At 38.9% G+C, this 72,089-nt stretch overlaps 3 protein-coding genes, 1 non-coding gene and 1 pseudogene across 5 annotated transcripts; all 5 read right to left on the reverse strand.

Moving 5' to 3' along the window:
* Nucleotides 1–20,199: 20,199 nt before the first annotated feature.
* LOC101479618 (major histocompatibility complex class I-related protein 1) lies at nucleotides 20,200–28,428 on the reverse strand. Of its 2 annotated transcripts, none has more exons than XM_076879377.1 (7): nucleotides 28,171–28,428; nucleotides 27,079–27,144; nucleotides 26,419–26,697; nucleotides 25,754–26,062; nucleotides 24,857–24,955; nucleotides 22,724–22,752; nucleotides 20,200–22,353 (listed from the first exon to the last, which is right to left on the reverse strand). In XM_076879377.1, the coding sequence occupies exons 1-6, from the start codon at nucleotides 28,214–28,216 to the stop codon at nucleotides 22,736–22,738; spliced, it is 816 nt and encodes a 271-aa protein (XP_076735492.1). In that variant the 5' UTR covers nucleotides 28,217–28,428; the 3' UTR covers nucleotides 20,200–22,353; nucleotides 22,724–22,735. The 2 variants fall into 2 exon arrangements, with proteins under 2 accessions (XP_076735492.1, XP_076735491.1); XM_076879376.1 differs by having other exon boundaries at nucleotides 20,201–22,353; nucleotides 26,884–27,144; nucleotides 28,171–28,427.
* A 3,320-nt stretch (nucleotides 28,429–31,748) lies between these two features.
* On the reverse strand, nucleotides 31,749–37,007 carry LOC143414527 (zinc-alpha-2-glycoprotein-like). Its single transcript, XM_076879099.1, has 6 exons — nucleotides 36,949–37,007; nucleotides 36,483–36,749; nucleotides 35,624–35,902; nucleotides 34,603–34,905; nucleotides 33,876–33,992; nucleotides 31,749–31,926 (listed from the first exon to the last, which is right to left on the reverse strand). Exons 1-6 carry the CDS (start codon nucleotides 36,995–36,997, stop codon nucleotides 31,874–31,876), a joined length of 1,068 nt encoding a protein of 355 aa, XP_076735214.1. The 5' UTR covers nucleotides 36,998–37,007; the 3' UTR covers nucleotides 31,749–31,873.
* A 1,835-nt stretch (nucleotides 37,008–38,842) lies between these two features.
* On the reverse strand, nucleotides 38,843–40,061 carry LOC106675801 (uncharacterized). Its single transcript, XR_013095275.1, has 3 exons — nucleotides 39,955–40,061; nucleotides 39,762–39,782; nucleotides 38,843–39,677 (listed from the first exon to the last, which is right to left on the reverse strand). It is a non-coding gene; the product is annotated as an uncharacterized LOC106675801 (transcript).
* Nucleotides 40,062–51,914: 11,853 nt separating this feature from the next.
* Nucleotides 51,915–53,176, reverse strand: LOC143414778 (major histocompatibility complex class I-related protein 1-like; annotated as a pseudogene).
* A 4,510-nt stretch (nucleotides 53,177–57,686) lies between these two features.
* On the reverse strand, nucleotides 57,687–65,105 carry LOC143414474 (major histocompatibility complex class I-related protein 1-like). Its single transcript, XM_076878897.1, has 7 exons — nucleotides 65,036–65,105; nucleotides 64,489–64,755; nucleotides 61,831–62,106; nucleotides 59,248–59,577; nucleotides 58,861–58,950; nucleotides 58,612–58,629; nucleotides 57,687–58,493 (listed from the first exon to the last, which is right to left on the reverse strand). Exons 1-7 carry the CDS (start codon nucleotides 65,085–65,087, stop codon nucleotides 58,441–58,443), a joined length of 1,086 nt encoding a protein of 361 aa, XP_076735012.1. The 5' UTR covers nucleotides 65,088–65,105; the 3' UTR covers nucleotides 57,687–58,440.
* Nucleotides 65,106–72,089: the final 6,984 nt, after the last annotated feature.

Below are 72,089 nucleotides of genomic sequence, written 5' to 3' on the forward strand. Positions count from 1 at the left end.
GACTTGCTGTCATAGCAACAGATCCGTAAGCGTAAACCTGCTCGGGAGCAGGTTTACTTTATGTAAACAAGATTAGATCACGGCCACGCAGGTATGTCCGCTTCATGTATACGAAAGCAACAGAGATATTTGACCACTGTTTTTCCATAAATAAATATTATCAATGTAACTAAAGATAATGCAGTACTTGATCCTTTTATTGATGTCACACAGATACATACAGGTCATTTCCTAAAAAAGGGAAATGTACTATTAATCATTCTATTACATGTATGTGATTATTACAGATGTAATTCATATTTCAGAGTAGTAATTGTAAATTACTTTGTGTAATCAAGATGAGAGACCACGGCTATAAAAGCGAAGGTGGATTTGGGAAGCCTGTCGCAGCCATGTCCTGTCCGTATACGCGACCAACCCATTGCGGAAGGTGCAAGATTGATAAGGAGAGTTTTCAGAATCCAGCGTATATTGCGGGACAGACAGGATCCTTTAGCTCAGCGCGACAGTGTGCTCATAGAGAGATATCGGTTTTCCCGTGAGGGTATTATTTACCTGACCAACTTGTTGACGAGGGGGTGCAGGACCACCAACTGTCTTTTTTTGCTCTGCCCTTTTCTTGGTTGCTGTTATGAACAAACAAACAGATTATTTCAGGGTCTCTTTCCAAGAGACTAAAAGCAATATAAGTGATAAATATTACCATTCTGTAGAATATTCTTATATTTCACTTTTACTTGTTCCCATGTTCTAGTGGGTCCTGTCGTGGCTCTAATGTGAAAGAGAATATAATATAATATAATATAATATAATATAATATAATATAATATAATATAATATAATAATTTTACCTTACCGCCTACTGGTGTTGGGCAGAAGGGCCGATGGCGCGATATGGCAGCCTGGCTTCTGTCAGTCTGCCCCAGGGCAGCTGTGGCTACAACCGTAGCTGCCTCCACCAGTGTGTGAATGTGAGAGTGAATGAATAGTGGCATTGTAAAGCGCTTTGGGAGCCTTGAAAAACGCTATATAAATCCAATCCATTATTATTTTTATTATTAAATTACTTACGAGTTTAATTTGTCCTCTCTCCTTGCTTTTGCAGCCTTTGCAGTGTTCCCTTGCGTTTTAATTAAACTCTGAAACTCCTGAAATCCCTCAATCAAGAGTTCTTGCTCTGCTGCCGAAAAATACTGAGCGCGCTCCTTCGACATTTTCGCCGACCAATCAAAGGGTTGCCGATCAATGTTTCTACTATCGATGCGTGTTAAGCCACCCAGTGATCTCACATTACTTCATCCAGCTCAACAACAGGGCCCTGTTTCAGGAAGCCGGTTTAGTGGAAAAACTGAGTAAGTATACCCTGAGTTAACGAAAACTCTGGGTTTTCGGTTTCACAAAGCGAGTTCAGCTGAAGCCTGAGTGAGTCACTATGACGACACACGCCGTGAAGCTAACCTGCCCCCTAGCAGGTTTACTACAACTAACCCTGACTGACCCCGCCTCTTTGTCGGAAACCTGACAGCAGGAAGTGTCAGACATGGCGTGTCCCTTCCTTGAAGAGCCAGTAGATCGTGAAGCCCAAATTCTCCGCAGAGCTCTCCGCCGGGAGAGAGTGATCAGAGCGCGTTTGGACATGTTATCATTTCCTGATGATTTTCTGTGCGAACGTTACCGTTTCTCAGCACAATCTATAATTTATTTGGATAACATCCTCAGGCCATATATTACGCATGTGACACATCGTGGACATCCTCTCAGTTCTGTACATATTATTTGTATTGCACTTCGGTTTTTTGCAAACGGGAACTTTCTGTATAATATTGGTGACGCTGAGCACGTTTCCAAGGCTACCGTCTGTCGGGCAGTCAGGAATGTTACAGTTGCACTGAAACGTCTCCTGTACTCGTTTGTGGTGTTCCCCGGTCATAGACCCACAAGATTTATCAAAGAGGGATGCCACAAAATTGCAGGTATCAGGATGACCAAAACTTAATTTATGATGTGGTGATACTTGGACTACTACTTAAATTTTACATTTATTTTCAGGGTTCCCAGGCGTGATTGGCTGTACAGATGGCACTCACATTCCAATCATTGCTCCTTCAGTAAATGAAGGAGACTATGTGAACAGGAAGTCTTTCCACAGCATTAATGTGCAGGTACATAGTTCCCTGTAGCATTTCAAACTAACAAATTATTTCATTATAGTAATGGATGCTAATTTGTGTTCTCTGCACTGTGAAGATCATATATGATGCTGCCAACATTATCACAAATGTGGAAGCCAAGTGGCCAGGCTCTGTCCATGACTCACAAATATTCCGTGAATGTACACTGAGCACAAAATTTGGACATGGTGAGTTGAGAATACTTTAAAATATATAAAGACCAATTGCTTCAGGGACATTTGAACTGAAGTGTATCCTTCTGTCTTAGGAGAGTTCACTGGCTACTTGCTTGGTGATGAGGGGTATCCATGTTTACCCTATTTGCTTACCCCTTACCCTGACCCTGAACCGGGCCCACAGCAGCGATATAATCTGGCTCATTGCAGGACAAGAGCCAGAATTGAAATGACTATCGGAATGCTTAAGGCCCGGTTCCAGTGCCTGCAAAGACTCAGGGTCACCCCAGAAAGGGCATGTGACATTATTGTGGCATGTGTGATTCTTCACAACATTGCCACAATTAGAGGAGAACACTGTCCTTCTGAACCAGACATCAGCAGTGATCCAAACCATGAACATCCTGACCCTCCCACGGACATACAAGATGGAAGAGCAGTCAGAGACACCATATGTCACAATCATTTCCTTTGACCCATCACCTCAACATGTTGAAAGAAGAATAAACAGATTTTTTGTTCAACTGGCTTTATTGGTCGCCTGTATTTCCTGTACACAAAGTATTAAAAGATGTAAACCTCATAAAGTGTCTCTGTTGCTTCCTCCTCTGTAACAGCTGTCAATGTTTCTTCATTATTTTCCTGTAGTAAAGAAATAAACAACATTGCTGTTCTACTGTAAACTCATATAATCTGTGGAGTATTACTCACAACTGCATGTTGGTCTGGCTCAACAGGAGGCTGCACCAGATGCAGTACACCATCAACTGATAGAATATGAGGTTTATACAGGTCACTTATAACTTACAAGGGACCAAATGGCAATTAACAAACATATACCAATCACCTTACACGTCATTGTCATTATGCTCTCAAAGACAACCAAGACTGAGGGAAGGCAAAATCAGTAGGAAAATAACTTCACTACAAAATAATTCGTTATGGTAAAGAGTTTATCAAATGAATGAGTAGCACTGCAAAGGTGACTGTGAAGAAAGGATGTATGCACATCATGTATTATTTTGAATTTACCCCTTATGTAGGCACTTGTGTCTTGCGGGGTTATTGACTCAGAGGATGTCCCCGCAGAGATGCCTTCGGCCACAGGGCGCCCACTGTTTTGGCTGAGGGCCAACTGCTCAGCCTCTGTGAGTGGTGGTGGTGGAGGACCCCCACCTGTTTTTCGGGCCTCCGCTTTTTTTCTGTTGGCTATAACGGGTCACATTTGAGCATACAGAGTAAGCAAATATGTACTTGTAATGTGCTCAGATAATTTCAATAAGTGCTTACAGAAAGAAAATTAATGTAGCCTCTAACTGCAATTGATTTACATGGGACAAACAGACCAAGCACTATGGCTCATAATACAATTACACCTTACCTGTTTGGACTATATTTTTATATTTCATTTTTACTTGCTGCCAGGAACGTTTGGGGCCTGTTGGGTTGCACCTGCGCTCACATCACATCACAAAATAAAATGTATAAAATAACAAATAAAATAACATATGATAAAATAACGTGTTAAATGGGTGGAAATCCCTAGATCAATGTTTATATTAACACTCACGCATTGACTCTGTCGGCTATGTTTTGCCATGCATGCTCCCTTTGTTTTGCAGCTGAGGCTGTGTTACTTTTTTTCTGAGAAATTTGCATGTTATCGGCATATGCTGCCATCAGAATTTCGGCCTCAAGCGCTGTAAAATACATTGACCACGCCTTCTTTCCCTCCGTCTCCATGGTGACTCGCTTAATCTGTGCTCCACTGATCAGGGCTTTATGTATCCTCGTCCGCGCGCTTCACTTGGGGTTAAAGCAACTCCGCGTTGACTGAACTACTTGTTATCAGCCTTTCTGAAACCGAATATTCCGAGTTGGACAGTTCGGGGTTACTCAACTGTGAGTGTCGTTTTTCACTCTGAGTTTTCTAAACCGGCTTCCTGAAACAGGGCCCTGGTGTGTTCGGAGAACCGGAATAGCGAGCTCAAAGTTAGCGCGATGATTTGAGCTTGGATGTCTGTGTTTCTAGCTTTGCTCCTCCCGTCTCGTTAGGTCTCATTCCTCCCAGCTGTGTTCCCCTTCTGTGTCTCATTCCCTCTGTGCATTTAAGTCTGCGTGTCTACCCCTGTATTTCTGCTGTGTGTTTCTCCATGTTCCAAGGTTTCATGGCTCAGGTTTTCATGTTTCAAGTTTCTTGTTGCAGGTTTTTGTTCTTTTCATTGTTATTTTGTAGCTGTTCCCAGTTTAGGTTTTCGTTAGTATAGTTCCCTGCAATGCTCCTCTTTGGTTTTTATGTTGCCTTTCATTGTTAATAAATTTGATCACATCTACACTATTGTCCGTGCCTGCGTTTGGGTCCAAATTCTCCTCCTCCAGACGATTTGCCACGCAGATTGTGACAATCCTATCCTATACATATATTTTTTAAGGGGACAGTGCTCCAAGAAACTCAAGCTGATGGAAAAGAGCTCAGTTGGCTTAAATTAATTTTGTTAAATTATTCATTTATCAGGCATTTAGAGTGACATGAACATCTTTGAGAAATAAAGATCGGAGTTAATCGAGCTCACAGATTTATTTCATCCAGTTTTCTTCAGCAGGTCTCCTGTTTGTTTAGTTTTTTTTTTCTCAGTTCATAGTTTGCGTGTGTGTAATGTCCCCGATAGTTTCAGTTTACCTTCTCTGCCATATACAGCAAGTGCTGCCAAAGCAAACTCCGACATATGGACATGTAGGCAAGGCAGAAAAAATGCTTACCAATGTATCAAATAACAGAGTGAATATGGATAGCATAAAAAGTGTGTTTCGGTTGAAGTGCTTTATGAGTGCTTTAAGTGAAATAAAAACGGTGTGAGCGTGTGTAGGCGTCGTTGTTTTTACAAACCTGATCCAGTCACTCATTTGCACAGAACAGTCAGCCAAACATCAAGTGCAGCTGACTTACTCACCCTCACATGAACAGTGGTTCATCCACATTCTTTCATCCTTCATCACAGTGTTTTTTGTTTTTGTGAAAGATGAGAAGATAAAACAGATGAACAGAAACATCTATGTCATCAGTAGAAGTGTAATAATAAGATAACTCTCTCTAAACTCTCTACATTAAAGGGAAGAACGTCATTAGCCCTGAATAGAAGAAAACAGAGGAGGATCCAGTGGTGGGGGAGGAGGTCTCCAAAAATGTAAAATACAGTAATTGAAATTAAAAAAAAAAAAAAAAACATCTTGAAGACCTGGGTCTGCTCTGTAAACGCTGAGTTTGATAGTAACACATGAACCGATTCCCCACATGATCCCGAATCAGTTAATCTTGCAGCAGATTCTTTGAGGAGGAGGAGGACTAACACCTGCAGTTCAAGATAATTCAGGAACCAGTGGTCCTAGTCTCTGGAGCTTGTTAGAGTATGTATTATTTGTCACTGCTGTCATGCAACATTTGTAGAATAATTATAAAAATCAAAACTTCCACTAAAGTTCAGAACTTAAGCACATAACCAGAATTAAATACCACTTCTGCTCAGTGCTGTGTTCCCAGCTGTGCAATGTAACTTCATTATTTAATAGGAGATAATCTCATAATGCTGCAGCACAAAATGGTGATATTTAAAAAAATTAAAAATACTCTGCTTCATTACAGTTGTAGATAAAACAAAGAAAACAGTCTGCTTTGATGATGACATTTTCAACTTTCCCACAGCATATCAACCCTGTTTTACCCATATCTGTAAATCTTGTTATAGAGGTAACTTTTCTATTTACTGAGATCAGCAGCAGATGGTGAAATATGAGAATCAATAAATATGTAAAAATGACTTCTCTGTCATGGGTTTTACAGCATCATGAATCACAGGTTCTATATTGTTAATGATGGTTAGGTCATTCACTGCATCATTCAGTGAAGGATATTGAAGATGAGAACCCCACGGGGTGTTGTCTCTATTGTCAGTTTGTCATTTTAATGTTGTTTCGGTCTAGAGTGTCATGATACAGAACTAGAATCAGAGGGTTTGGATTGTTACACATTATCTCATCTCCACAGGGAATAAAATTGAAGGTGCTACAGAACATGGTCAAAAATTGTATCATTTACATTATTAATTGCACTTCTTCTCCTGCACTGTGAGAATTATTAGGTTTTATTGCCTTGCTCAAGCAAAGATTTTAAAAACTACCTAATGAAACAAGAAGGGATTGAGATGTCCAGGTTTCTAACCTGTGAGGAAGATACAATTGATTGTAAAATAAGATCAACTCAAATAAATCAAGTCAAGCAATATTTTTTGCTTTTGTCTTTAACTTGCTCCTTGCTTTTGCAGATGCATGTTTTGACCTGTGCAGCTGACACAGTTGGAAACTCACCAACTTACAAACAACTCAGACATTTACACGTCTTAGTCCTGGGCCCTGTTTCAGGAAGCCGGTTTAGTGGAAAAACTGAGTAAGTATACCCTGAGTTAACGAAAACTCTGGGTTTTCGGTTTCACAAAGCGAGTTCAGCTGCAGCCTGAGTGAGTCACTATGACGACACACTCCGTGAAGCTAACCTGCCCCCTAGCAGGTTTACTACAACTAACCCTGACTGTCTCCGCCCCTTTGTCGGAAACCTGACAGTAGGAAGTGTCGGACATGGCGTGCCACTTCCTTGAAGAGCCAGTAGATCGTGAAGCCCCGCAGAGCTCTCCGCCGGGAGAGAGTGATTAGAGCGCGTTTGGACATTTTATCATTTCCTGATGATTTTCTGTGCGAACGTTACCGTTTCTCAGCACAATCTATAAGTTATTTGGATAACATCCTCAGGCCTAATATTGCTCATGTGACACATCAAGGACATGCTCTGTTCTGTACATATTATTTGTATTGCACTTCGGTTTTTTGCAAACGGGAGCTTTCTGTATAATATTGGTGACGCTGAGCACGTTTCCAAGGCTACCGTCTGTCGGGCAGTCAGGAATGTTACAGTTGCACTGAAACGTCTCCTGTACTCGTCTGTGGTGTTCCCCGGTCATAGACCCACAAGATTTATCAAAGAGGGATGCCACAAAATTGCAGGTATCAGGATGACCAAAACTTAATTTATGATGTGGTGATACTTGGACTACTACTTAAATTGCACATTTATTTTCAGGGTTCCCAGGCGTGATTGGCTGTATAGATGGCACTCACATTCCAATCATTGCTCCTTCAGTAAATGAAGGAGACTATGTGAACAGGAAGTCTTTCCACAGCATTAATGTACAGGTACATAGTTCCCTGTAGCATGTCAAACTAACAAATTATTTCATTATAGTAATGGATGCTAATTTGTGTTCTCTGCACTGTGAAGATCATATGTGATGCTGCCAACATTATCACAAATGTGGAAGCCAAGTGGCCAGGCTCTGCATGACTCACAAATATTCCGTGAATGTACACTGAGCACAAAATTTGGACATGGTGAGTTGAGAATACTTTAAAATATATAAAGACCAATTGCTTCAGGGACATTTGAACTGAAGTGTACCCTTCTGTCTTAGGAGAGTTCACTGGCTACTTGCTTGGTGATAGGGGGTATCCATGTTTACCCTATTTGCTTACCCCTTACCCTGACCCTGAACCGGGCCCACAGCAGCGATATAATCTGGCTAATTGCAGGACAAGAGCCAGAATTGAAATGACTATCGGAATGCTTAAGGCCCGGTTCCAGTGCCTGCAAAGACTCAGGGTCACCCCAGAAAGGGCATGTGACATTATTGTGGCATGTGTGATTCTTCACAACATTGCCACAATTAGAGGAGAACACTGTCCTTCTGAACCAAACAGCAGTGATCCAAACCATGAACATCCTGACCCTCCCACGGACATACAAGATGGAAGCGCAGTCAGAGACACCATATGTCACAATCATTTCTTTTGACCCATCACCTCAACATGTTGAAAGAAGAATAAACAGATTTTTTGTTCAACTGGCTTTATTGGTCGCCTGTATTTCCTGTACACAAAGTATTAAAAGATGTAAACCTCATAAAGTGTCTCTGTTGCTTCCTCCTCTGTAACAGCTGTCAATGTTTCTTCATTATTTTCCTGTAGTAAAGAAATAAACAACATTGCTGTTCTACTGTAAACTCATATAATCTGTGGAGTATTACTCACAACTGCATGTTGGTCTGGCTCAACAGGAGGCTGCACCAGATGCAGTACACCATCACCATCAACTGATAGAATATGAGGTTTATACAGGTCACTTATAACTTACAAGGGACCAAATGGCAATTAACAAACATACCTATCACCTTACACTTCATTGTCATTATGCTCTCAAAGACAACCAAGACTGAGGGAAGGCAAAATCAGTAGGAAAATAACTTCACTACAAAATAATCCATTATGGTAAAGAGTTTATCAAATGAATGTGTCGCACTGCAAAGGTGACTGTGAAGAAAGGATGTATGCACATCATGTATTATTTTGAATTTACCCCTTATGTAGGCACTTGTGTCTTGCGGGGTTATTGACTCAGAGGATGTCCCCGCAGAGATGCCTTCGGCCACAGAGCGCCCACTGTTTTGGCTGAGGGCCAACTGCTCAGCCTCTGTGAGTGGTGGTGGTGGAGGACCCCCACCTGTTTTTCGGGCCTCCGCTTTTTTTCTGTTGGCTATAACGGGCCACATTTGAGCATACAGAGTAAGCAAATATGTACTTGTAATGTGCTCAGATAATTTCAATAAGTGCTTACAGAAAGAAAATTAATGTAGCCTCTAACTGCAATTGATTTACATCGGACAAACAGACCAAGCACTATGGCTCATACTACAATTACACCTCACCTGTTTGGACTATATTTTTATATTTCATTTTTACTTGCTGCCAGGCACGTTTGGGGCCTGTTGGGTTGCACCTGCGCTCACATCACATCACAAAATAAAATGTATAAAATAACAAATAAAATAACATATGATAAAATAACGTGTTAAATGGGTGGAAATCCCTCGATCAATGTTTATATTAACACTCACGCATTGACTCTGTCGGCTATGTTTTGCCATGCATGCTCCCTGTCTTTTGCAGCTGTGGCTGTGTTACTTTTTTCCGCGGAATTTGCATGTTATCGGCATATGCTGCCATCAGAATTTCGGCCTCAAGCGCTGTAAAATACATTGACCGCGCCTTCTTTCCCTCCGTCTCCATGGTGACTCGCTTAATCTGTGCTCCGCTTATCAGGGCTTTATGTATCCTCGTCCGCGCGCTTCACTTGGGGTTAAAGCAACTCCGCGTTGACTGAACTAATTGTTATCAGCCTTTCTGAAACGGAATATTCCGAGTTGGACAGTTCGGGGTTACTCAACCGTGAGTGTCGTTTTTCACTCTGAGTTTTCCAAACCGGCTTCCTGAAACAGGGCCCTGGGCCCTATTTCAGGAAGCCGGTTTGGAAAACTCAGAGTGAAAAACGATATGCAGGGTTGAGTAACCCCGAACTGTCCAACTCGGAATATTCGGTTTCAGAAAGGCTGATAACAATTAGTTCAGTCAACGCGGAGTTGCTTTAACCCCAAGTGAAGCGCGCGGACGAGGATACATAAAGCCCTGATAAGCGGAGCACAGATTAAGCGAGTCACCATGGAGACGGAGGGAAAGAAGGCGCGGTCAATGTATTTCACAGCGCTTGAGGCCGAAATTCTGATGGCAGCATATGCCGATAACATGCAAATTCCGCGGAAAAAAGTAACACAGCCACAGCTGCAAAACAAAGGGAGCATGCATGGCAAAACATAGCCGACAGAGTCAATGCGTGAGTGTTAATATAAACATTGATCTAGGGATTTCCACCCATTTAACACGTTATTTTATCATATGTTATTTTATTTGTTATTTTATACATTTTATTTTGTGATGTGATGTGAGCGCAGGTGCAACCCAACAGGCCCCAAACGTTCCTGGCAGCAAGTAAAAATGAAATATAAAAATATAGTCCAAACAGGTAAGGTGTAATTGTATTATGAGCCATAGTGCTTGGTCTGTTTGTCCCATGTAAATCAATTGCAGTTAGAGGCTACATTAATTTTCTTTCTGTAAGCACTTATTGAAATTATCTGAGCACATTACAAGTACATATTTGCTTACTCTGTATGCTCAAATGTGGCCCGTTATAGCCAACAGAAAAAAAGCGGAGGCCTGAAAAACAGGTGGGGGTCCTCCACCACCACCACTCACAGAGGCTGAGCAGTTGGCCCTCAGCCAAAACAGTGGGCGCCCTGTGGCCGAAGGCATCTCTGCGGGGACATCCTCTGAGTCAATAACCCCGCAAGACACAAGTGCCTACATAAGGGGTAAATTCAAAATAATACATGATGTGCATACATCCTTTCTTCACAGTCACCTTTGCAGTGCGACACATTCATTTGATAAACTCTTTACCATAATGAATTATTTTGTAGTGAAGTTATTTTCCTACTGATTTTGCCTTCCCTCAGTCTTGGTTGTCTTTGAGAGCATAATGACAATGAAGTGTAAGGTGATTGGTATATGTTTGTTAATTGCCATTTGGTCCCTTGTAAGTTATAAGTGACCTGTATAAACCTCATATTCTATCAGTTGATGGTGGTGGTGTACTGCATCTGGTGCAGCCTCCTGTTGAGCCAGACCAACATGCAGTTGTGAGTAATACTCCACAGATTATATGAGTTTACAGTAGAACAGCAATGTTGTCTATTTCTTTACTACAGGAAAATAATGGAGAAACATTGACAGCTGTTACAGAGGAGGAAGCAACAGAGACACTTTATGAGGTTTACATCTTTTAATACTTTGTGTACAGGAAATACAGGCGACCAATAAAGCCAGTTGAACAAAAAATCTGTTTATTCTTCTTTCAACATGTTGAGGTGATGGGTCAAAAGAAATGATTGTGACATATGGTGTCTCTGACTGCGCTTCCATCTTGTATGTCCGTGGGAGGGTCAGGATGTTCATGGTTTGGATCACTGCTGTTTGGTTCAGAAGGACAGTGTTCTCCTCTAATTGTGGCAATGTTGTGAAGAATCACACATGCCACAATAATGTCACATGCCCTTTCTGGGGTGACCCTGAGTCTTTGCAGGCACTGGAACCGGGCCTCAAGCATTCCGATAGACATTTCAATTCTGGCTCTTGTCCTGCAATTAGCCAGATTATATCGCTGCTGTGGGCCCGGTTCAGGGTCAGGGTAAGGGGTAAGCAAATAGGGTAAACATGGATACCCCCTATCACCAAGCAAGTAGCCAGTGAACTCTCCTAAGACAGAAGGATACACTTCAGTTCAAATGTCCCTGAAGCAATTGGTCTTTATATATTTTAAAGTATTTTCAACTCACCATGTCCAAATTTTGTGCTCAGTGTACATTCACGGAATATTTGTGAGTCATGGACAGAGCCTGGCCACTTGGCTTCCACATTTGTGATAATGTTGGCAGCATCATATATGATCTTCACAGTGCAGAGAACACAAATTAGCATCCATTACTATAATGAAATAATTTGTTAGTTTGAAATGCTACAGGGAACTATGTACCTGCACATTAATGCTGTGGAAAGACTTCCTGTTCACATAGTCTCCTTCATTTACTGAAGGAGCAATGATTGGAATGTGAGTGCCATCTATACAGCCAATCACGCCTGGGAACCCTGAAAATAAATGTACAATTTAAGTAGTAGTCCAAGTATCACCACATCATAAATTAAGTTTTGGTCATCCTGATACCTGCAATTTTGTGGCATCCCTCTTTGATAAATCTTGTGGGTCTATGACCGGGGAACACCACAAACGAGTACAGGAGACGTTTCAGTGCAACTGTAACATTCCTGACTGCCCGACAGACGGTAGCCTTGAAAACGTGCTCAGCGTCACCAATATTATACAGAAAGCTCCCGTTTGCAAAAAACCGAAGTGCAATACAAATAATATGTAATGAACTGAGAGCATGTCAGCGATGTCACATGCGTAATATATGGCCTGAGGATGTTATCCAAATAACTTAGAGATTGTGCTGAGAAACGGTAACGTTCGCACAGAAAATCATCAGGAAATGATAAAATGTCCAAACGCGCTCTGATCACTCTCTCCCGGCGGAGAGCTCTGCGGAGAATTTGGGCTTCACGATCTACTGGCTCTTCAAGGAAGTGGCACGCCATGTCCGACACTTCCTACTGTCAGGTTTCCGACAAAGGGGCAGAGACAGTCAGGGTTAGTTGTAGTAAACCTGCTAGGGGGCAGGTTAGCTTCACGGCGTGTGTCGTCATAGTGACTCACTCAGGCTGCAGCTGAACTCGCTTTGTGAAACCGAAAACCCAGAGTTTTCGTTAACTCAGGGTATACTTACTCAGTTTTTCCACTAAACCGGCTTCCTGAAATAGGGCCCAGGGCCTGAGTAAGTATACCCTGAGTTAACGAAAACTCTGGGTTTTCGGTTTCACAAAGCGAGTTCAGATTAAGCCTCAGTGAGTCACTATGACGACACACTCCATGAAGCTAACCTGCCCCCTAGCAGGTTTACCACAACTAACCCTGACTGTCTCCGCCTCTTTGTCGGAAACCTGACTGTAGGAAGTGTCAGACATGGCGTGCCCCTTCCTTGAAGAGCCAGTAGATGTTGAAGCCCAAATTCTCCGCAGAGCTCTCCGCCGGGAGAGAGTGATCAGAGCGCGTTTGGACATTTTATCATTTCCTGATGATTTTCTGTGTGAACGTTACAGTTTTTCAGCACAATCTATAATTCATTTGAATAACATCCTCAGGCCTAATATTGCTCATGTGACACATCGCGGACATTCTCTCAGTTCTGTACATATTATTTGTATTGCACTTCGTTTTTTTGCAAACGGGAGCTTTCTGTATAATATTGATGACGCTGAGCACGTTTCCAAGGCTACCGTCTGTCGGGCAGTCAGGAATGTTACAGTTGCACTGAAACGTCTCCTGTACTCGTCTGTGGTGTTCCCCGGTCATAGACCCACAAGATTTATCAAAGAGGGATTCCACAAAATTGCAGGTATTAGGATGAACAAAACTCAATTCATGATGTGGTGATACTTGAACTACTACTTAAATTTTACATTTATTTTCAGGGTTCCCAGGCGTGATTGGCTGTACAGATGGCACTCACATTCCAATCATTGCTCCTTCAGTAAATGAAGGAGACTATGTGAACAGGAAGTCTTTCCACAGCATTAATGTGCAGGTACATAGTTCCCTGTAGCATTTCAAACTAACAAATTATTTCATTATAGTAATGGATGCTAATTTGTGTTCTCTGCACTGTGAAGATCATATGTGATGCTGCCAACATTATCACAAATGTGGAAGCCAAGTGGCCAGGCTCTGTTCATGACTCACAAATTTTTTGTGAATGTACACTGAGCACAAAATTTGGACATGGTGAGTTGAAAATACTTTAAAATATATAAAGACCAATTGCTTCAGGGACTTTTGAACTGAAGTGTATCCTTCTGTCTTAGGAGAGTTCACTGGCTACTTGCTTGGTGATGAGGGGTATCCATGTTTACCCTATTTGCTTACCCCTTACCCTGACCCTGAACCGGGCCCACAGCAGCGATATAATCTGGCTCATTGCAGGACAAGAGCCAGAGTTGAAATGACTATCGGAATGCTTAAGGCCCGGTTCCAGTGCCTTCAAAGACTCAGGGTCACCCCAGAAAGGGCATGTGACATTATTGTGGCATGTGTGATTCTTCACAACATTGCCACAATTAGAGGAGAACACTGTCCTTCTGAACCAAACATCAGCAGTGATCCAAACCATGAACATCCTGACCCTCCCACAGACATACAAGATGGAAGAGCAGTCAGAGACACCATATGTCACAATCATTTCCTTTGACCCATCACCTCAACATGTTGAAAGAAGAATAAACAGATTTTTTGTTCAACTGGCTTTATTGGTCGCCTGTATTTCCTGTACACAAAGTATTAATAAGTATATTATTATGTATAAGTATATAACACTGAAATAATTCGTCCATCTCTGACCACTTCACCCACCCTTAACTGATGTTCCAGCAGTAAAATCTCAGTCTTGGTCTTTTGGATCTGCTGCTTGAAGTGTTCCATTTCTAAGTCTGATTTTTTTATTTTCTTGATCAAATAGGTCTTGTACAGCTGCTTTACAGGGAGCTATTGAAACACAGAAAATAGCATTGACATTCATAGTACATGCCTACTTAGGTTGGTTGTAAATCAGTGCTGAACATCTTACTGAGGAAAGTTTTGTTGGAGAAGTGGCTGGACCCTCTTCCTCTTCATTTCCATCATCACTCTGTTAGAGACATAGAAAGTCCATGGTTTTATTATAGTACCACATTTTATTCAATTGTTATATTTTCCATTGTAAGATGTAAACCTCATAAAGTGTCTGTTGCTTCCTCCTCTGTAACAGCTGTCAATGTTTCTTCATTATTTTCCTGTAGTAAAGAAATTAACAACATTGCTGTTCTACTTGTGACCCGTGGTAGGTACCTATTTAAAATAGGACAGAGCCGTAGGCGCACAGTCAGTTTAAAAGAATTTAATTTTTTAATACAAAATAAAAGAAACAGTGTAACAGCGGCACCTCAAACCAATTAAAAACGTTACCTTATTAGAGACGATAAAACTGTGCGATTGCCCGTGAGACGGGACAAGCGCTGCGGGGAACCGTTTAAAAACAAATCGACATAGCACACAGGTTAAACATGGACGGCAACTCACACATGACCCCAAATGGGTAAAACACTATAGAAAAAAAGTCAAATCTTCAGTGCCGTCTTCACTCGGGCCCACCGCTGTGCATGCAAAAGCGGGGAGACAAAAAAAAGGATTTGTTTTCCCTGCAGCGCCTTCACCGTCTGCGACATATATATATACATATATATATATACATATATATACATACATATACATACATATACATATACATATATACACATACATATATATACACACATACATATATATATACATACATATATATATACACATACATATACATATACATATACATATACATATACATATACATATATATACATATACATATGTATATATATGTATATGTATACATATATATACATATTAGGTGCCTAAGAAATACAGCAAGCTGTCCATACCTGAGGCCTTGGAAACTGCCAAGCAAAGACTCACAGCCTTGGCCAGCCGCTTGAGGAGGTACACCAGAGAGATAGAAGGCAGGAGAATAAACCAGCTGTTCTCCACAGAACCAGCAAAGGTGTACTCTCAGTGGCAAGGGAACAATAAGAGAACAGCACCACCAAGGCTGGAGACGGAGCAATACTGGAAGAGCATATGGGAGAAGGATGCAACCCATAACGGCAATGCTCAGTGGCTAGAGGATCTGAGGGCAGACCACAGCGACCTCCCTGAACAGGGTCCAGTAACCATCACAGTGGCAGATATCCAAGAAAGGGTCTCCAGTATGAAGAGTTGGACAGCACCAGGGCCCGACATGGTTCACGCCTACTGGCTGAAGAAGCTGACTGCACTCCACGAGCGTCTGGCAGCACAAATGAACCAGCTGCTAGTTAACGAGAGACACCCGGAATGGCTAACTGAACGCCGGACGGTCCTGATCCCCAAGGACCCCAAGAAGGGACCGGTCCCCTCCAACTACCGACCAATAACCTGCCTCAGTACTACATGGAAGCTCCTGTCAGGCATCATATCGGCTAAGATGAACAGGCACATGGGTCAATACATGAGCGGGACACAGAAAGGAATTGGCAAGAATACCAGAGGTGCAAAACACCAGCTACTGGTAGACAGAACAATCAGCCGAGACTGCAAGGCCAGACTGACCAACCTGTGCACTGCCTGGATTGATTACAAGAAGGCCTATGACTCAATGCCCCACAGCTGGATACTGGAATGCCTAGAATTGTACAAGATCAATGGGACCCTAAGAGCCTTCATCAGGAACTCAATGGGGATGTGGCGTACAACACTAGAGGCCAACTCCAAGCCCATAGCACAAGTTACCATCAAGTGCGGGATCTACCAAGGAGATGCTCTGTCCCCACTGCTGTTCTGCATAGGCCTGAACCCCCTCAGTGAGATCATTAACAAGACTGGCTACGGATACCGACTACGGAACGGAGCAGTTGTCAGCCACCTCCTGTACATGGATGACATCAAGCTGTATGCCAAGAGTGAACGAGACATCGATTCACTGATCCACACTACCAGGCTATACAGCAATGACATTGGAATGTCGTTCGGACTGGAGAAGTGTAGTCGGATGGTAACAAAGAGAGGGAAGGTAGTCAGAACTGAGGGGATTGAACTACCAGAAGGCAACATTGCAGACATAGAGGACAGTTACAAGTACCTGGGGATCCCGCAGGCAAATGGGAACCATGAAGAGGCCGCTAGAAAGGCTGCAACCACCAAGTACCTGCAGAGGGTCAGGCAAGTCCTGAGGAGTCAGCTGAATGGTAAGAACAAGATCCGGGCCATCAACACGTACGCCCTGCCCGTGATCAGGTACCCTGCTGGGGTAATAGGCTGGCCAAAGGAGGAGATAGAAGCCACTGACATAAAGACAAGAAAGCTCCTTACCATGCATGGAGGGTTTCACCCCAAGTCCAGCACCCTGAGGCTGTACGCTAAGCGGAAGGAAGGGGGCCGGGGACTGGTGAGTGTCAGCACCACAGTCCAGGATGAGACAAGGAACATCCAAGAATACATTGGGAAGATGGCCCCAACTGACCGAGTGCTCAGTGAATACCTCAGGCAGCAGAAACCCAAGAAAGAGGAGGGAGACGAGGAACCATCATGGAAGGACAGGCCCCTGCACGGTATGTACCACCGGCAGATAGAGGAGGTGGCTGATATCCAGAAATCCTACCAGTGGCTGGACAAAGCTGGACTGAAAGACAGCACAGAGGCACTAATCATGGCAGCACAAGAACAAGCTCTGAGTACAAGATCCATAGAGGCTGGGGTCTATCACACCAGGCAAGACCCCAGGTGCAGGCTGTGTAAAGATGCCCCAGAGACAATCCAGCACATAACAGCAGGGTGCAAGATGCTAGCAGGCAAGGCATACATGGAACGCCATAACCAAGTGGCCGGCATAGTGTACAGGAACATCTGTGCCGAGTATAACCTGGAAGTCCCGAGGTCAAAATGGGAGATGCCCCCAAGGGTGGTGGAGAATGACCGAGCTAAGATCCTGTGGGACTTCCAGATACAGACGGACAAAATGGTGGTGGCTAACCAACCGGACATAGTGGTGGTAGACAAACAGAAGAAGACGGCCGTAGTGATCGATGTAGCGGTTCCGAATGACAGCAATATCAGGAAGAAGGAACACGAGAAGCTGGAGAAATACCAAGGGCTCAGAGAAGAGCTCGAGAGGATGTGGAGGGTGAAGGTAACGGTGGTCCCCGTGGTAATCGGAGCACTAGGTGCGGTGACTCCCAAGCTAGGCGAGTGGCTCCAGCAGATCCCGGGAATAACATCGGAGATCTCTGTCCAGAAGAGCGCAGTCCTGGGAACAGCTAAGATACTGCGCAGGACCCTCAAGCTCCCAGGCCTCTGGTAGAGGACCCGAGCTTGAAGGATAAACCGCCCGCAGGGGCGCGCTGGGTGTTTTTTTTTACATATACATATATATATATATATATATATATATATATATATATATATATATATATATATATATATATATATATATATACACATATATATATATATATATACACATATATATATATATATATATATATATATATATATATATATATATATATACATACATATATATATACACACATACATATATATATATATATATATATATATATATATATATATATATATATATATATATATATATATATATATATATATATATATATATATATATATATATATATATATATATATAAACAAAGGGGTTAAAATACTAAAAGGATCAATATCTGTGGTGCCTACTGATACAGAAAAAGTAAAACCAAAAACCAAAACCATCGACAGCCGCAGCAGTCAGTCTGTCGGCTTACACCAGTTTAAAACAAATTAAAACACACTGATGTGTCGGGTCCTTTGCCCGCAGCCAGAAATCCACCTGGCAAAGCAGCAGCTCGGTACTCTGTGAATAAAAGACAGGAGATCACTAGCTGGACAATAAAACACAGGAATATTCCTCCACTGAATTGGTTTTGTTACCTGTCCACAAGTTCGTGTCACACCCTAATAAATGTGGGTCAGTGGCGATGAAGTCCACTATACCGTTCTCACGGGAGCAATGTTTCCCACCTACAAGGGTGCAAATAACTGTAAACCTCTGCCAACAGCCAGAGCTCAAGTGGTACATTTTTGTGTAACCTACCGTTCTAACAGAAGTTTAGGGGAAGGACGCGTATCAGACTTTCATAGTTAAGAAACACCAACTTGCCCAACTCGGACCAAGCACTCGCAGCTTCAGGTTTGCAAAGGAATACCCAATTGCCCACACCTGCGCTTATGAAAGGAGCGAAGACCAGCTCCGCCCACCAGGGGCGGTCCCAAATCTCCAGGTCTCACCTGTCACATACTGTAAACTCATATAATCTGTGGAGTATTAAGAGTACTCACAACTGCATGTTGGTCTGGCTCAACAGGAGGCTGCACCAGATGCAGTACACCATCACCATCAACTGATAGAATATGAGGTTTATACAGGTCACTTATAACTTACAAGGGACCAAATGGCAATTAACAAACATATACCAATCACCTTACACTTCATTGTCATTATGCTCTCAAAGACAACCAAGACTGAGGGAAGGCAAAATCAGTAGGAAAATAACTTCACTACAAAATAATCCATTATGGTAAAGAGTTTATCAAATGAATGAGTAGCACTGCAAAGGTGACTGTGAAGAAAGGATGTATGCACATCATGTATTATTTTGAATTTACCCCCTATGTAGGCACTTGTGTCTTGCGGGGTTATTGACTCAGAGGATGTCCCCGCAGAGATGCCTTCAGCCACAGAGCGCCCACTGTTTTGGCTGAGGGCCAACTGCTCAGCCTCTGTGAGTGGTGTTGGTGGAGGACCCCCACCTGTTTTTCAGGCCTCTGCTTTTTTTCTGTTGGCTATAACGGGCCACATTTGAGCATACAGAGTAAGCAAATATGTACTTGTAATGTGCTCAGATAATTTCAATAAGTGCTTACAGAAAGAAAATTAATGTAGCCTCTAACTGCAATTGATTTACATGGGACAAACAGACCAAGCACTATGGCTCATAATACAATTACACCTTACCTGTTTGGACTATATTTTTATATTTCATTTTTACTTGCTGCCAGGAACGTTTGGGGCCTGTTGGGTTGCACCTGCGCTCACATCACATCACAAAATCAAATGTATAAAATAACAAATAAAATAACATATGATAAAATAACGTGTTAAATGGGTGGAAATCCCTAGATCAATGTTTATATTAACACTCACGCATTGACTCTGTCGGCTATGTTTTGCCATGCATGCTCCCTTTGTTTTGCAGCTGTGGCTGTGTTACTTTTTTCCGCGAAATTTGCATGTTATCGGCATATGCTGCCATCAGAATTTCGGCCTCAAGCGCTGTGAAATACATTGACCGCGCCTTCTTTCCCTCCGTCTCCATGGTGACTCGCTTAATCTGTGCTCCGCTTATCAGGGCTTTATGTATCCTCGTCCGCGCGCTTCACTTGGGGTTAAAGCAACTCCGCGTTGACTGAACTAATTGTTATCAGCCTTTCTGAAACCGAATATTCCGAGTTGGACAGTTCGGGGTTACTCAACCCTGCGTATCGTTTTTCACTCTGAGTTTTCTAAACCGGCTTCCTGAAATAGGGCCCTGGCATCAAAACACAAACACAAACACACACAAACTCAGATCAGCATTACAGAACACAGAATCACTGTCTCAGAGTTTCCAAATTAAGGGTCATGTTGTGATATTGGAGTGTTAAAGTAACTTCATTGAAAAGTGAGAAATTAGTGCAAATATAAAGAGCAATACATTTATTTATTTCACAAGCAACGCTTACAGAGTGTGTCAGAGTGTGCATAGGCTCATGATTTCTGTTGAATCTGTTATGCATGTCAGTGGAATGTTATTGGTGATTGAAATCAGCTTTATTTCATATCTGGTTCCACTAGTGTCGGTTTGACCAATGACTAATTAAAAATTACAGTGGTATGTTGAAGATGTGCAATCAAAGAAAAGAACCTTTAAATAAATATTGGGTTTTTGAACTGCATATAGTGTAAACCAACATATTTACAGAAATCTGCCAATACAAACTAAGGCAGCAGAATTTTATGCACAATTTTAAAGATAAAAGACATGTTATGAAAGTTCGATGTTATTTGTCCTCGCAGAAGAGGCCAGAGCCACAGTATATCATTCACAATGTGCCTATATGTTGTCAATACAAACAAAGGCAGTAAAAAACAACAACAACAAAAAACCCTCTCTAGCTCTCTATGTCATTATTATGACTTTTAAAGCACCCTAAAGTAGTTGGGTATTCCTGTGTGTTGACAATAAAGATGACACTTGTGAGAATATTTTAAGTTATAAGGTTTTTTGCCACTTTTCATGCTTTTTAAACTATTGTGTTTACAGACGCAATAAGACACACAAAGCTTATTTAAAATAAAAAATCCTTGGTAGAATTTCTTAAAAAGTGAAAGTGCGCTTCATGTTCATGGTAGTAAATCATATTTTTAGTATAATTTAATTATATCTGAGACATGCCAAAGACTTCAGTTTTCCCATAAGAGGTAACTCACTTAGCTGCATTTGTTAATCAGAAGCACACAATGTAAAAAATGTAAACTGAAGTGAAGGCAGGAAATAGTCTTAAATTGAAAGCTTTACAAGTAGGTTGTTTTTTTATGAACTTTAAAGCCCAACTTTAAACACCACTGCATAAAAACTTAATTCTATAAGTTGTTTAGAAACTACTACTGCTGCTGTTTTTCTCTATGCAGTCTCTGTATCCAGAGATTCTTCCATGTTCTCAGGTTGAGAGGTGTTTGTATTGTTTTATTTCCCCTGCTGCTTTCAGCCACAAAATAGACAATGCATATTTAAAAACCCCAACAGCAGCTTCTTCATGCTATACGATTGAACTGGTGCTGACAGTTGATAAATCTGGCTTCAGATTTAACAATGACAGCTCTGACCATTCATTTTGTTTTTTTGGCTTTATTCCATGTAATATGGTTAAAGTGACAATTAAAGTTTTTCTGATTAAGCCAAATATCAATATTTTATCTCCGCACATGGAAAAAAAAAATGATATGGTGTTACTCCATAGTGCTCGAGCAGCACTAAACCCATATGATCTATGTCCAAAATTCTTTTGACAATTGAATTTTATTGGTACCACTAATCTTTTTGACTTCCTGAAACACTGTAAATGTTTGGTGTATAATCTACAGCCAACTCTGGGTGACATTATAAAGACTCTACAGTGAAAACATTTCACATTGATTTAGATAAAATGTTTGGGTTTTTTTCTTTACATCTAGTTTCACTTTTAGTTTAGTTTTAGTTGCCTATAATAGCCTTTGTGCTCATTATATGTTTTATATTTAAATTCACAACATGACACTGTGACAAGATAGCATTTTCTTAATGACAAACACAGCAGTGAAGGGCAGAAAGTTTGTTCATCTTAAATAAATATCTAAACAATAAATGGATGAAAAGGAGGCGCTTTCTGTTCCAGTCGTGCACCTCAATTCTCCAAAGGGGCCTTCTAGCCTAACTTGTTCTGGAGCATGTTAGGTTAGATGTGACTTGTCCCTAAGTTTGGGAGCCAGGAACAGAACAGTTAAGGAACTACAGCTGAGTGTCTGACTGACTATTGTATGATTTGACTCATGGATATGCAACTGGACCTTGGAGTTCATCAGCACATCAGAAGCCCATCTTCAACCCGGCAAAACAGACTTTTCACATGAGCTCCTTTTTTCTGTTCTTCTGAGACCTCCTCTCTGCAACATATAATCAATAATTTAAAAAAATATAGGAATTGATATTTATTGTTTATATTTTACAATAATAGATGGACTGAGAGAGAATTCTTGTTGCCATTTAGACGATAATTTTAACTTCACTGAAAAGGTTTTTGAATGAGCTATTCAGTTTGGTTGAGAAAACAGCCATTATCACGCAAAGCTTCATGTTTGTGGCAGGAAACTATATTCTTTGCATCATTTTAGTGAATTTGATACACCTGAAAGACTTTGTAGTGTATTTAAATTCTATATTCCATTGAGTTGTATTTATCAGTCACTTTTTTAAATTTAGAGGTTGGTTCCCTTGATTTAATAATAATTACAATATATATTAAGTTTTACTTACAAAGAAGATCTACTAGATGACACCTGAACCTAAAAGAAAAAAATCAACAGGAAGTGTCAGTACAGTGTGGGCAAGAATTTGATCAATTACACGGAAATTAAAAGTCTCAAATTTTTTATTGTAGTTTTATTTTGTAGGAAAGAAAAAGAATATCAACCAAAAATCCAGAAAAAGAAAAACATTACCTAAAAGTTATAAATTGATTTGCATGTCATTGAGTGGCACAAGTGATTGATTTCATACACCCCAGGCAGAATTCTCTCAGAGGACATTGAGGGCAAGATTGTAGACCTGCACAAGGCTGGAATGAGTTAAATAACCATCAGCAAGAAGCTTGATGGGAAGGTGACAGGTGTTGGTCTGATTATTCAGAAAATGAAAAAAATATAAAATATAAAATCATCATCAGTTGTCCTTGATCTGGAACTCCATGCAAGATCTTGCTTTATGAGTTAAGGCTGATTATCCCAAAACTATACAGGAGTTGTATAATGACCTGAAGGCAATTAGGACTGCAGTCAACAAGGACACACCTGGTAATGCACAACACCATAATGAACCGGAATCTTGCAGCACCTGCAAGGTTCTGCTGTTATAGAGGTGTAATGATGGTGGTTTAGTTGTGGAAGGAGACAATGAAAAAGATAGTTGTCAGTTGGTTTGAGATATTTATTCACACGTGGGTCTTATCTCCTCCGTACTTCAGAGTCAGACAAACGAGACAACCTGTCCACATTTACATTTATACCTGCTGCTGCTCCACATGTGATACCACATATGGTTATGTTTACGATAGTCTCCTCTTGCTGGGGGTCTCCTTATCTCAACCTCCTCCCAGTTCCAGCTGTGTTTCCACTTGTTCCTCGTTCCCTCTTGTTCCTGCTTGTGTATTTATTGTGCGTGTCTTCCAGTGCTCGTCATTGCACTATAACAATAGTCACCCTCATATATCACTGTGTATTCCATCAGTCAAACTGCCTAGTTTATTTGTATCATCTGTTCGGTTAGTATTCTCCTGGTCAGCATGAAAGCCATTTTTGAGTTTATATTTTATGTCCTGGAGTCTGCATATTGGGTCCATTTCCTGCCTGCCTGCACAGCCTTGTGACATCCTAAGCTTGAACTGTGTACATTAGGTTCTTGTTGTAATTACAGAAATTTACACCATTTGTTGGCCCTGTACATGTGCCAAAAGATGGAAATTTTTATATGTGATGTGTGTGTTTTGTGTCTATGCTGTGTGTGAGGGGTCTGTCTCTATACGAGGTTTTTTGTGTACATAGGTGTGCGTTTATGGTGACAGGAAACTCATTCAAACAAGAGGGCACATGTGATGATTCAGAGAAACCTTTGAAGAAAATGCTGTGATCAAATGAAATCAAAATCAGACTCTTTGGCATCACTCCACCTTCCATTTTTGGAGAAAGAGAAATGCTGAGTATAACTCAAAGAACACACCATCCCCAACAAATTTCGGGTTGCGTTTCTACTATATATACAGGACATCACTGCACTGAGTGCCAATGGACATGGTTGTGTACCATAAAATCTTGGACAAGAACCTCTTTCCCTCACTCAGAACACTGAATATGGGTCATGAGTGCATCTTCCAGCATAGCAATAACACAAAACATAACACCAAGGTAACAAATGAGTGAGTAAAGAATACGCACATTATGGTCATGGAGTGGCCTAGCCAGTCTGCAGAACTGAATCTGTGGAGGGAGCTGAAGCTGAAGAAGCAGCCAAGAAACCAGAAGGATTTAGAGAGTTTCTGTAAAGTGGAGTGGGCTGAGATGTGTGTAAACCTGGTGTTGACAACTCAGGTTTCTCCACCAATTACTATTTTGTATTTTGCTGAATCAAGTTATAAATTTAATGTAATGTGTTTTTTTCTGGATTTTTGGTTGATATACTGTCTTGATCCATTTAAAAAAACTAAAACTATTCAGCAGCCATTAGTCATTGTTTTTTGCCAAATTAAAAGCCAGAGTATAAAAGAAAAGTAGTTTAATTAAAAGACCTGTTGTCTTGTACTTGTAAAATAAAAAAGAAGTGCAAATAATTTTGAAATTCCAAACAAGTTCAGTTTTGATGTCTAGAGCATCAGGTCAGCTTATTTGAATAACTCACCTCTCCTCCTTCTATAAACAACAACTCCAACAGCACAGAGGATGAGAAGAACAAGAACAAGTAGAACAGGAACAACCACGGCAACAATGATGTGCTTGTCTGTTCAGTAAAAAACAAGTAAAATGGAGCAGGTTAACAGAAATTCCTTCATTCTGTAGTGCTAATCTAGTTACTCTATAAAACCCATGGCAGTGTAGGATGTAGATCCAGTAGCATATTTATATAATATCTATTTGAGGCTTTAGTTATGTGGTTGTACAGGTGACACTAATATTACACATTTTAACAATAAAATATTCAGAATAAAATATTTGTATTCAATAACAGTTCCCCAGCTGTAAGGCCAAGAATAATGTGTTAATAGACCTCTCTGCATTGAATTGTACTTGTTATTAATCTCTGTCTCTCTTCCACAGCATGTCTTTATCCTGTCTTCCTTCTCTCACCCCAACCAGTCGCAGCAGATGGCCGCCCCTCCCTGAGCCTGGTTCTGCCGGAGGTTTCTTCCTGTTAAAAGGGAGTTTTTCCTTCCCACTGTTGCAAAAGTGCTTGCTCATAGGGGGTCATATGATTGTTGGGTTTTTCTCTGTATGGATTATTGTAGGGTCTACCTTACAATATAAACAGTGAGGTGACTGTTGTTTCGATTTTGTGCTGTATAAATACAATTGAATTGAGCTGAATTTAAAATAGTTGTGTGTAAATAGTTAATTTAATTTTAAATTTAAAACAGAGACTTTTATGTGTTTTTTGAACAATATTTTTGGAATCAAACACATAAAGTAGCAGCTATTCTTCTTTGGGTCAGAACAAAAAACAGAGCAAAAAATCCAAACATCACATTATAGACAGTACAGAGAATCAAAAAACAAAATTAATCAGCTGTTTTTATCTCACCATTTTTCTCCTCCCAGTTTGTTCTGATTACTGTTTTATCCAGTTTGGTGACAATGTGTTCATCACGACCAGAGAGCTGAAACACACACTCGTATCTGCTCCAGTCTTCAGGTGATGAAACATTCAGATCAACACTCATCTGGAAGGTTTCATCATTGTTGGAGAGGATCTCTCCAGGATCCACACCTTCATGAACCTTCTGTCCATCTTTCCTCCAGAACATCACGGCTCTGTCAGGGTAGAAACCTGTAGCGTGGCAGCTGACTGGAGAGGAGGGAGTCTTCTGGAGGAGAGACACTGAAGGATGATCTTCAGAAAGGGGGTGGGAATTGAAAACAGATTAAAAACAGAGTCTTCATAAGGAGATATCAAGAAAACTGTTTAATGACTATAACAATAAATAAATTAGTCTTCTTTGCAAGTAAAGTTCTTTTAATTCCTAAAATGTATCACCTTCAGCACATAGAGAGACCTGGCACACAGCTATGAAAATCAAGTTGAAAGAAGGACATTTTGGTTTTTTAAAGGCATTAGATAAAAAGGCAGCCTAAATACTATGCCATATTCTTTTTTCAAAGGTCACTGTATTATTCAGAAATAAAATACAGCATAACATACAAACTCTTCTACATCCATGAGAAATGCATCAGGTCATGTGAATCTACCTCTTCTCTGCAGGCTGCTTTTCCCAGCGTCCAAGTACTTCTTCAGCCACTGAGGACAAATCCCAGTGAGCGAACTTTTATAATAATTATTTTTAGCTACATCAGCGTTCCATTTCTGTTGGATACTTTCAGCCTCTGGTTTCTGTGCGATCCATTTCAGAGTTTTTAGATCAAATTTAAGAAAGTCTTCTCCATTATGACCATACTGTAACACACCAGCCACTTCTCCAGTATTTTCATCCAATTCACAGCCATCTATCCTCTGTAAAATGTGGACACCTGAGGAGAGACAAATAGGGATTTCAATGAACAGTACTGTGCAAAAGTCTTGATGGATACTGGTTTCAGTCAAGAAGAAAAAAAAATGTAAATCTTTAATGATTTAAAAATATTTTTACATGATTCATTTTTTCTATAACTTTATATTTATAACCATCAAAGATAAAGTATAAAAAAATACTGTACCTTCACTTTCCCCCTTTAAACTAGAAATCAGCTGTCTGAACTTGTTTGGTTCATCTTCAAAACATTTAATATTGTAGTAGCCCTTCTGCTGTGGGTCATTTTCTAATATTTTCTCTGCCCAGTCGTGTTGTATTTTGAATGTTTTCTGACTGCTGTCACAGTAACCTGTCTGAATGTCATCAACTAACAACACACCCACAAAATCTGGGATGATTGGAATGCCATAGGATCCGGTGACCAAATTCTTCAGTGAGTGTTTCACTGTGAAACAAAAAATGTTTATACTTTTAATAATTACAACAATTAAACATGAAAACAATTTCAGAAATGTGGTGCATTCAGTTTGATTGTGTTAAAATATTCATAATTTGCAGTAACAAATGACATAATATGAATCTGTAGCAGGAGTCTGTAACTTTTTAATATTAACTTGATAAAGTTGTGTGATCCTGCTGATCTGCTTTGCATTTGTTTGAAACCAGCTGAAAGTGATTAAGAATGACCAAAATCTATTCAAAATAAATGTGTATAAACAAATGATAGTAATATCAATATTCTTTATTAAACCTCTAACAGTTTATATGTGAGATGAAACACTTTTTTAACACTAACATAAAGTTTGGGTCAAATAGTTCAGCATGGTGGTACATTGGTCAGTGCTGTCCCCTCACAGCAGAAAGGTTACCAGCTAAAATCCCAGCAGAGGGCCATTCTGTCTGCATGTCTTCACTTGGGCCTGCTTGGGTTTCCTGTGGATACGCCAGCTAACCAATCCTAACTTTACTTGTAGTCCAAAGAAATGCATATTAGATTAACTGGTGATTTTAAACCGTCCATGGATGTGACACAGACAAAATGCTACATGAATGTATGGCTAAAATGTGAATTCTTGTTAAAAGTTCTTTGAGTGCTCAGTAAGACTAGAACAACATTATATAAATGTGAGATGTTTGCCCCTGCAATGTAGCAAAATAAAGACAGAATAAACTAACTGAGAGCTGTGTGAGATTAAAACAGAGAGGGTTTGAGAAAGTTATAAGAACACAATCTTGTGTTATTAAAGATTATTGTGTCCAGTCTTAGATAACAATGACACGATAGCATCTTAGATGAAAGTTAAAATACTTTTTAATGTGAAAATAGATGTGATTCTCTCAAAACAAGTATTGTAAATCCTAGAAAATGCACTTCCTCTCTCTACACTCTGAAACATTAACTAAAACAAAAATGTTGCTTTAGTTCAAATGAGACTGTGATAGAGTATAAAGATTAAAAGGTTTGTCTTACCTGCAAATAAACCGTGGCAAAAGGCAATCAACAAAAATAACTTCATGATTTCTCAATGTTATCCGAAAAGTTGACTCTCTTCATCTGGAAGTAGCGTTTTCTTAGAGTTATATTTATCATTGTTCGAACATTAAGAGACTTCAGGTTCTCTGTCATTAGCTTAAGTGAATATCATAGTGCGTCTTCCTCCTTTTCTTTCTTGCATACAAATCGTTACCTACCAAACAGGCTTTTCTGCTTGCCAACTGGTAGGGAGTGGTGCCTTACCTCAAGAAGAAAAAAATAGTTCAGCCTCCTTAAAGCAGTCTCCTTAAACAAACATAGGAAATTAAACATATTTAAGCAGCACTGAAGTCACTTCATTGGCTCCCAGTTCAATTTACTGTATGTCACCACTAGACAGTGGTGTTAAGCAGCCTGGGCTTACTAAAAGATATCTGTGTACCTTCCACTAATTTTTACCTGCTGGTTGAACTTTCCTCCTCTGTTGGAAAGCTCAGCTGTCAGCTGCAGCTTAGTATTTACCCTGGTAACAGACTCTGAACCTAAACTGCTTGCTAGCAGATTTTCATCAATAAACTTTGAGTTTCTCTCTGACTCCTCCCTTCCTGCTGCACCTGAACCAGCTGACTTACAATCTAATCCATTTCCTCATTCATAAAGTCACTACCAACGAGCAGAGGAGCAAGTTACTGTGCAGACGTTCACGTTTTTACAAACACTGAAATTCCAGTTAAATGTTACTTGACTAATTTGTATACTTATGAATGCTTTTACAATCAATCAGTTGTCAATAAGCACAGCAATTATATTATAGATTTATTATGAGCTCAGAAAATCTGAGTAGTCTCTATCTTTCTAACTCTGTGACTCTGTGGACATTAATTCAAATGACAGAATCTTAGTTTTCTTGCCATGAAATCATTTACTGTATGTTATGCATTGATCACTAATCAATCATTTGTCTCATTAAAATCATTCACAATAACTGAAAAATGCCTGTCAATTGTTGGATCTTGGAGATGATTTAAAAATTTGAGCGACGATGAGGCTCAGATGACTTTAGGAGTCTAACACTGAACCAAATGTATTTAAAGTTTTAAATGGAGCCTGCAGACAGTCTATTTTGAACATTTCATGTTAAAACATGTTCACAGATTGAGATTCAGTCATTAAATTGAAAGACACAGTATCTAAAATTTAGAGCCTGAGCCAGGACATTTTTTCCACCAAAAATCACCTAAATCAGTTTCAGTGGGTCGACCCAGAATTGGATCAACCTGAAGATTAAAAACATTAAATGAGATATAGCCTGTACATTTTACCTCTTTTAAAAGAAAATCAATATTAGAAAAAAAATTAAATAAATAAATACACATAAAAAATCACTACTGTATCCTAAGAAAGCATCATGTTATTCTACCTGTTTACACATTTGGAACTCTGGACAACTCTTAGCGAGCATGATTTCATTGTATTTATTTAAAGCTCAGTCAGCGTCAGATCTTGGTTTAAAAATGGCAGCTTCTGACTTCATTGGGATCCACGTCAGTGTCTTCAGAGCCATGTCAAGAAAGTCTTCTCCATTATAACCACACTGTGAAAAGCCAGTCATCTCACCAGTATTTTGATCCTATTCACAGCCACTTCTCCTCTGTAAAATTATGGAAACCTGACAAGAGAAAGAAAGAAAACAGAGATTGCAGTGAACTATGCATGAGTCACTGCTATATGATTTGATGACTGACACAGTTAATTCGTGATTTCATGATGTTAGCTTTGAAACATAATGTAAGATTGACTTCATGAATGATTGAAATTAGTCTGTTTAACCAGGGAACCACTCTAGAAGAACAAGCTGGTTTTAGATGGATGAGGGCTCAAATATGTTTGAATCATTTTGGTTTCGAAACAATCCGAAACCATATCTGCAGTGACACCTGCTGGCTAATTTAGCTATTGCTGCACCTTGATAATGCTATTCTGTGAAACAATGAAGCAGACAAGCCGTGCACAATTCCAAACAAAGCAACTTATTATACCAGACTGTCAATAATGGTGATCAACACGCGTTTTGGAGAAACAAGACAAGATAAAATATTGAGATCGTTAAAAACAAGCTGTGACTATAGCGAACGACATTCCCCACCTGTTAACTTTCATGTTGCTAAAGCAGCTCAATTTATAAAATAAAATATATTGAGAAAGGACTGCTGTGTTTACTGTAAAAAAAACACACATTTTTTTTAATTTTTTTGCCAGCCTTTCTCACAGCCCTCATAGTTTAGATCTGTTTGGTTAATTTTTAAGCTTTTTTGGCATTTGTGTCATCAGGTCTGTCAGTCAAAGCTATAAGCAACCTCAGGTTTAATTCTAATGATATTAATATATAAATTAATTATATACTTACAAATACATATTTAAATGAAAAGACTAAACATGCTTTCCTTGAGAAAAAAGTAACATTTGGGCTAATTCTGACCAATTCTGATCATAACAGTCCATTTCATGCACATAATCGTCTGCTGCATCCTCTGAACTTTGAACTCTAACTTGTAATATGATGTTTGAGTCTGGAGTTTTGGTTATAGTGAACCTGCCTCTTGTTGTTTTTGATAATTTTGTTGTACATGTACAATCGAAATAAAGGACAAGTCTATTTTATTCTATTCTATGAGATATTTGCACCAGAAGAGTCAGTGGGAATAAAAAGGGAAAAGAATAAAATAAGGTTTAAGAAATAGATCACATGTAATTACTAAATGTGTTTTTCTAGCTTTTCTTTTTACAGTAGCTATTTTCCTTATGGCAGTGTGTTTGAGTAACTGGTTATAGTGCAGATGAAGTCACTTAATGGAGCAAATAACATTTTCTGTTGAGAGCAGGAAGCTCACCCACCAGTTTCTGTCTCTCCTTCTCTCATCTATATAACAGTCATCATTAGAATTACAAATGTATATATTATTTAATGTCCATATAATATTTATATGATTACACTTTAGATTTCTGTGTTCATGTGACTTAATGGTCTAGTATTGTCTTCACAATCCACAGCAAAAATAATAATAAGAGGGTATAGTTTTCTTTTACACATGCACATGTAATAAATAGTAGCATCAAAAACATTAACTGTTATTCTCTCCGTCTAGAAAAAAAAATGCCAAAGTCCAGTTAAGGAAACATATTTAACCTGCACACGGGTGTCTGTAGCTCTGAAAAACAACAAATAAATCATATCTACTACAAAATGTTTAACAACAAGTTAAGAATAACAGCTGCTCCTGATCTGTTCATAAAAAGAACAAATGGTTCACAACAACGTCTTCACCCTTAAATCACAACTGCATTAAAAATGTAAAAGTCTATATTTCAAAGCAGAAGTTGTACAGATGTTTTGTCTTGCAAAATATGAGGAAGAAAAATATAAAATGAACAAAACAGGTGAAGCAGTTCCTTTTTTCTTTTAAATGTACAAACTGTGAGAATGATGCTCAGATTTTTATTGTTTTTTTTTTTTTTAAAAAAAAGCTAATAAACAATGGAAATTTCTTCAAATATTAAACAGAAATTATCTTCCACAAAAGTTGAAAATATGCACATTCAAAATCACATTTTTTAAACAACATGCATACAACACTGTTTGGATTTTTCTTCCTGGGACTTCTTCAGTTTAAAAGTGAAGAAATCTCTGTCCTCTGTTTTTCTATTTGGTCTCTGGATTCAGTTTCTCAGTCAGTTCAGAGATGCTGTTAGGAGCTGTAAGGCCCAAAACACACTGTTAGTCATCTGGACTGGATTTTATGTACAAAATAACAAGTACTGTGTGAACTGCATGTTTCTTCACAAACACATCATAAAAGGAAGGTAAGAAAGAAAAAAATAAACCCACTAATAAAAAGAAAGAAAAAAATTACATCATCAGTAATGAATGTACAAATGGTCCATCTAAACCCCGTTTATTCAGAAAGACCTCCACATTATTCCTAAACTCAGGATGTATATCATGGGCCCTTAGCCAAGCTTACACCAATATCCACCTGGACACCACCCTTCAGCTTATTCTTCCTGGTTAGCCAAATGGCCAACTTGGCCTGACCAAAAAGAAAATTAACCAAAACTGCAACTGGTCCAAGAATAAAAGTCTGAACAGAAGAATCCTCCCCAAGCGTATCACACAGAAACCTAAGAAGTTCAAAAACACTCCTAAGTCTGGAACATTGCAGGAAAACATATAACACAGTTTCAGACAACCCACTGAAAAGGACAACCCTCCCCTTGGTGTGTTCTTAGCTGGGCCAGGAAACAGTTTGTTGGCAGGGCAACATGGACTCTCCTCCACTGTAAATCTCCTGGTCTATTTGGAAGGGTCTTATAAAAGAGCCTCCACCTGAAAGCTTGTGATAACTGTTAAAGCCTCCTTCCACTGATGCACTGCAGTGTCCCTTAAAGACTCAAAATTCCTCACCTTCACACAGCCATGAGCAAGGCTTCACTGTGCAGCTGACTAAACTGTTCCAGGTGTGGAGTACTCACTAACAGCAACTTCCCTTCCCCTTTCAGCTCTTCAGTGTTCATGGAAACAATCAGCTGAGGAAAAACAGCAGCCACAAGCCACAAGGAGGAGGACACCTTATTAACTATTAGGACCCTGCCTCTATAAGATATCTGACTGACAACTATTTCCACTCTGATAGTTTCTTATGTATTGTCAGTACTAGCCCTTCCCAGTTCTTTTTAATTGCTTACAACTTTCCAAAGCTTAATTTTCAATTAAAGGTGGTGCATTAGAAATTTCTACCCTAGTGACTGGCACTGACAGCAGTGACGTGATCATCTGCCAAAAAATGATTTGTGGTTTTTGCAACTTTTGTGAAACATGCGTCAAATATATTCCTCATAAATGCTATCAAATATAGATGGATGGACTTTTATATAACCTTAATTTATTCATGGAAAAATATCGTTTACATTATAAATGTCTTTTAATAGTGATCTGGCTAAGAGGGCAGCAGAAATTGCAACAAATATAACAATAGTTCTACAAACAAATTTCTAGTGGCCAAAAATTCTATTTACCAATATAAGTAACAACATTACACATAAAAAAAACACATGGAAACATTGAAAATCAGTTTTTGGCAGATTAACCTTTTTTGGCACCATGAGAGCATTAATCCAGGGTGGTAATGACAACTGCTTTATTCATACTCAAGGCAAACCCAAGGTTCTCACAGCCTACCTGCTTTCCTACTGCTGCCAACAACCTCTTCTACTGTAACTACACTTCAGAGACCTTCATCTGCTCACGACTCCGCTGCTCTAACAGGCCATGATGCTGCCAGCATTCACAAATAAAACACGGTCAAAACTGATCTGATCATAAAACAAAAACTGTATGTATAACAATGAAAAATGTAAAAGAGAAAAAGTAAAGAAAAGAAAAAAAGAGACTGAAAATGACAAAAATTGGCAGACCCTCCTCATCCATGTCAAGAGAGAAAGAAAGTAAGAAAATAAAATGTTATACTTACGAGACATAGGGATGTTTTCTGAAAAATATAATCCAGGTAACAAAGCTTTTACATTTTGAAAAACCATACTGAATGTGATACTGAGTCTTGTGCTGCTCTTATCGCTTCCCCCATGTTTTAACGTACTGCAGTATTAGATTCAGTTTTCCAGTCTTTATATGAATATCAGCTCACCTCTTTTACATCTCTTGTCTTTCTTCCTTTTGTAAACAACAAATCCAACTCCACCAACAAGGATGAGAAGAATAGGAACAACCACAGCAGCAGTGACGGGGATCATCACGGGCCTCTCTGCTCAGGAAAAAAAAGAGTAAAAGATAATCAGATCATAATGTATATACAGTGCATCCTCCCTGTTATCACACTGATTATTAATGCAATGGTAGTGTGATCTATGTGGCAGTAGATGAATGATGTATTTATGTACAAATATGTATGTACAAATATATAGCATTTACTACATACTTCACAGCATATCTAAAAAATGTTAGACTGTTGATTTAACCTTTTATGGCTTATAGATTATTTTCTCTATGAAAACAAACCCAACCTTAATCAGTGCTAGCACAACTTACAAAAACTTTTGGCTCTAATAAAAACAATAATGAAAATTTGAAATAATGAAAGGGTTTTTTTTCCAATTATCAGGTCAAAGATTTGAAAAAGCCACTTCTTTTGCTAAGTAAATGTCAAGTTCAGATTAACCAATTTAACAATTGGTCAACATTATATGCAGCATTGTTGGCTGCACAGACTTGCTCTCTTTTTCCACTGACTTTTTGCTAGTATATATAATGATAATACAGTCAATAAACAGTCATTTTATTTCTGTTATTCTAAAAGCACAATCAGAGCACAGCACTGTGTTTCTCACTTTTGTCAGTTCGATTTTCATTTTTGCCCCAGTTGGTCCGGATCACTGATTTGTTCAGTTTGGTGACGATGTTGTCCTCGACACCAGAGAACTGAAACACACAGCTGTAGCTCGTCCAGTCTTCACCTGGCACTGATGAAACATTCATGTTAACACTCAACTGGAACGTCCCATCATGGTTGTGGAAAATCTCTCCTTTCTTCACATGTTCATGGATCTCCACTCCATCTTTCCTCCAGAACATCATGATTTTATTAGGATAGAAACCTGTAGCGTGGCAGGTGACTGGGGAGGAGGGAGTCATCTGGAGGAGAGACACTGAGGGAGGAACTGCAAAGAAAGATATTTTTAAAAAATACTAATACATCTTTTTAAACTTTGTAAATGAGTCATGGCCACCATTTGATGCCAAATCCTTTTTCATTGTGATATCACAGAATTAACTGAGTTGCTAACAATGCTGCGTACTACAGTGACGAAAGAAGAAAGTCCTTCCCCAGTAGTTTACAAGTAATGTCTCTTTGCAGATGATGCTAAAAACTCCACCAACACCAAAAGTTCCACCAACTAGATATTTTTTAAGGTGTCAAAAAGTACACAAGTAAAAGTAAATGTAAAGGAATGTCAGTACAGCTATTTCTTAGTTGTTGTTTTTTTGTATTTGGTAACTAGTTACATGTGACAGTTTATCAGGTCATCTGTGCCTCTGGTCTGAGTTTGAGCTTGTAAACTTCTCCTTGATCTGTAGTCTGCTTATTTTTGCCTGTTTAACCAGCCTCTGGAGCTCAGAAAGTTTTTGAACTCTGTTGTGAATTCTCTGTTTGGACTTTAATGTACTTCAGTTCTACATCTAACTGAAGAGAACATGATAGAACATGAGCAGTGTGCCTGGGAGAACATGATGATATTGAACTAACCATTAGGATATAAAGTAGTGCAAATGCAACATACCTAAAAGTGTTGGTATGTTAATGCAGAACAATTCCTAACCAGAAATTACTCACTAGGAATGTTTGTCAATAGAATGTAAATTCAAATTTCACTCTACCTTTTCTATCCAAAAAACTCTTTGCATCATTAAAATACATCTTCATCATGTCAGGGCACACTGTTGTGAGGAAGTTCTTCCAAACTCCATTACTGGCTGTTTTTCTATCCCACTCCTGTTTGGTGGTTTTAGCCAGAGGGTTTGAAGTGATCCATTTCTCTGTTTCTATGTCAAATCTAATGAAGTCTTCCCCATTATATCCATAAAGTTTAAAAGCAACAGTCTGTTTCGTCTCATCATCCTGTTCACAGCCCATAATCTCCTGGATAATATGAACACCTGAAAGAGAGACAGAGACTGAAGTAAACTACAACTCATTCTAGCTTCTGTAGCATCTGTCACAGGTTTTAAAGAAATTGTCAAGGTTCAAAGTTCAAGGTTCAAGGTTCAGACTCCAAAGGGAATTTTTCTGATCTAATCTAGTATCTATCTCTCTATCTATTCGCTTCCGCTTATCCTGTTCAGGGTCGTGGGGGTGCTGGAGCCTATCCCAGCTGTCATAGGGCGAGAGGCAGGGTACACCCTGGACAGGTCGCCAGTCTGTCGCAGGGCCAACACATAGAGACAGACAACCATTCACACTCACATTCACTCGCACATTCAAACCTAGTGGCAATTTGGATTATCCAATTAACCTATCCCCACATACTGTGTATGCTTCCGTTGTATATAGTGTATTATCTTACTTATTTTGTATTTGTTTGTATTTTATTTTTTATTTGTTTGTGTTTTTCTCCTGCTATCTGTACCTGAGCTGAGGTAACACACAGATTTACCCACCATGGGATCAATAAAGTCTTATCTTATTTTAAATAAACAAATAAAAGAATAACAAATAGGAAAAATGTTAGAAACATACCTCCAGTCTGGTTTGAGTACTGCTTGAAACTTCTAATTTCATCTGTGAGTAGCTGTTTATAATGTTTGCAGTTCTTAATCAGTGTTTCCCATTGACGTGGATCATCTTCCATAGACTCTCTTATCCAGTCTTGTCTGGGTTCTAGTGTTTTCATGTTGCTGTCATAGTAAGCTATTAAAATTCCCCCAAGCTCTCCTGCTGCCACATAATCTGGGGTGTTTGGAACTCCAGAAGATAACATGAAAAAAATCTTCAAGGAGTGTTTGACTGTAGGACAGACACAGTTAATACAATTAAAACAACAGTCTGACATTACATGTGAGTACATGTGACTTTTCTATTTTGCTAAAGGGATACTTGGTAAAGTTATCAGAGTTTAGTTGTTGTAAACCATTATTTATTTTATTTAGAATAGTTTTGTTGAGTAAATTCAAAATTGTATTTCTTGAGATGATCATAATCTTACCTGTAGATCCAATGTGAAAAAGCAAAAGGAGCATTATTAGATTCTTCATCGTGGTTAGAGTTGAGTTAAAGTAAAGAAGTCAGAAATGGTTTTACAGGTTTGTTCAGTCTGAAAATATTTCCTGGTTTCTGTTACATGCTGAGTATTTGAGGCGTGTTCACCTTCCACTGACTGGTAAACAAATGTTTAATCCAACTATTCCAGAGGTTATTCTATAAAGAGGCTTATGGTCAAAAAGACTAGATCAGTGTTTTTGTGAAAACTCATCGTTTTTCGTTTGGGCCATTCGCCTGGGCTTGTGTTTGTTAAAGGCCAAAAATAGGCTACGTTACATAGCACAGATCTTGACACATTAAGCACCTCAGTATACTATGAGAGCTATAATGCAAGTCTTTTTTGTTTGTTTGTTTGTCTTGGGTTTTCTTTTTCTTTTGACCTGTGCTGCTTCCTGGTTTAAATTCTGCAAATATTTAACACAGAGAGCTTAACACACTGGAATGTGATTCAGTTCCTAAGCTTAAAGACTTCAAAGACCAAGGAACTGGCTGTCCAGACCATGCCCACTGCCAGTTCAGAGAGAGGAAGAGGAGGTGGAGGTGGTCAACACATACAAGTATGTCAGGCTGTGGGTGGACAACAAACTGGACTGGTCATGCAATACGCAGCACCTGTATAAAAAAGGCCAAGGCAGACTGTACTTCCTCAGGAGGCTGAGGTCTTTTAACATCTGCAGGAAGCTCCTGAGGATGTTTTACCAGTCGGTGGTTGCTGGAGTACTTTTCTATGCTGTGGTGTGCTGGGGGAGCAGCACAGCAAAGAAGGACTCATCCAGGCTGGAAAAACTAATCAGGAAGGCTGGCTCTGTGGTCGGCATGAAGCTGGACACTCTGGTGACAGTGGCAGAGAAAAGGACATTAAAGAAACTGTTGGACATTATGGACAATGCTGGGAATCCTCTGCACATCGTCATAAACAACCAGAGGAGTCTGTTCAGCGACAGGTTGCTTCTCCCAAAGTCAAGGACCAACAGACTTAAAACCTCCTTTGTCCCACACACCATCAAACTGTTTACCTCCTCACTGGAGGGGAGAGGGAGGGGGAAAAGGAGGACAAAGGAGGAGGGAACAACCAATTTGTAGTGCCCTTTTCCTCTTTGCCCTTTTTCTATATTCAAAGGTGCAATAGACTCAAAATAGTTGAAATGTGCAATTCCCTGGTAATTCCTATTATCCTATTTATCCCTATTATATACTCTGTATTTATATATGTCTCTGTATTTATATATGTGTATATATGATATATATCTATTTCTTCTTACATTCTTTTGCAACTTATGTAAGTGCTGTCTTACTGGAAACAGAATTTCCCAGAGGAACCCACCCAAGGGATTAATAAAGTTTTATCTAATCTCTAGTCTAATCTTTTAAAAACATTTAATTATTACACTGTATTCCTAAGGCCCCTTTGATTTCATCTTTATTTGAATATGTTTAAAAATCGTGTGTGATTTAATGCATTACATATACTATAAAGAAAAAAAAACATTTTTCTGCCAGCACTGAAGAGAGGCCACAACATTTGGCTACACAAGTTTCATTTTTTAGAACAAACATACTTAAAAGTAGTTTTTAAAGTAGTTTCTAAAGTTCAAATAGTGTGAAAGTGAAGTTTAAATGTTCTGTCATTGTTCTGCCGTAGTGTGCTGTGCGGAGTGGTGTGTGGCGAGCCTGTGCACTGATAATACACCGTTGTTTTCATTCAGGAAATAAAGTGGCAATGATCGATCAGACACTCCTTGTCTTTTTAAAAAACACAACACAACGCAGAGTCGAGGAGTCTGTTTGGGCCGAACTGTTGCAGCGGGATGAAGCAGAAACCGGTTACACAAGGAATTTGTTGTATGTAAGTAATTGTCCCTCTTTATTAACAAGCTGAGCCACCAATAGGATCCCATTTTGGACCCAAGTTTCTCCTCCCGGTGGGACAACAATAATTAGACAACAATGCAAACAGAATTTGTAAATGTGAATAATTAATAACACCTTCAGAAAGACACAAGAATGTTCATTAGACTGCCTAGACTAGCATAACAATGCTGGCCACCACACAGAAGGAAATGTCCAGTGCACCGTAAGGCTCAGAATCACTAGTTAAATTGGCTGCTGTGTTGCTTAAGCTGGAAGAGCAAAGAGTGATTGTGATTAACTTCACAAGGTGTCACTGATAGGCTTCCCAACAATAGTACTTGTTATTTCGTTATACAATACTGACTAATTGAACTAATTGAAATACATCCATCCATTCTTTTCCACTTATCCTTGTAACAACCACCCCTGTCTTGTTGTTTTCATGCTAATCTCTTCTTTATCTTTCCTGCTTGTTTGGTTTCACGGGTCATAAGTTTGACACCCCTGGTATAAACTGTGAACCTGAAATTTAAACTGGATTCATTTTAAGAATACTAATAACATTGATAGCTTGCATTTTTGGAATAAAAAAACAGTTATAACTTTATATATACAAGCACTGAATTTGTTTCTTCTTGTCTATTAGAATCTCCATTAGTTATTCAGTAGTAACAGCTGCAATTCTTGGATTCCAAACCAAAACTTTGGTGAGAATGTTCTTCTTGAAATCAGAGACCTGAAACACACACTCGTGAGGGTCCTGTGTTTGTATGTGTGGATCTTGTTTCAGTTTCTCCAACAGTTCAGCAGTGTTGCCAGGCACTGTTATTTCCAAAGAAGAAAAATCACTGGTATTCTTTATAAAATACATAAACTGTATATCAGAGTAAAACAAGTTGTACTTACAAGGTGAACTTGAGTTTCTGCCTGAAATAAAAAGAAAATAAATCATTTCAGGCATTTGTTCTACATTACAATCAAAGTTTCTGTCATATATATTCAAAAATAAAAGTGTCTAATATAATAAGAAATAATATAACTGAACCATGCACTGCTGGTCCTGGTTCATTGATAAACTCGGCTCCTTTGATTCTCTGACCTTTCCTCTTTTTGTAAACAGCAAATCCAACAACAGCAAAAAGGATGAGAACAACTGGAACAACCACTGCAGCAATGATGGAGATCATCCTGTCAGAGGGATTCTCTGCTCAGTAAAAACAGACAAACAAAATCAAATCTGCAGATGAAGCAGGTTAGAATAAACATATTTACGAGTAATATTAAAATAAAGTAATATTTAAAATATCCTGGAAGAGTAGTTGTAAAACAGCTAACTGATCATTTGTTCTGTTTTGAGTGTTTTGAATCTATCTGATAGTTTTCAGTTTGTTTAGTTAAAGGAAGAGTAATTTGTCACGTATTTGATACAAATCTCTTAAACTGACAGCTTATCTTCCTAAAAAACTAGTTCATAGATTAAATACTTCTCAGCCAGATTACTGTCATTCATTATTATCAATTTCCCCTAAATATTTCCTAAAAACCTTAAAAATGCTACAGTGAGAATATTGACAGAGATGAGAAAGAGAAACAATATTTCTCTCATAACATACTCTTTATAGTATTTACAAGTAGAATGGGAGACAGAGCCTTCAGCTTTCCAGCCCCTCTTCTGTGGAACCAGCTCCCAGTTTGGATTCAGGAGACAGACACTATCTCTACTTTTTGATAAAGCTTATAGTCAAGGCTAGATCAGGTACCTCCTTTAGTTAGGCTGCTATAGGTTCAGATTGTTCCCGGACGTCATGTGATACACTGTGATGCACTGAGTATTTCCTCTTTACTCTTAATTCCCCACGTGTTTATAAATCACTGTAACATGTCATCAGATCGTTCTTGAACAGCACATATAGTTGTTTTTTCTTTATTTATTTTTAGCTGGTTTGCTAGAAATTGACCGGATTTATTACCATGTTCATAATTTTGTAGGCGTAGTCTTTGTACTAAGACTTTTGTTTTTTTATCAATTATCTCATTTAATTCTAGTTTTGTTTTGCGTATTTTGTTCAATGTTTCCTGATCTTGGTGGGACGCGTAGGCTTCTTCTAATGATTTGATGTTTTTTTCTAATTCCTGAATATTTTTGTTTTGTTTTTTCTTTTTATGTGATGAGATAGAAATTATTTTACCTCTCATCACAGCTTTCCCTGCTTCCCATAGAACAGAAGCTGATGTTTCGGGAGTGTCATTATAGTCTAAATATGAAGTCCACTCTTTTTTAAAATATTTAATAAAGTCTTCATCTTTAAGTAGTGATATATTAAATCTCCAGTTTTTTCTTGGCGTAGTATTATTCTTGTGCATTAGTGTTAAAGATACAGGACCATGATCGCTGACAGCTATAGGATGAATCTCAGTGTCTGAAATGTCGTTCAGCAGTGAGCTGCTGACCAAAAAATAATCCAGACGAGAGTAGGAGTGATGGACATGTGAGAAAAAAGTATATTCCTTACTGGTGGGGTGAAGGGAGCGCCATGCATCGCAAAGACCAAAGTCGCTCATATACTGTTTGATTATATTTGTGGACTGCCAATTACGCTGAGTTCCTGCTGTATTGAGCCTATCCATGTCTTCATTTAGTCCAAGGTTGAGGTCACCTCCAAGAACAAGTGTGCCATCTAAGTGTTCAGAGAGTGCACTGAAAAAACCGTGAAAGAATGAGGGATCATCAACATTTGGACCATATACACTTGCAATACATAGCTTTTTATCAAGTATAGAGTAGGCTTGGCTTAATTGTGTGTATCCTATACGACTGTGTGCGCTGTCTGACTGATGTAAATGTGCTGCCGTTGAGCGCATGGTGCATATGTGTCGAAATAAAGGATGTTGTTTGTGGATGAGTGTCGAAGCAGGTGATCGAGGCAGTGAAAGAAATAAAGAAAGAAACCAAGGACAGGGGTGAGCAGCATAAAAACAAGAGGGGGAAAAGAGAGAAAAAAACGAGAAGAAAAAAAACAAAACGTAAACATTCCAATTAAATCACTGACGGAGAGTGACGGTGTTAATTCTGCTATGAAATCACACTTTAAGATGCGATTTGATATCGGTAAGTTAAACAGATGTTAATGCAAGTTAGTGTGAGTGGATAGGGAAAGGGTGTAGCCGATTCTTATCTGGTGTGAGGTTAATACAGCCACGGAGTGATGTTGGGGTCGCGGTGGAGCTGTCCGTCCACGTACAGCCGGTCCACAGTGATGACAGCGCGGGAGCCCTTCTGGATGAAGCCGTGTCGGATTGGGAAGAGGACCCTGCGTCGTTCCAAGATCTCTTTGGGGAACTGGTCGTTCACGCTGAAGTCCGTTCCTTTTAATTTCCGGCTTTTCACATGTTGCTTTTGTTTGAAGTGGCCGAATTTAGCCACGATAGGACGTGGGCCGTAGCCCGAATGGGGCCGAGGCGATGCACCCTATCGAAAACGATGTTCTTCACCTTCACACATGTCAAGCTCTCCTAAGTACCACTATGAAAGCATGAAACTCATAAATCTTACAACACAAAATTATTATTATTAAATTAGTAAAATTAGTATCTGCAATAAAGATTTTTTCATACATTGAATACATTCTACCACAGGCAAAGTTGCCTCCATTTTTATAGTTTTTATTAATATTTTGTAATAATCTATTCTGTTTTGGGAGTGTTTTTTATGTATCTGTATTATATTATACATACACATTAAAAGTGAATCTCTGTCCAAAAAATGCACTCAGTTTACTTTTTACTCACTATGAGCTTTATTCATTATTCTCCCCCAGTAATTAAGGTTAGGATGTGTATTTTTTCTATTCCAATCCATTCTTCTTTTGCAGCATTTAAATAACCTTTATCAAATTTGATGGTTTTGTTACAGACTTTTCAAAAAAGTGTTTTGCTTTTCTTTCACAAATGTCGGGATTAAATTGTGTTAAAATGCACAAAACAGTGATGTCATGTTTTGTGGTGAGGACCCAGGCACAGAGAGACTTGATGAATTTAAGAATCTTATGATTTAATGAAAAAAAGAAGTCTAAATATCCAAAGTCAAGGGGAGTCACGTGAGCAGACCGTGTCTTGCAACCCATGAGGAAGTTTAAAAAAGGGATAAAACACTCAAGCAGGTCAAGCAAGTTTTTATGTTTGGTTGAGATCACTATTACTGACGAGCAGCCCAAATGAAAAAACTGAAATACATAAAAAAAAAACAACAAAAAAAAGAAAGATGTTTAGTTTGTGTGTATGTTTTTTTTTCTTAATTATATTTATCTCCTTTTAAGTGATTTATATCTTTGTTATAAACAAAGTTGAAAAAGAGCTTTGGATTCAGCCTAAAATACATAAAGCACAATTATAATTAAAAAGCCCTACTTCTTTTTTAAATTTTACTGTGTAAGCTCAATGATGAAACAGGCTGATGCTTTGGCACATCCAACTGTATTGCACTCTTCATTTTAAAGACAATAAAACAAGCGAGTCTTAATATTGTTTAAGCAGCATATGTGAATTCAGAATCAGGCGAAGTTCAGAATCCACTTAAAAATCACGTTTTTAACATATAAGGCTCCACATGGACAGACCAAGCTTAAATATCAACGCTTTGGTGAACTTATCATTGAAGCTTTGCCTTTCAGGTCCTCTAACTAGAGTCTCATAACTATCATTCATTTTAATTTTCAAACCAAAGGTGTGTCTGAGCCTCCCTCTGCCTATCAGGTCTATGTTTGTTTTAAACAATGGCTGACTGCTTATAGGTTAGTGTTCCCTCAGTCTTTTTTCCTTTCTTTTGGGCCATAGTTTACAACTGTTTACAGACTGTTTACATTACAGGTGTAGATGTTGGAATGAATGCCTGATTATGTGTCTGTTTATGTCTCTAGGTCTATGTTTGCACATGTATAGTTTTAATGTGTTCAAACTGTGAAACACTTTGTAACTCTGTGCTTTGAAAAATGCTATACAAATAAAGTTATTATTATTATCATTAATTATAATAATAATAATGATGATGGTGATAATAGTGATCATAATAATACATTTTTCCACTAGCACAAGTAGGACAGTGAAAATAAGAAATACCCCTTAATTCAGTGTTTCACCTTGATAGTTCTGAGTCATGCACACACTGAAAAAAGGCCATGTTGGATTTATTTGATTCAATAATGGACATTTGTTGCACACAAATGTTTTGCTTTGGCAGAAAATTAAACAACCGAGTTAAATCAACACAACTTTTTCATATTCAATAAACCTGTGCATTTTGTGTTTCTAAAACGCGATTGAAACATGTTCAGATGAAGTAAGTTGAGCTCTTGGAATGTTTTAATCCTTCACAATTTTGTCATTTTATTTCAACACTATTCAATAACTTTTACCCCAATACTATTGGTCACTTAAATACTACATGTTGTCTTCATATTACATAATGTTCAACAAAGTCTAGATCCTGGTTACCATAAAAGTTGAATGGATTTACAATGACTACCATCCTCCGGGTTGCAGGAGGGCTGGGAAATAACCCTGAAATGATAGGTTACGAGGCAGGGTACACCCTGGACACCTCACCAGTCTATCACATAGAAACAAACAACCATTTACACTTACATTTACGGGTAATTTAGAATCACCAGTTAACCCTAACTCTAATAACTGCATGACTTTTAACTGTGGGAGGAAACCAGAAAACCCAGAGAGAAAGCTGCAAACTAGCCAGAATGTGAATTTGAACCCAGGACCTTCTTACTGTGAAGCAACAGCACTAACCACCATGCCAACAATCTAGGAAACACAGGAAAGCTATGATTTCCTGTATTTGATGCAGAATTTTTTTGTTTTTGTCCTTGACAGGTTAATCCACAATAAATAGCAATAGCATGTGTTGTGATATTTTGATACCACGGTTAGCATTTACAGGATATTGTTTTATAGTGATATTATACAGGAAAACTGTTACTCAATAAGGCCCATTTACTAGTTGTTTTTCTCTTTCTCTGTAACCTAAGAATTAATGTGTAAGAATCACAGGATGGTACCTCAAGGTTGAAAACACCACAGAGATCACTTCCTTATTCCCATCCTCCCTTCTTTATCTCCTAGAAAGGAGCTTGTTAAAGGCCAGGTGGTTCGTTTCAGAATTCACTAATGAAAGAACTCTGTATTCTATGTCTAGGAGTGTATTTTGCTGGGATGATCATAAATTGTAGCTGAACTGATAAACTATACAAAGGATACTTCTTTGCTCACAAGGCAGGAAAACGTTCCCTTATTTGGTCTGTACCGGTTTGAACTGAGAATCTGTTGACACACGAACCTTTTCCCTCTTTATATACTGTTGTAAGATGAATAAACCTTTGAGTCAGTTTGGAATGACAACCTAGAACAGTCTCCGCGTCTTCTTGTTCTTCCAAACTGCTCCCGGTACTCCGGCCGGTACCGTGATTAACCATTGATCATGCATGAGAATATTTTAATTTTGTTTATGTTAAAGGATGAACTCTGCTTATCGCTGCCCATGTCTCGAAGGAAACCCAATCCTCACAGACGGAGCTTTCTTTCAATTTGGTGTCAGAAGTGGGATCGGCTGACGAAGGTAAAATACACGTCTTTAATATTTATATGAGACTGATTATACCTTTCTCAGTGAATCGATCCATGGAGAAACGGGATCCGCTGACGAAGTTTTCCTTAGTGGCCCAGACAAATGGGATACACTGACGATCCTTCCTTAGTCCCCATAAAGAAACGGGATCCGCCGACGAAGTTTTCCTTAGTGGCCCAGATAAATGGGATACACTGACGAAGCTTTCCTTGGTCCCCGATTAAAGTGAATTAAAAGCAGAGAGCAAATAATTAAATTAACCTCAGATGTGCCATCTTTTAAGTGTGTAAACTCTACGTAGAAGAAAAAAATATAATTGTTTTGATTGTGAGAGCGGTGATACTGCAGATCACCAGCTATTTAAAAAAAAAAAAAAAAAAAGAGAGAGAGATGTGTGTTGATTGAGCAGTGATGATAATAATGAATATGTTTTAGTTTGTCACTTTCAGGTGAAAAGCAGACCTGAATCAATTTTCCACATGCAGCAGTCTGAAGAAAGTTATAGTTTAACATCATTGGAAACATGCAGGCCAAGTTTCTGGCTGACTTATTTACAGAGCCATGTGTCTCTCAACCTCACAAGCAAGTGCTCACTCCTCCCTGAAGAATGCAGCTCCAAAGAGCAATAACATGGCAGATAAAGACAGCAGCAAGTCCTGAGCCCAGCAAAGCAGCAGCAGTGTGGACAAACACCATCGGAGAAGAAGAGCAAACCCATCATCCTGCCTGATCGGATGAATGGCACTGTGTCTACAACAAGCTGAAACTTCACTGTGCATGTGAAGAAAACGTTTGAGGAGAACTGAACAGTTGGAGTTTGACATTTGCCACCTGTGGAGTAAAATGGCAAGAAGAGACAGTGGAACACAGGACAAAGCTGAAGGAGAACTGCCGGCTATTGGACTGTTGAAGTGGGAGAGGACAAAAGAGTGAGAGGACAACAGAGTGAGAAGACTAGGTGAGAACACATAGGAATTATTAAATGTGGGAAATTAAAATTTGGGTTAGCAAACCTGGGGAAAAGAAAACTGACTGCTTAAGTGGGAAAATTGAGAAGGAGTCTGAAACATATAGAAACATATACAAAATCACACACATACAAGCAGAACATGAATTAACCCTACTAACAATTCCAAACACAAAATAACTCATGAAGATTAGACAACATCTTAAGCGTGAGTCTGTTTATCATCTTGTCCAAGTCACCTCGTGTGATGCAAAGACCAGTGAAACTCATAGCAGCTCCACACACATGCAATGAAAATTAGCTTGTTATCTTTCATCAGTGTTAAAATAGTGTCAATTTAGCAGACACTTGTTATCAAAACCGAATTTATCCTAAAAAAAAGAAAAAAAAAAGAAATTGACTCTCTAGGTTGCAGGACAGCAATTTAACTTTTGTAAAAAAATAAAATAAAAAAATCCTGGTTTGATAAATCAGTGATCAGGCAATAAATGTAGTTGTTAATATGGTAAATTGGGAGAAGCTTCCTGCTTGATTGATGCAGCAAGTAATTTACTGTATGAGGGAAATTGTCTTTTGTGATAATATTTTGAACATGCTTTCCTGTTGTCCTGTCAACTTAGTGGGTTAATAGCTGATATGCAAATTAGTTGATTGGTTTTAGATTAATGAAAGGTGATTGAATTTTAGCACGAGTGAATGAGATGTGTTAGAGTTTGTGTGTTAAGTGGAAACTCCAAAACACTGAGTTTCCTGTTTCGATGTGCGAGTGAATTCTGTATCTAGATACACAACTTTGAATACGTCAGAACAAACTTTTTTGTGAAAATTGAATAAAATAGATCTGTGACCTAAATGAGTGAAGAGCACAGACCTGGTGATTAAACTCATAGCTAATACGACATTAGGATTATATTGTGTGTTGTGCAGCTGATGGTTGATTTGGAGTGAATTTAGCTGATGATTCTTCTTCTGTTGTGAAGTTGATGAGGAGTTTGTGTCATGACTTAAAGGCCTTTTTATTTTGATACTTTTACAGTGCACTGAAAGTTTTGTTTGATAATCTTTGTTATTTTTCATTTTTATCTTTTGAACAGGCACTGATTTTGTTTGTCTATTTCTTTTCTTTAAGCAGATCCGCACGTCGGGAATTAAAAGTGCTACACGTCGTCGAGAGAATTGTGTCAAGTGAGTTTTCTCCACATTAAATTGGGCTCTGGAGAAGGCCACTTATTAAATGAGTGTCCCAGCCTAAAAAAGGATTGAGCGATGTAATCCTATCTAAAGTTCTTTTTCTTTTTTTGAAATGACGTCATTTTGCTGGAAGTGGAAACTAAAAATGCGACGACAGGTTCCACTATCAGCAAAGAATGAATGAATGAATGAATGGAAATAAAAACAAACAAACTGACTGACTGACTGGTAAAAGCTGACAAGACTTGACCACGACTCAAAGTTAACCTCCACCTAGACAGGACAAAGGGTGGATGAATCTATATGTGTTTCCTTTTACAGGAGCAGTAAGATGACAGCAACATTCGAGGGTGCATGATGATTTGACCTGTGAAATGCCATTTTCTGTGTCTGTGAATTTACTATGTGTGTGTCATTCACTAGCTTGTGTGCTCACAGAGATAACTGTGACAAAGTATGCATACGCTTGCGCAAGCGCTAACATTTGTATTTTCTTTTCTACAGCATTACAGTTTTTCATGTGTTTGATCATGTGGTTTATTACTGATTTGAGAAAACCTGCACATGACACTTGTCTTGCTGATGCTGAATGCTTGTTACCCTTATGATACAATTGTTTATAAGTGTGAAGTTTGATTTTACTTCCAGATTTTGCTTTCCAGGCCATGATGGTGTGTATGTATGCAAAACACACTAACATCTTTCATTGCAGGATTATAGGTCCAGGGTGGTGCTGCTCCAGGGGAGGAGATGCCCTGATGTTGCCTGGGATATGATCTAGTTAACCTTTTTCTTTAAGACAGGAATCTGATTTTGATGAGTTGACACATGGGAGTGTCCAGGTGTCAAAAAGAGAGGGAGCTAGGATTAATATGAAACAACGAATTAACATTAAAATTTGTTTTATATGATTTTTGCAGCGATCTGTGTGATTAACAATTCATTCAACAGGTATTAAACCTATGCAAGTGGTGCATCCAGGCTCAGATGAGGCTTTGATGGCCTATAAGTGAGAGGAATGTTAGGTTTTGTACTGTTTGTTGTCATTTATGCTTAGATTAGAAATATCCATATATGCTTAGGGTTTATAATTAGTTGTAGATTGGTAAAGGTTTGATCCTTGATAGTCTGCAAACTTTGTGTGTATTAGAGAGCACTCTGGAGCATGGGGGAGTTCGTGCCTTGTTTTATTGTTTTATGGTAGGACGTAAGTGCTATTTGCTTAGGCGAACTCTTGGCAGGTTTGGGGAAGTTATTTATGGGGTTACACACACACACACACACACACACACACACACACACACACAAAGATCCGGAGGGGATGTAGATACTGCATTGTCCGACTATGTTTACAATTTGGTAGAAACACTGAATAATAACTATCAGAAAGTTTGTCTCTCTCAGCCTTTCCCCTGCACAGTTCCACCAGTGGAGACAAGGAGACGCGGTGTTGGTGAAGTCGCTAAAACCAAGGACACTCAGGGAGGCCGTGCGTTTTCCAGCCCCCAGACTGTACTGGCAGTGACGAAGAATCAGCATCCTCACAGACGGACAAACTAAGTGGATTCATGCCAGCAGGGTTAAGACCAGCCCAAGCAGACCATCTCAGGCGTCGGATCAAGCAGACAACACAGGCGAGCCAGCGCCCGGATCCAATGCACCTACACACACGCAATCACTGATTAACACACAACGTCTGAAAGAGCCACAGCAAGGTACTCGAACATCCAGCAGGAAGAGAAAGCCGAGAGTACCACATGATGTCTAATCTCATAAAGCTAGACTCATTCCATCCTGATAATGGAGAAAATGAAATGCCCATTGTCATCATACAGCGCTTATTCTATGTCTCTCGAACCTGGGACCAGGCCAGAAGACGACTGAAGAACTGTTTTTCTTATATATTTAGGTTCTTTCACATTTATGATTTGTCTTTATATTATGTTATTACATTCTGTCTTTATACTATGTTATCATTTCATGATAAAAGGAGGGAACTGTTGTGATATTTTGATACCACGGTTAGCATTTACAGGATATTGTTTTATAGTGATATTATACAGGAAAACTGTTACTCAATAAGGCCCATTTACTAGTTGTTTTTCTCTTTCTCTGTAACCTAAGAATTAATGTGTAAGAATCACAGGATGGTACCTCAAGGTTGAAAACACCACAGAGATCACTTCCTTATTCCCATCCTCCCTTCTTTATCTCCTAGAAAGGAGCTTGTTAAAGGCCAGGTGGTTCGTTTCAGAATTCACTAATGAAAGAACTCTGTATTCTATGTCTAGGAGTGTATTTTGCTGGGATGATCATAAATTGTAGCTGAACTGATAAACTATACAAAGGATACTTCTTTGCTCACAAGGCAGGAAAACGTTCCCTTATTTGGTCTGTACCGGTTTGAACTGAGAATCTGTTGACACACGAACCTTTTTCCTCTTTATATACTGTTGTAAGATGAATAAACCTTTGAGTCAGTTTGGAATGACAACCTAGAACAGTCTCCGCGTCTTCTTGTTCTTCCAAACTGCTCCCGGTACTCCGGCCGGTACCGTGATTAACCATTGATCATGCATGAGAATATTTTAATTTTGTTTATGTTAAAGGATGAACTCTGCTTATCGCTGCCCATGTCTCGAAGGAAACCCGATCCTCACAGACGGAGCTTTCTTTCAGCATGCACGTGGTGTGTGTGTAGTTCTCTGCCTCTTATAACTCCACTGATTTTCCTGCAGTTTGAAATCTTGTGCGATCTTGTGAATTTCATGAGTTCAGCAACTAACCACTCTTACTAGATTGTATCAGGTCGTCTCAACAAGAACAAATTAAGTTTTTGAATTCCATGCAAATCCTACATGATTTAATTACGTTCATAGAAACATGAAATTATTGTGTTCAAATTACAAGTTAGACTTTTTTAATGTAACAACCACCCAATTTACTTTTTTCGGTATACCAAAAAAAGTAGAGGTGGCTGCTCGACTTGACTGAGATGGATGCCTTCCTGAAACCACGATCTAAAGAGCGCGAGTCTGAAACCCGTGCAGTGTCACGGGATTTAACATTGCTATATTATTGACTTACTTCACTTGAACATGATATGAACAATTTAATCTAGCCTCTCTGCATATCATGTAGTTTCTACACTATATAGTTACACTTAACTTTAAAGCATGAGGCAATTGTGTTAAATACACGCAAGATGCTTATGTAAATCCAAGAGCTGGCCAATCCCTTTTTTTCAGTGCAGACCATTAAGTCCAGTAAAACAAAGACATCCAGAGTGGAGTCTAGACTAGACAAGACACTTACTATGAATTTATAGAATAGGTTTGCTTTACATATCAATACATATAAAATATTTACTGATTCCTGAAGGTACTTAATGTTAAACAGTGCTGAAACAACAAGAGCTTCTGTAATTACTGAGTTTTTAAGGTGTATTTACAAATCTTTTGCGAGAAAGATATTTAGTAGAGCTGGAAAATCAATGCCAAGGTGCACTGAAGCTTTTCTTGCAGCACATAATAAACCAACACCTTACTGAGATACTGTGGGCATTTAATGTAGATTTTAAAGGGTTAAAATCCATCCTACCTTTTAAAGGAAACTATTTTTAATATGGTCTGCCTATTGTAATACATAATCAAATACATAACTGGATACATACTTAGAATACATTATCGTTTTTATGGACAGATTTTTTTCTTTTACCTGCAGTTACAGTTGGCTCTCTGTCAGTATCCAGCTGTTGTTAACACACTCAGTAGCTGCTTTTATTATGTTAACATTAATTACCAAATCAACAATTAAACATTGATGTGTGACTTAAAAATCTAAATCAAAATAAAAAAAATCTAATCATTTTCCTAACTGTTTACACAGTCCCCGTGTCCCCCTAGTGTTAAACAACACTTGCATTCAATTCAGTTCATTTTTATTTGTGTGGCACCAACATTTTCCCCAAGGTGCTTTATATTGCCTGGTAAAGACCCTACAATAATACAGAAAAACCCCAACAATCAGATGACCCCCTATGTTGTCTTTGGCAACAGTGGGAAGGAAAAACTGCCTTTAAACAGAAAAACACCTCCAATAGAACTTTCTGCTGTGACCAGGTTAGGGTGAGGGGAGGTAAACAAAGACAAAGAGATGTTGTGTAGGAGGGCAAGAAATGAATAATAAAAATGAATAATGCAGACACATTAATATATTACATCTGATGAACCCCGGAGAGTGCTGTGATTGTCTGTGTTCTCTGGATTCAGAGTTCTGACCTGGTGTCAGGAGCTGTAAGATCCAGAACATACTGTTAGTCCACTGATCTTGAACTGGATTCTGCCTATAAAAATAACTGGTCCAGTAAACAAAAACACATTATATTAGAAGTAAATAGTTTTCCTTTTTTTAAGGGTTTTTACACTTTGCTCTGAATTCATTTTAAGCAGCTGGTGATTGGACATCCACCTTGAAGGCAGTCACCTGTATGTTTTAACTGACTAACAGATTTCTCACCTTCATCATTTCTTAATTCAGTTTTCCTCCAGTTGGTTCTGATCATTGATTTATTCAGTCTGGTGATGGTGTCACTATCAGAGAGCTGAAACACACAGTCATATCTACACCAGTCTTCAGGTGTGACTGATGAAATGTTCAGGTCAACTCTCATCTGGAAAGTCCCATCATGATTGGATAGGATCTCTTTGTGGTCCACATACTCATGAAGCTCCTCTCCATCTTTCCTCCAGAACATCACGGCTCTGTCAGGATAGAAACCTGTAGCGTGGCAGCTGACTGGAGAGGAGGGAGTCTTCTGAAGGAGAGACACTGAAGGAGGAACTGGACAAAGATGTATTTTAAATAATGAAATTATTTAATTATAATTAAAATATATATTTTCAGATATATTTTCCTGTGGAAAATGAAAAAAGAATGTTAGTTTACCTTTTCTATGCAGAAAATGTTTTGCATAGTTCAAACAGGGCACATATTATTTAAAAAGTACTTCAGTAAAATATTTTTGGCCATGTTTCCATTCCACTTTTTTTTTGTGATTTCAGCCTCCACATTTGAAGTGATCCATGTCCCAGTCTCAAGATCAAATGCAATGAAGTCTTCTCCATTATATCCAAATAGATTAAAACCATTAATCTTTTCAGTCTCATCGTCCCATTCACAGCCTAAAATCTGCTGGATAAGGTGGGCACCTGAAGGAGAAACAAGGTTGAACTAAACCAGAATGAGATTCAGGTTCCCTCCTATTATAAGTGCTATTATATATTTCAAAGTTTTTCTCAACCTCTTCAATAAATGTACCAGATATTGTCAAGTAAATAATAAAAGTAACGTACCCTCAATTTCATTTGAGTGCTGTTTGAAAATTCTAGTTTCATCAATCAAGATTTGCTGATAATTCACACAGTTCTTAGTGTATGTTTCCCATTGCCGAGGATCATCTTTTATGAACTCTCTTACCCAGTCTTGTTGGGGTTCTAATGTTTTCATGTTTATGTTGTAGGAACCCATCATAACATCATCAATAGTTACCACTGCTAAATAATCAGGGGTATTCGGGAATTCAGAAGATATCATGACATAAAACTTCCAGGAGTGTTTTGCTGTAAGAGAAACAGGATTTGTTTTGTTTTTTTCACTAGTTGTCATGTCAGCAAGTGAGAATGAGTTTGGCTCTGTTTCTACTTGCAGAGTGGTAGGGGAGACCGGGGATAGTTGTAACGTGGGTCAGTTGTAACACTTCCAATTTCTCCAATCAGGGCTAAGTTTCAAATGATGTGACTCATCCTGTGCATGCCCAATTCAGTTCTGCTATCACATGTGAAAAATCAGCATATTTTGTCAAACACAGACAATTTAACATGAAAAAAAGTAATTTGTATGCCAAAAAGTAAGTTTTTCTACTTTATTTCAATTTCTAATAGCATTATCTGCTTTGCAGTTAAACTCATCAAACTTAAATTATGTTATTTGTATGTCTATGGGGATATATTCTGTGTAGGTCTTTAGTGCTAATGTTTTAGCCGTTGGCTGTAATGTTAGCTAGTTCATGGCTATAGGAGTCTGCAGAGGTGTGGACTCGAGTCACATGACTTGGACTCGAGTCAGACTCGAGTCATTAATTTTATGACTTTAGACTTGACTTGAAAAAATGTTCTAAGACTTGTGACTTGACTTGGACTTTTACACCAATGACTTGGGACTTGAATTGGACTTGAACCGGTTTACTTGAAAAGACTTGATATTTTACCCCAAATATAAAATTTAACATGCATATTATATAGAGATTGAAAATGTGACGTCATTCACGGGTAGAACCGCAAAGGATTCTGGGAACTCGTGGCAAGCGGTACTAGCGCACGCAGGCTTTCAATTGAAATCAGTCACACAGCGATAAAAAGAAACACAAAAATGTCAAGAAGCCGTTGTATTATTAACTGCAATAGCTGGTCGCATGACAGCCACGGGAAGCCGACGGGTAAAGAGATCGGTTGTTATCGGATTACGTCGCTGAAGAGAAATTGTTCAGCCATGTTTCCGAAGTAACAAAGACGCGACGGATGGCCTGGATTGCAGCCATTCAAAGATCAAATATAACGTCCCAGAACCCTCCAGCTCACAGGTTAGTCTGCTCCAAGCATTTACACGAAGGTCAGTGTTTTTTAGTAGTTAATACGTCATTTTCATAACATAATTAGTGATATAGGTTACAAGCAAGTCTGGCGCTGAACAGAAATTGTCGCGTGATGCTCCTTTATTTATTGTGCATAAATAGTGAATTGTCCTGACACAATATTGCGTTTCGCTTCTGTTATTATGGTACATTGACAAAAACATATACTTTTATTCACAGGATAAAACAGGTTTTTTGTATCACTAATTGCCCAGTACGATTACAGCATACAATATTGTTGTCACTGCTACATTTCTGTGATGGGTACCAGAAATTATTTCCACTACTAATTAATTACCATTGAGCTCAAAGGTCCTATTAATAAACGGTTAAGGAATGTGTATTTATGACGACAATTTGTGAGACTGGTAAACTTATGATATGTACGATGGTCTTTCGTTCTACACGGTGCATTTCAAGGTCCTGCACCCATCCGTCGGTAAACTGTACCTGGGCTTGTTGCGGTGACCTGAAGTTACTAAACTTCATGAGTGTATGCACTCACTCCAAGAACCGTATGATTATAAATATGCATATAAATATGCTACGATGAGATAGCTGACTTCATCTAACTAGCAAATGTTGTCCAGGCTACGTTGGTGATACAGTTTTTTTTAATGTGTATGATATTTTTGTCATGCGATTTTAAAGCCGGTCCTACAACCGCATCCAAGAATAACATGCAGCTTATCTCAGAACTGTCGGTGAAAATTATTCTTGGAGCTAGGTTTAATTGAGCTGCATTTTATAGAGGTGCAATTTCACAATTTGTGTATATTTTCTAAGTTCACTATTTTGTCATGTGTTGAGAAAAACACAGATTTTAAAATTACATGGTCTAATATTTACATTTAGCATATAACTGCAACATTATTTTTTCGTTTTTTTTTTTAAAGACTCGAAAGGACTTGAAATTCAAAGTTTCAGACTTGTGACTTGACTCGGACTTTTACACCAGTGACTTGAGACTCGACTCTGACTTGCCTGACATTACTTGAGACTTGACTTGAGACTTGAGGATAAAGACTTGAGACTTACTTGAGACTTGCAAAACAATGACTTGGTCCCACCTCTGGGAGTCTGGGTCAGTTGTAACAGCTACAGTCTGGGTTAGTTGTAACAATAATGCAGATGTTACAACTTACCGCACTATTACTTTAACTTATATTAAACAAGTTTGTGAACGACATCAGCAGAGAGAGGTTCACTGGTCGCATTTGTATATGCAGTTAATGCCATTGGCAACACAGTTCCTCCACTGTTTGTGTTCCCACACATACATTATGCAGACCACTGTGTCAGAGATGGACCAGTAGGAAATACTGGTAGTGGAAATAAGTCAGGATGGGTGGAAGAAACAGATTTCCTCATCTTTCTGAAGCACTTTGCAAACCACACCAAGGTAAGCCATGATAAAAAGTAATGGAATTGCGATGATGGTGAACAACTACATTTTTTCAGCTTCATTGTTATGTTCAAAATTGGTGCAAGAGTTGTAGGTTATAATGCCCACTGAGCCAATGAGGCCAAACTCAAGGAAGACCAACCAAAATTAATGAAATATTCAGTTTCAGAAAATTTTATAATTCGTCTTTTTTGGGGGGTTGGAATATGTTCAAAAGCTAGATTTCTGCATTCTGTCACACACACAAATAGCTATATAAATGGATGTAAGTGCATTCATGTGTTGAATAAACAAAGATTACATGTTAATATTTTGTCAGTACCCTTATTTCATTGTGTTACATTTCACCCCAGGATATGTTACAACTAACCCAGACTAGGGGGTTAATTGTAGCATTTCACTCTTCGTGTTTGAGACCATACCATGCAATGGGTAATTGTGCTGCAGAGAAAATAGCTGCACTATTTAATAGCAGAGACATGTAAATACTTTGCATTACATTTTGAATCCACTACCTTAAAAGAGCTCCAATTTACAGACAGAAATGTCAAAAATGTTACAACTATCCCCGGTCTCCCCTATTTAACTAGTCTGTATTTAGTTGTTGTTTACTCAGTTGATTAGGTAGACCTAGCTGCTGACACAACTTTATCACACACTTTTGCTCCATGTTTTTCTCTTTAGGCTAATTTTAATTTCAAATTTAGTTGATAACAATAGTCTCGTTGAGCAAATTAGAAATTAAAATATATCTTGATTGTTGATCATGATCTTACCTGAAGATGCAGCATGACATAGGAAAAGGAGTATCGTTAGCTCCTTCATCATGTTTAGACAGCTGGATTCACACTGAACAACTGAGAGAAGTGTGAGATGGTTTTACAGGTTTGTTCAGTCTAATAATGTTTCCTGGTTTACTGGAGTTTTTTGAATGGCTCAACGTCAACTGACACCCTGCAGAATAACATGGACTTTGCTCCAACGAATACTCTTTCAGTTTAACTGGTTCAGTAATGAAATGAAATAGACTTCTTTGTTATGTTCAAAACTTTTTTTTTACATTTTTACTTTGATTCATTTGTTGCTGCTTGTCTTGTGCAAAGTTTAAAATAAAGTAAATCATGCAAAACATAAACTGAGACTTTAAAGATGTGCACCATAGCCATGACTGAGCCAACAAATATGGTGGTTTTCACAAGTAACTTCTATATAAAGCTACATATAGGTACACAAATATTGTGGGTTTATTTTGGCTATCGTATATTGTTCTGTGTGTTTTGAGATATTCGCCTCTGCTTTTCTGCTGCTAAACTCCACAGCATACCCAGTTATGTTAAAGGCTGAGCATTTTCGAAAAAGCAAAATTTAAAAAAGTTAAAAAAAGTAAAACTTTTTTATTTTTTTAATGTTAACATTTTCAGCTACAAAGGAGTTTACCAGACAGTTACTATAGTTTATTATGCACTTTGAATTATTAAGAATTGTGGTGGAGCCTCAGTGGGTTTCCAGTAGTGTACTAAGATAAAGATGTGTACAAGAAAACCTCCTTTTAAACGTCTTTTAATCTCTAGCTGTCATCTGTAGCCGTTTCCATTGTTTAAAAAAAAATTACTAAACCTGTTTCATCAGTTCCTGCTTCTATGCTCCACATGAATAACAAGAAAATGTTTCCACTTTCCTTGTTATTAACCCAGGTGTTGGCTTATTTGCATTTTCAAATTAGCATCTGACTTCCTTGTAAGTTTCTTAAAGATCTGCAGAGTAAACAGGAAGCACTCCGAGAGCCCAAAACTCTGCCAAGGTGGATGCAAAACACCAAACACCAAAAAACATAATCTCCTTGGCACAGTTCAAAAGTTCCATGTGTAATGGAAATGTGATTTTAACACACGAGATAATAAAACAATTCATCCAGACAGCTTGCAAAGTAAGAAAACTGAAACTCCTAGAATTTTTTTTTTTTTTTTTTACAGAAAATTGTATCAAGGTGCACAGACCGTATAAACAGTTTTCACAGTAAGGTGCATAATTACAATGAATTACAATTAAACTATGTAACAATAGGTATAAGGTATAATTTGCAAGCTCCTTTGACTACGATGACCTGGATGACTGAGAACCTTCACAGACAATAGGTATAATGTAATTTTTCACATAGAAACCAACTTTAAATATAATATCTTTATTGATTATGTATTTTTTAGTAAATAAACATTTATTTCCAAGAGGAAAAAATGAAAGTAATGAAGTAAACAAAAAAAATTGTACTTATTTCTACAATGTTATCTTAATAGTCCCATAACTGAATTAAGAAGGTCTTTCATGCAGCCTTAGTGAGTTTGTGACAGCTTCAAAAATTCTTTATTCAATAAAAGCAAAAACAAACGAACTTGATTGTAAATAATAGACAGTAAATAAACACTGATGTGTCCAAACTGTGCAATCAATAGTGACTCAAGCACACACACAAATGTACATATCTGTTTATTTATTTGCACTGTATTTTCTGTTTTTATTAGAATTTTATTTTCAACTTTTGTATTTCTGTGAATAGTTAGATTGCTTTCTTTGCTTTCCATGCTTTTCTTTGCACTGAATGGGACAGCATGTAATTGCATTGTGCTTTTGACATAATGACAATGAAGGAGTCTGATTCTAAACTCTTGATGTCACTGTATGTCCGGGAGCTGTGTTTGCTTATGTGGTCTCTGGATTCAGTCTCTCAGAGAGGTCAGAGATGTTGACAGGTGCTGTAAGATCCAAAACACATTTTAAGTCCACTGATCATTGATTGGATTTTATTTATAAAAAAGAAATAGCAATTGCAATATAAATAAAATGTTTCTTTTCCCTACATGTTATACTTACACAAGTTGGTGCTTTTGCCTAAAACAAAATGGAAAAACAGATAATTTCAGTTCTTACATTTTTAAATATAAAAGTCTTCCTTTCTATACTAAACCATGATCTATGTAGCAAACCAAATCTTGATTCTTAAAGAGAGAATACAGAGAGAATAACTGTGTGTGGTGCTGCTGCTGTGTTTTTTTTTTTTTTTTATTATCTTCAGTTTTGCACAGTGGTAAAGAACACCAGCTCAACTCTTTAACTGCTTACCTTTCTTTCTTTTGTAACCAGCAAATCCAATAACAACAGTGACGATGGCAACAAGAACAACCATGGCAGTGATGATAGGAACGGATCTGTCTAAAATACAAATAAACCAACAATCATCTGCAGTTTATAAGAAAACATTCTCCTTTAAACCAAAAGCTGGTGTGAGGTAATAAATATAAAGTGGGATAGACCAGGGATTGGTTGTCACAATTCTTACTTTCGCATGAATTGCTGATCATTGAAAAATCTTTCAATATCCATTCCTTATCACATCTAGGAATAAAGTGTTGGCTCAAAATGGGTATCAAGGAACAAGCAATGTGACAATCAACCCTGTTATTACAACTGAAATGAAGCACAACCATCTGACAGTACTGTTTTTCTCACCTTCATTATTTCCAGTTTCACCTTTGTCCCAGTTGGTTCTGGTGATTGATTGATTCAGTCTCGTGACAACATTGTCCTCAAAACCAGAGAGCTGAAACACACAGTCATACCTTCTCCAGTCTTCAGGTCCGATTGATGAAATATCCAGGTCAACACTCATCTGGAAGGTCCCATCATGGTTAGGCAGTATCTCTTTGTGGTCCACATCCTCATGTATCTCCTCTCCATCTTTCCTCCAGAACATCACGGCTCTGTCAGGATAGAAACCTGTAGCATGGCAGCTGACTGGAGAGGAGGGAGTCTTCTGTAGGAGAGACACTGAAGGAGGAACTGGAGAGACATTCTATGTTACAGCAACAGTTTTAGTGTCACATCCCATTGTTTGAGCTACTTGTAACTCTTAGGCCTTGGATACTGGGCACCAGTTAGACTTTCATGTAATGACAGAAATGTTGTGGAGGAAAATGATAGTAACATGATATGTAAATATATGTAAAACCTTAGAAATGATAATGATTATGTGGCAATGTTAAACATGTCTATTTGCATGTTATAATGACAGTAATCAGACATCAAAGTATTTTCTGTAATTATCTCAACATGCACAAATGAAGCAACATTTTGACAATACTTTACATATTTTATTCATTAAAACATGTAAAGTATTATAAGATGTATTTTTTAAAAGGTTCTGGCCTCTTCCTCTCTCTCACACACACACACACACTCACACACACACACACACATCTCTCTCTCTTATATATATATATATATGTATATATATATATATATATATAAAACACCCAGCACGCCCCTGCGGGCGGTTTATCCTTCAAGCTCGGGTCCTCTACCAGAGGCCTGGGAGCTTGAGGGTCCTGCGCAGTATCTTAGCTGTTCCCAGGACTGCGCTCTTCTGGACAGAGATCTCCGATGTTGTTCCTGGGATCTGCTGGAGCCACTCGCCTAGCTTGGGAGTCACCGCACCTAGTGCTCCGATTACCACGGGGACCACCGTTACCTTCACCCTCCACATCCTCTCGAGCTCTTCTCTGAGCCCTTGGTATTTCTCCAGCTTCTCGTGTTCCTTCTTCCTGATATTGCTGTCATTCGGAACCGCTACATCGATCACTACGGCCATCTTCTTCTGTTTGTCTACCACCACTATGTCCGGTTGGTTAGCCACCACCATTTTGTCCGTCTGTATCTGGAAGTCCCACAGGATCTTAGCTCGGTCATTCTCCACCACCCTTGGGGGCATCTCCCATTTTGACCTCGGGACTTCCAGGTTATACTCGGCACAGATGTTCCTGTACACTATGCCGGCCACTTGGTTATGGCGTTCCATGTATGCCTTGCCTGCTAGCATCTTGCACCCTGCTGTTATGTGCTGGATTGTCTCTGGGGCATCTTTACACAGCCTGCACCTGGGGTCTTGCCTGGTGTGATAGACCCCAGCCTCTATGGATCTTGTGCTCAGAGCTTGTTCTTGTGCTGCCATGATTAGTGCCTCTGTGCTGTCTTTCAGTCCAGCTTTGTCCAGCCACTGGTAGGATTTCTGGATATCAGCCACCTCCTCTATCTGCCGGTGGTACATACCGTGCAGGGGCCTGTCCTTCCATGATGGTTCCTCGTCTCCCTCCTCTTTCTTGGGTTTCTGCTGCCTGAGGTATTCACTGAGCACTCGGTCAGTTGGGGCCATCTTCCTAATGTATTCTTGGATGTTCGTTGTCTCATCCTGGACTGTGGTGCTGACACTCACCAGTCCCCGGCCCCCTTCCTTCCGCTTAGCGTACAGCCTCAGGGTGCTGGATTTGGGGTGAAACCCTCCATGCATGGTAAGGAGCTTTCTTGTCTTTATGTCAGTGGCTTCTATCTCCTCCTTTGGCCAGCCTATTACCCCAGCAGGGTACCTGATCACGGGCAGGGCGTACGTGTTGATGGCCCGGATCTTGTTCTTACCATTCAGCTGACTCCTCAGGACTTGCCTGACCCTCTGCAGGTACTTGGTGGTTGCAGCTTTTCTAGCGGCCTCTTCATGGTTCCCATTCGCCTGTGGGATCCCCAAGTACTTGTAACTGTCCTCTATGTCTGCAATGTTGCCTTCTGGTAGTTCAATCCCCTCAGTTCTGACTACCTTCCCTCTCTTTGTTACCATCCGACTACACTTCTCCAGTCCGAACGACATTCCAATGTCATTGCTGTATAGCCTGGTAGTGTGGATCAGTGAATCGATGTCTCGTTCACTCTTGGCATACAGCTTGATGTCATCCATGTACAGGAGGTGGCTGACAACTGCTCCGTTCCGTAGTCGGTATCCGTAGCCAGTCTTGTTAATGATCTCACTGAGGGGGTTTAGGCCTATGCAGAACAGCAGTGGGGACAGAGCATCTCCTTGGTAGATCCCGCACTTGATGGTGACTTGTGCTATGGGCTTGGAGTTGGCCTCTAGTGTTGTACGCCACATATATATATATATATATATATATATATATATATATATATATATATATATATATATATATATGTGTGTGTGTGTGTGTGTGTGTGTGTGTGTGTGTGTGTGTGTGTGTAATGTGACTGTACCTTTTCTATGCACAAAACTTTCAGCATAATTCATATACATGCTGGACCATGCCGGGAAAGTAGTTGCGAATACGTTCTTCCAAAACCCCTTATTGGTGTGTGCGTTCCATATTTGTTTTGTGATTTCAGCCTGTGGGTTTGAAGAGATCCATGTCTCTGTTTCTATGTCCAGTGCAATGAAGTCTTCTCCATTATAACCAAACTGTTTAATCCCAGTGACCTTTTCAGTCTCATCTTCCAACTCATAACCAGTCAACTCCTGGATTATGTGAACACCTGAGAAAGAGAGACTGAACTATTATTCAGGGTCCAACACAATTTAAAGTAACTGATATTACACTTATAGTACATATTTTCATAACAGTAACTTATCATAGCCTAAAGATCATCTCCCAATACCAATTTCCAGACTATGTAGCAATCATCGCACTGTCACAAATGTGACAAGACTGCAAATAGTCAAGTAAATTGGACTCCACAGCCATGCTAGCAGTTGCACCCTGTTGTTACGCTAATATCAAGATGCTCATGTTAACATGTTTATGATTAGCTGACAATGCTCACAACATCACCTGAAAAATTGTTTTATTTGGTCTTATACGCTATTGTTATCAGCTATATTTAACACTACAATACAGTATGGAAATTTAAGCAGTTTTGTACATTTTAAAAAATTTGAACAGAAGAATGTTTCTTTTCTTTTTTCAGGTCATAGGTATGCTTCCTCACTGCTCTTTGCATGTGGCACAGTACGACTAAAAGTGCGAGTGATATAAAACATTTTGCAACTTTGCCCTTTAGGATTGCAATGCAAGTTGACGTGTGAACACATGGTACTGTTGTTTTAGTGGTTTTATTCTCTTTGCACTAGTCATCCTTAGAATTGTTCTATCTAAAAAAAAATCAAACAAAAAAAGGAATACAAGTGAACATACCACAGAAACATGTAATTATTAACAGGGCCGTGCAGAGAGGTTTAAAGGGGCGGGTGCTCAAAGTTAAAAAGGGGCACATTGAACCAGGCTGAATAACAACAACACACATTCATCAAGAATCTAATATGGGAAGGGCAGGGCTGTGTTGATCTGAGACTGTAGACATTAAAAAGTCCATAGGAGAGATGGTAGCTGATTAAACAAGTATCATGAGATAATAACAAAATGCAAAGATTGGTGACAGCGCTTGGAACCATAAGGCAACAAAAAACTGTGAGAAATAAATTAGGCTCTGCCTGTTAATCACTCTTTGCTTCTCTTCTTCCTTCCATCCCATCATTTCATATATCACTCTCCACTTGCTGTCTATCTGAGAACAAGGCACAACTTGCTATTGCAATAAACTATAATCTAATTATCCACACCTAACAACTCCAGCACTTAATCTATAATAAAATGATGACAGAAAAATGTTATAGCACTGCCTTTAGTAGCCTCACACAGCTCCTGCTGTTTCCTCCTCATGTCCTTACCAGCCATGTCTGCACAATGTTATATCATGAGTAATATTTGTTTTAAAAATCCATCTAAATAAAACACACACATGCACACACACACAGTGACATTTTAGACCTTCTTCAGAATACTGTATATACTATGGGCATCACTGTGCTGATCCAGAATCCTTACATTATTATTTATTACTAGAGCTACAATAATAAAGCAAAGAGGAGGGGGAAGAAATAAATATGAAATAATGTATTTATGATGATTCCATTTGTTTCACTATCCACTCTGTGCAGGGGCAAAGCTTATTACATCTTTAAACTGTAGAGATACAATCATTTTACTGCTGTAAAATCCAACTTTTGTCTTATTTAAAATATAAATCTAATATAATCTGCTTCTTAATGTATGTTCTTTAAAATACAGCTTGTGTTTTTTAATATATTATAATTATAATTATTATTATGTGGACATGCATATTAGATCGTTTTTTAGTGAAATATAATCCCTCCAGAAAGGCAGGAAAAGCCCGGAAACTTACTTTAAAACTAAATATGTTTCTAAATACTTTAAAACTAAATATGTTCCCTAAAACGGTGACAGAGCTACAGATCCATGACAGCCTTACACAGGTAGCCAGCAGCTGTGACCAGCACTACTTGTGCAGTTAATAAAAGGACAGGTAATGTTTGTCGCGCTGTTGCACACACAGCACGCTCGTTTGTTTCAGTTCGTCAGTTGCCACAAGACAGCTTACCAACGTGTACGTAATAAGCTAATACTCCTGGGTGCTACACACTACAGTGTACGCTGTACACCTACTTACTGGTTTTGTCGCATCAGTCTGTGTCTCTGAGTTAACTTGTGTTTCTCCTACAGCTCCGAACCGCTAAAAATGCGCGTGCTCTTTGTGAGCTCGTTCCCGGCTCGTAACCAGCTCGTTCTGCCGTCAAGGGCGACCATTGGTTAAATGTGATCATGTGACTGATGCAAGCCAGATCCTTTTATTTAGCAAAACTGTGATTAATAGTTAAATATTATTGTTGAGGGGCACAGACAGGACTCCGCATGCACACACACATTAAAAAAAATAATATATTTTTTTTACAAAGTTGCCTCAACAAAAGGGCACTTTGGGCACCCATCAGGAAAGGGGCGGGTGCTCAAGTCCCTCTAGCCCCCCCCCCCCTCTGCACGTGCCTGATTATTAACATACCTTTAGTTTGGTTTGTGTGCTGCTTGAAACTGGCAGTTGCAACTTCTAACATCTGCTGATAAAGTATGATCATCTGACCATGCTCTTTGCATAGCTGGAGATCCTCTTTCTTCACTTCTTTTGCCCAGTCCTGTCTGGGTTCAGGTTCATTCATGTTGCTGTCATAGTAAGCAATCATAACATCCTCAACATTTACCGCTGCCAAATATTCGGGAACATTTCGGACTCCAGATGATATCATAAAATACATCTTAAAGGAGCGTATTGCTGTGGGACAAATAGAATTTAAGCCATTTAAACATCATTCAGAGTTGTGACAAGTTGAAATGTTCTTACATTATACTCAGTATATTGTGAATTAAACATATTAAACGGTCTTGTAATGAATTCAGTATTATAACAAGCACTAAGCATACCTTTTGGTTAATGTCACAGTTGCCACATTATTACTGTTTACACATCATCTAATTTATGATTAGCTTTAAAAGCCTCCAGCGTTACGCAAATTCCAAACTAATATGCTTATTAAAATGAATCACGATCTTACCTGCAGATGCAGCATGGCAGAGGAGGAGGAGAAACATAAGTTTCTTCATCATGTTTAGAGAGTTGGCACAGAACTGAACAAGTGGGAGAAGAGTTAGAGAGTTTTACATGTCTGTTCAGCCCAAAGATGTTTCCTGGTTGAGATTACATTCGGAGTATCTGATGCATGTTCAACTTGGACTGATTCCCTACAGCTCCTTGTTTTAACAAACACTACTTCAGTTTGACTGCTGTATAGAGTTATTTTGGGTTGTGTATTCAATAGGGACCTTTTCACAATTCAAGTGTATGCTCAGGGTATTTTTCTATGAAGATGTTTATCTTTGCTTGTCTGCAGTTAAAAGCCAAAGCAGATCATTCATCTATCCAAGAATTCTCTCCCGCATACCCAATCCAAATCACATCATTTACACAGAATGTGACACACTAGACTTACTCAACTTGACACCTGCAGAAGTTTTACTAATAATAAAAAGTAGAATACTTTTAATTAAGAAACCCCATGATAAACCGTGAAATACAAATTGGTATTGTGGAGCAGGGAAATTATTTTACTGCTATTGTTAAATAATCATCATCATTACCATTGCATTAATAATAGAATCTGCAGCATTGATATTGTATTCAGAGGTTTAAACAGTGTGTGTCTTTTAGAAAGAATAAGTTGCAGGCTGACAGGAAGTTGCAGAGAGTTTGCAGAAGGGAAAGCAGAAGTGAAAGCAGAGTCTAAGTTATTCTGAGCAGGTTAGACGAGGCTATTTGAATTACTAGGTTATTCAAATTGTCTGTTATACTTTTATATTCTTTTACTAAGCCCTTAGTAGAGGTTCTTGATTAAAACATTTATTCAACATAGTACATAGTAGTTTCAGTTAGGTTATTACACATAAGGATGAGCCTCTGGTCTGGTAAAAGGTCAGAAGTGCAACGGGTGAGATGAGAGGGCATGTAAGGTCAACATATACATACACACACATTAGTAGACTCATTTATAGGTGAGAAGTTGGTCATGTTTGTATCTGGAAAGAGGAACAGCGTCTGGCAGGATGTGGGGCTCGTGTTCCAGACGAGACAAAGACAACGTTCTTTTAAACTGTGTTAAAAGTCATTGTGGTTTTGATTTGACGTATGTATGTATTCTGTCTGTGACGTATGAAGGGGCGTCATTAATTCAAACCCTGATGCTATAAAAATCTGTGTATGCTTTGATTAAGTTGAAGATTAATTCCTGTCTGCGTACAGATTATTCTTCCCACGCGTGTATTCATTAAAATCAATTGTTTGACCAAGATCTTCTGGACCAGGTTGTTTGTACTCTCCTTCCTCAATTATGTGAACCTTAACATTTGGGGGCTTTGTCCGGTGGTTGAGGAGGGAGAGAATTGGAGGTGTAGATGGAGAAATTCGGTGGTCTGAGGTGGTCGGACGGGCAGACATGAGTGCCAGTGGTCGAAGTGAGTGGGCAGAAGCCGGCTTATCCAAAGGTAAGGCACTACCTGTTGAATTATTTCCAAAGTGTGCCAAATTGGACATGATAAAATTTAAGTCTACTCACTGAAATTACTGGTGGGTGTCTGTTTTGATTTTGATGAAAAAATCTCATGAGTTGAAGCAGTTAGAGTCTGCTAAGAAGAAGTTAAAGCAGTTAGAGTCTGCTAAGAAAAGTTTAAATACTGGGTTGAAGTCCCAAAGAAATTGAGTTAGAGTCTCAAGTAGTTTGGTAGGGAATTTGGTCATTTTGTGGGTTAAAGTCCCGGTTGGTCATTAGGTCAGACCTTTGTTGGTCATTTTGTGGGTTGGAGTCCCCATTGTCCATCAGGGTAGATCTGCCTCAGTCATACACTTGTTTTGGGTGTTGATTGTTGTTTCAAAGTATTATAAATTATTCTAGAACGGCAGTTAGAGTCTGCTAGGAAGCGCAGAGCCCGGAGGTTACGCTCCCTCCTTGTCATGGACGCGCGACATTGACCTCTCGGCGAAGAGGGTTAGTTCAGTTTGGCTTGACTGTGGGGTACAGGGCATCCTGGAATTAAGCTAGGAGTTAGAGTCTCCTTACCGTTTGGAACGGTAGTCTGTGCTTTTTTGGCCAGCAGAAGTTGGACTTCGGGCATGTAATTTTAACTTAAAACTTTGGGGTAAGCCTTGGCTGTGAAACGCCAAAAATAGAGCTTCAGGCAAAGTTTGGGTTGGTTGACGCTTTTAAATTAACTTAGGGATGTTAGAGATTAGACCAGAAACAGAGTCTGATACTGGTGAATTGGTCGTAAAAAACTGAGAGTTTATCCCCTGGGCGGTTATTTTAAATTTGTCGAAATTGTTTAGGCGCTAAAGCTGACAGATCTGACAGTGGTTGTAAATATAAGACGTCTTTGTAATATAAAATAAGAGAGTTTGGTGTGAGAGGAGGCTGTGTGTCGAGTCAGCAATGCACTGACTGCTTGCTGCTATTTTTAGACGGTGTGTGTGTGTGAGTGTGAAAATGCAAATGAGTAAGCAGTGAACTGTTTAAGGCACAGTTGGTTTTACAAATACTGCTGCAAACATTGTTGAGTGTGTTTAAAATGCCATTTATGTTCATTAGAGGGTTATAAATAAAGTTTTGAGTTGCCGTAGTGGATGTATAGTAATTGACTGAGTTTGAATGTAGATATATAAATATAGTGAGTGCACTGTATATATTTAAGATTAACATATTACTTTCAGTAGTAACTTCTCTCCAGCAATAGTTGCTGGTGTGTTTTATTTTTTCAATTTCTTGTGTGTGCAGTGAGAATTAATAGAGGTTTCAATTGTTTTTTGTTTTTTACTTGCTCCTTCTGATTATGAAAGGCATGTCTAAAATACTCTGAATGAATTCAGAATGAACTCTTTTGAGTACAGTGGGGCAAAAAAGTATTTAGTCAGCCACCGATTGTGCAAGTTCCCCCACCTAAAATGATGACAGAGGTCAGTAATTTGCACCAGAGGTACACTTCAACTGTGAGAGACAGAATGTGAAAAAAAAATCCATGAATCCACATGGTAGGATTTGTAAAGAATTTATTCGTAAATCAGGGTGGAAAATAAGTATTTGGTCAATAACAAAAATACAACTCAATACTTTGTAACATAACCTTTGTTGGCAATAACAGAGGTCAAATGTTTACTATAGGTCTTTACCAGGTTTGCACACACAGTAGCTGGTATTTTGGCCCATTCCTCCATGCAGATCTTCTCGAGAGCAGTGATGTTTTGGGGCTGTCGCCGAGCAACACGGACTTTCAACTCCCGCCACAGATTTTCTATGGGGTTGAGGTCTGGAGACTGGCTAGGCCACTCCAGGACTTTCAAATGCTTCTTACGGAGCCACTCCTTTGTTGCCCGGGCGGTGTGTTTTGGATCATTGTCATGTTGGAAGACCCAGCCTCGTTTCATCTTCAAAGTTCTCACTGATGGAAGGAGGTTTTGGCTCAAAATCTCACGATACATGGCCCCATTCATTCTGTCCTTAATACGGATCAGTCGTCCTGTCCCCTTGGCAGAAAAACAGCCCCATAGCATGATGTTTCCACCCCCATGCTTCACAGTAGGTATGGTGTTCTTGGGATGCAACTCAGTATTCTTCTTCCTCCAAACACGACGAGTTGAGTTTATACCAAAAAGTTCTACTTTGGTTTCATCTGACCACATGACATTCTCCCAATCCTCTGCTGTATCATACATGTGCTCTCTGGCAAACTTCAGACGGGCCTGGACATGCACTGGCTTCAGCAGCGGAACACGTCTGGCACTGCGGGATTTGATTCCCTGCCGTTGTAGTGTGTTACTGATGGTGACCTTTGTTACTTTGGTCCCAGCTCTCTGCAGGTCATTCACCAGGTCCCCCCGTGTGGTTCTGGGATCTTTGCTCACCGTTCTCATGATCATTTTGACCCCACGGGATGAGATCTTGCGTGGAGCCCCAGATCGTGGGAGATTATCAGTGGTCTTGTATGTCTTCCATTTTCTGATGATTGCTCCCACAGTTGATTTTTTCACACCAAGCTGCTTGCCTATTGTAGATTCACTCTTCCCAGTCTGGTGCAGGTCTACAATACTTTTCCTGGTGTCCTTCGAAAGCTCTTTGGTCTTGGCCATGGCGGAGTTTGGAGTCTGACTGTTTGAGGCTGTGGACAGGTGTCTTTTATACAGATGATGAGTTCAAACAGGTGCCATTCACACAGGTAACGAGTGGGGGACAGAACAGCTTCTTACAGAAGACGTTACAGGTCTGTGAGAGCCAGAGATTTTCCTTGTTTGAGGTGACCAAATACTTATTTTCCACCCTAATTTACGAATAAATTCTTTACAAATCCTACCATGTGAATTCATGGATTTTTTTTTTTCACATTCTGTCTCTCACAGTTGAAGTGTACCTCTGGTGCAAATTACTGACCTCTGTCATCATTTTAAGTGGGGGAACTTGCACAATCGGTGGCTGACTAAATACTTTTTTGCCCCACTGTAAGTACAGTAATGAAGTATTTGTACTTTGTTGTTTCCCACCTGTTATGACCCAGGGTCATTATTTGTGGTACGGGGTTGTTATTGTTTGTATTTGTATTCAGCGATGCTTGTTTCCAGGTGGAGGCCGCCCATTGGTGGAGGAAGGAAAGAGGCCAGCTACAAAAGGGGTTGGACTGGGCCGGTGAGGAGACTTTTCCTGGTTCCCCGTGAGCTGTGTGGCTGGGGACCGTCGTGGCGTGTGACTGCACGGGGCTGCAATATTAATGTTGAAAAAGGGTTGTACCTGGGTTTGGTAGCTGTACACTCAAAAAAATAAGTCATTGGATGAACTCAATTGGACTGATGGCAGGTTTTCCACGTAATACATCTATTTTGGTCCAACCTAATCTACATACATCATGACAATTCAATTAAATTGAGTCAGTAGAACACAATTTCGTAAATACTGCTAAAATGAAAAAAAGTACATTAATATGATGTGAAAGGTTTTGGTTGGTCCAACTCAATACAATGTCATTCACTTGAGCTAGATTTTCATTGCATTGAAATCATTATTTTGAGTTCAACTAAATCATAATTTTCATTACCAGAAAACTAATTTAATTATTAAAATAATGACAAAATGAATTTGTTTTTACAACTCAGGTTTATTCACTTGAATTAAAAGCAGAAACAGAATATTTTGTAAATAAACATACATGTCACATGGTCAAATCAACCTTAACAAAAATCAAAGTGCTCACAAAAAAGTGCTGACGTACATTTGTAATGAATGTCAAATCTGAATAGCACACACCTCTGTAATACTAGCCAAGAACTTCGCCTGCAGGGGTTTTGTAGTGATCTGCAGGAACTCTGCATTCACCTGGAAATAAAACATACATAAATATAGTAAACTAGAAGTTTAAATACAGACTGCTGAATTAACACACTGAAAGTTGCTAAACATTTGAACCATCAGTGAAGTTTGTCAAGACCTAAACTGTTTTTAGCTGAGTTTAGGAATATATCGCCACCTGTTGCTTTGGCATGTTCCTAGCAGCGTTTTCCTTCATTTTTGCGTTTACCTGTGGACGGGATTATGTTTTAAAACGAAAACGGAAAATCTCCGTTTTCAAAAATACCTGTGTAAGTGTGGACGTAGCCGAAATCTTTTATAATAATAAATAGGTTTGAACGTCATGGGAGTGCGCATTGTGCTGCCTGCAGTTACTCTTCCGGCCACATGGTTCGCTTTTGGTAGCACCCTCAGTAAACTATGTAGTGCTTTTAAAGACATCTCAAAACGATACTTTCTACTAGAAAATGGCATATAATAATAAACACAGAATACCATATTTTTAGATTATAAAAAGAAAACAGTAAGAAAGAAGTTAGCTATAGGACATCATCTTTCATTGAGCACAATGGCTAGCTGCTAATAAGCTAGCACACGCTCCGACTTAAAAGTTGGCAGCTACACAATTTCTCCTCTAAAACAAGGCACTTTTGAAAAGACCTGGCTATATTGTAAAAAAAAAAATAGTATTCAAGCAGAGAAGAGAATGGTAGCACCACCAAAAGTTCAAAAAACAACTGTTACAAGCTTCTATGATAAATAGCATTGCCATAGATTTAGCTGATAAAGAAATACACAATTGGATATATGAAAAAATAATATGTTACCTTACCTGAAGGTGTAGTTTTATCCAAAAAGTACAGAGAGGCGAAGAGCAGCTGCATTCATTTAGGTGATCCTGAAAGAGCGCAAAATTTTCAAAGAAGGCGGACCGTTGTGTAACTCAATAACTTTGTGTTCTTGTGACAAAGACTGCTTTGAGAGAAAATAATTTAGGTTCACCACACGAATAATAATTGCAGTAACGCTGGAGTGCTACATTTGCGTTGAATGAGATTAAAAATAATGTTTAAGCTTAAAGAGGGGCTTGAATTTATTTCTTTGACTTTACAAATACTTAAGTGCAAAAATGTACTCCTCCTACCCCCAGTGCCCCAACAAACTCATTCATTTTGTGTTCAGAATCAGCCTCTGCTGGTTTTGAATAATTTTAGGTTTACACAAAGAAAATCAAATTAATTTGGTATTTTTTAATTGCATTTGTGAACAACTAACATAATTTGCATGTGTTCTTTGAAAGGAGGACCTGAATCTGTTTTTTGAGTGTAGGGGTGGGAAGCCGTTTTCTTTTATTCCCCTCTTTTTTCCTGTTTCGGGTAGGGAGACAGGTTAGAGAATTGTATTTTGTTTTGGAATCGTGGGAGGTAAGTTAGCTCTGTTTTTCTTTCTAGTGTGTTTTGTTTGTTGTTTTGGCATCGCCCACCCTGAAGCTCGCTACCTGTTCAGTGAATAAATTAACCAAACTCGTCATTCTGCCGTGGTGTGTTTTTTTGTTTGTCGTTATTATGTATCGGGTTTATTTTTTTGTTGTGTTGCACCCCGGCTTCGGGCCGGTGTGTAACACACCTCTGACTGTATTACATATAATTTAATAACAGAAATAACACTGATAAAAATGATTAAATAAACAGATAAAAACATTTATAGATAATTTTTAGAGCTCATCTTAAAA

This window comes from Maylandia zebra, linkage group LG22, assembly GCF_041146795.1.
Source record: "Maylandia zebra isolate NMK-2024a linkage group LG22, Mzebra_GT3a, whole genome shotgun sequence".
Lineage (NCBI taxonomy): Eukaryota > Metazoa > Chordata > Actinopteri > Cichliformes > Cichlidae > Maylandia > Maylandia zebra.

Excerpts from the sequence above, each read along its gene's own strand:
- LOC101479618 (XM_076879376.1), bottom strand. The coding sequence starts at position 28,216 with ATGAAGTTATTTTTGTTGATTGCCTTTTGCCACGGTTTATTTGCAG. Across the intron at positions 26,063-26,418 it reads AAGCAGCCTGCAGAGAAGAG|ATCATCCTTCAGTGTCTCTC; the intron begins GTAGATTCACAT and ends CCCTTTCTGAAG. Across the intron at positions 24,956-25,753 it reads AAACTGGGAGGAGAAAAATG|ACAAGCACATCATTGTTGCC; the intron begins GTGAGATAAAAA and ends TTTACTGAACAG.
- LOC143414527 (XM_076879099.1), bottom strand. The coding sequence starts at position 36,997 with ATGAAGAATCTAATAATGCTCCTTTTGCTTTTTCACATTGGATCTACA. Across the intron at positions 34,906-35,623 it reads GAGTTTTTTGGATAGAAAAG|TTCCTCCCTCAGTGTCTCTC; the intron begins GTAGAGTGAAAT and ends CTTTCTTTGCAG. Across the intron at positions 31,927-33,875 it reads AGACAAGAGATGTAAAAGAG|CTCCTAACAGCATCTCTGAA; the intron begins GTGAGCTGATAT and ends TGGGCCTTACAG.
- LOC143414474 (XM_076878897.1), bottom strand. The coding sequence starts at position 65,087 with ATGATGAAGAAACTTATGTTTCTCCTCCTCCTCTGCCATGCTGCATCT. Across the intron at positions 64,756-65,035 it reads CTGCCATGCTGCATCTGCAG|CAATACGCTCCTTTAAGATG; the intron begins GTAAGATCGTGA and ends TTTGTCCCACAG. Across the intron at positions 62,107-64,488 it reads GCACACAAACCAAACTAAAG|GTGTTCACATAATCCAGGAG; the intron begins GTATGTTAATAA and ends TCTCTTTCTCAG.